This window comes from Arachis stenosperma, chromosome 1 (genome assembly GCF_014773155.1).
Source record: "Arachis stenosperma cultivar V10309 chromosome 1, arast.V10309.gnm1.PFL2, whole genome shotgun sequence".
Taxonomy (NCBI): domain Eukaryota; kingdom Viridiplantae; phylum Streptophyta; class Magnoliopsida; order Fabales; family Fabaceae; genus Arachis; species Arachis stenosperma.
In genome coordinates, this window is record NC_080377.1 from 104,145,556 (window position 1) to 104,217,644 (window position 72,089).

At 39.1% G+C, this 72,089-nt stretch overlaps 1 non-coding gene across 1 annotated transcript; it reads left to right on the forward strand.

Annotated features, from left to right (window-relative positions):
• The first annotated feature begins 24,436 nt into the window (after nucleotides 1-24,436).
• Nucleotides 24,437-24,544, forward strand: LOC130951475 (small nucleolar RNA R71). Its single transcript, XR_009073985.1, has one exon. It is a non-coding gene; the product is annotated as a small nucleolar RNA R71 (small nucleolar RNA).
• The last annotated feature ends 47,545 nt before the right edge of the window (nucleotides 24,545-72,089 follow it).

Below are 72,089 nucleotides of genomic sequence, written 5' to 3' on the forward strand. Positions count from 1 at the left end.
GTTACTGTTTTGGTCTCTTCTTTCAAAGAAGGTTCACTGCTCAAGTACAGATGCTGATTTCTGGCAACTGTATCAATGAGCTCTTGAGCTTCTTCTATTGTCTTTTTCATGTGTATAGATCCACCAGCTGAGTGGTCTAGAGAAATCTGAGCTCTCTCTGTAAGCCCATAATAGAAGATGTCTAACTGCACCCACTTTGAAAACATTTCAGAGGGGCATTTTCTTAGCATCTCTTTGTATCTCTCCCAGGCATCATAAAGGGATTCATTATCTCCTTGTTTAAAGCCTTGGATGCTCAGCCTTAGCTGTGTCATCCGTTTTGGAGGAAAATAGTGATTCAGGAATTTTTCTGACAGTTGTTTCCATGTCTTTATGCTGTCCTTAGGTTGGTTATTTAACCACCTCTTAGCTTGGTCTTTTACAGCAAATGGAAATAGTAACAGTCTATAGACATCCTGATCTACTTCCTTATCATGTACTGTGTCAGTAATTTGTAAAAACTGTGCCAGAAACTCTGTAGGTTCTTCCTGCGGAAGATCGGAATACTGGCAACTTTGCTGCACAATGATAATAAGCTGAGGGTTCAACTCAAAGCTACTGACTCCGATGGAGGGTATATAGATACTACTCCCGTATGAAGCAGTAATGGGGTTAGCATATGACTCCAGAGTCTTTCTGGACTGTTCATTTCCACTTAAGTCCATAATGGAGAAAGGGAGATGATGTGAATTTATTTTATTTATTTTATTATATATAAAAATTTTGAAATAATAATAATAAAATAAAAAAATAAAAACAACAATAAAATTAAAAATAAATAAAATAAAAATAAAATAAAATAAAAAGAATTTAAAAATATTTTATGATGATTTTCGAAAAAGTGAGGAGAGAGAAAGTGGTTAGGATATTTTCGAAAAAGATATAATAATTTTTTTTAAATTCTTAAAAGGATAAGATTTGAAAAATTTTGAAATTGAAATATGAATTTTTATATAAAAAAATTTGAAAATATGGCTTAAAATTAGTTAGAAAGATATTTTTTTGAATTTTGAATTTTATGATGAAAGAGAAAAACACACAAAAGACACAAGACTTAAAATTTTTTAGATCTAATGCTCCTTGTTTTCAAAAATTTTGGAGGGAAAACACCAAGGAACACCAAACTTAAAAATTTTAAGATCAAAACACAAGGAAGACTCAAGAACACCTTGAAGATTCACAAGAACACCAAGAACAAAAGAAAGAACACCAAACGTAAAATTTTTAGAAAATCACAATAAAATTTTTGAAAATTAAAGAAAAATTAACAAGAAAACACCAAACATAAAGTTTGGCACAAGATTTAATCAAAGAAAAATTATTTTTGAAAAAAGTTTTAAAAGGAAGATACCCAATTGCCAAGAACATAAGCCAACACTCTAGCCAACTAAGCTATAAATGTAACGTGTTTTAATATTGTATATAAAAAATATATATTTTTGAAAACTAATATTTTGAAAAAGCACAAGGAAAAAATGAAAAATACACAAAATAAGAAAAACCAAAGATCAAACAAGAAAAATAAACAAGAACAACTTGAAGATCAAGGAAGAATAAAGAACACGAATTCGAAAATTTAAAGGAAAATATAAATATGCAATTGACACCAAACTTAAAATATAAAACTAAACTCATATAAAAATTAAAAATTAATAAGGAAAAATAATATTTTTGAAAAATTTTTGAAAAGAAAATAAAGGACTCAAATTTAATGACTCAATAGCAACAAAAATAAATTATTCCTAATCTAAGCAACAAAATAAACCTTTACTTGTTCAAACTCGAACAATCCCCGGCAACGGCACCAAAAACATGGTGCACGAAATTGCAATCACACTTTTGCAATCCGCACAACTAACCAGCAAGTGCACTGGGTCGTCCAAGTAATACCTTACATGAGTAAGGGCCGAATCCCACGGAGATTGTTGGTTTGAAGCAAGCTATGGTTATCTTATTATTCTTAGTCAGGGTGCCAACAACAGTGTTTTTCAAGTTCAATTGTAAAAATTGAAAGGGCATTGATGAGCGGATAATTTATACGCTTTTTGGCATTGTTTTTAAGTAGTTTTTAGTAGGATCTAGCTATTTTTAGGGATGTTTTCATTAGTTTTTATGCTAAATTCACATTTCTTGACTTTACTATGAGTTTGTGTGTTTTTTTATGATGATTTCAAGTATTTTCTGGCTGAAATTGAGGGACCTGAGCAAAACTCTGATAAAAGGTTAACGAAGGACTGCTGATGTTGTTGGAATCTGACCTCCCTGCACTCAAAATGGATTTTCTGGAGCTACAGAACTCTAAATGGCATGCTCTGAATGGCGTTGGAAATTAGACATCCAGATCTTTCCAGCAATATATAATAGTTCATACTTTATTCGAGATTAGATGACGTAAACTGGCGCTCAACGGCAGTTCCATGCTGCATTCTGGAGTCAAACGCCAGAAACACGTCACGAACTAGAGTTGAACGCCAAAAACACGTTACAACTTGGCGTTCAACTCCAAAAGAAGCCTCTGCATGTGCAAAGCTCAAGCTCAGCCCAAGCACACACCAAGTGGGCCCCAGAAGTGGATTTCTGCATCAATTACTTACTTCTGTAAACCCTAGTAGCTAGTCTAGTATAAATAGGACATTTTATTATTGTATTAGACATCCTGGATTGTATTTTTGATCCTGTGATCACGTTCATGGGGGCTCGCCATTCGGCCATGCCTGGACCACCATCACTTATGTATTTTCAATGGTAGAGTTTCTACACTCTCTAGATTAAGGGTGTGGAGCTCTACTGTACCTCGAGTTTTAATGCAATTACTACTATTTTCTATTCAATTCAGTTTATTCCTGTTCTAAGATATTCGTTGCACTTCACCATGACGAATGTGATGATCCGTGACACTCATCATCATTCTCACCTATGAACGCGTGACTGACAACCTCTTCCGTTCTACCTTAGACCGGGCGCATATCTCTTAGATTCCTTAATCAGAATCTTCATGGTATAAGCTACGCGGCATTCATGAGAATCCAAAAAGTCTAAACCATGTCTATGGTATTCCGAGTAGGATTCAGGGATTGAATGACTGTGACGGGCTTCAAACTCACGATTGTTAGGCGTGATGACAAACGCAAAAGAATCAAGGGATTCTATTATGACATGATCGAGAACCGACAGATGATTAGCCGTGCCGTGACAGAGCATTTGGACATTTTTCACTGAGAGCATGGGATGTAGCCATTGACAACGGTGATGCCCTACATACAGCTTACCATGGAAAGAAGTAAGAAGGATTGGATGAAGGTAGTAGGAAAGCAGAGATTCAGAAGGAGCACATCATCTTCATATGCCTATCTGAAATTCCCATCAATGATTTACATCAGTATTCCTATCTTTATTTTCTGTTTATTTATTATTATTATTCGAAAACTCCATAACCATATATTATTCGCCTAACTGAGAATTTACAAGATGACCATAGCTTGCTTCATGCCAACAATCTCCGTGGGATCGACCCTTACTCACGTAAGGTTTATTACTTGGACGACCCAGTGCACTTGCTGGTTAATTGTGCGAGGTTGTGAAGAAAGTGTTGAGTTATAAACACGCATACCAAGTTGAATGCCATTATTAGAGATCACAATTTCGTGTACCAAGTTTTTGGCGCCATTGCCGGGGATTGTTCGAGTTTGGACAACTGACGGTTCATCTTGTTGCTCAGATTAGGTAATTTTCTTTTTGTTTTATTTTCAAAAAAACTTTTCAAAAATCTTGCGAAAAAAAATTGTTCTAAATTTTTAAGAATGAATTCTAGTGTTTCATGAAGCATGTTGTAGCTTGGTTGGCTGTAAAGCCATATCCAAATCCTTTTGGAATGAGACTTCAACTAATCACCTCAATGCCTGTAATGCCATCCTAAAGCTGGCTAGCTATTAAGCCATGTCCAACCCTTTGATTGTAGCTTTAGGCTAATATTGAAAGATTCCTGGAATTCTTATTAAAAAATTTTGAATTTCTTATTTTCTTTTTCCTATATGTTTTTTGAAAAAAATAAAAGAAAATACAAAAAAATAATAAAATCATAAAAACCAAAAATATTTTGTGATTCTTGTTTAAGTCTTGTGTCATGTTTTAAGTTTGGTGTCAATTGCATATTCATCTTGTTCTTGCATTTTTCGAAAATTCATGCATTCATAGTATTCTTCATGATCTTCAAGTTGTTCTTGGTAAGTCTTCTTGTTTGATCTTTGAATTTTCTTGTTTTGTGTCTTTTCTTGTTTTTCATATGCATTTTTTGTTTGTTAGAGTCCAAGCATTAAAGATTTCTAAGTTTGGTGTCTTGCATGTTTTCTTTTCTTGAAATTTTTTCAAAAATAAGTCTAGATGTTCATCTTGATCTTCAAAGTGTTATCGGTGTTCATCTTGACATTCATAGTGTTCTTGCATGCATTATGTGTTTGATCCAAAATTTTCATGTTTTGGGTCATATTTGTGTTTTTCTCTCTCATCATTAAAAATTCAAAAATAAAAAAAATAAAGTATCTTTTCCTTTTTTCTCTCAAAATTTAAAAAATTTGAGTTGACTTAGTCAAAAATTTTTAAAACTTAGCTATTTCTCATAAGTCAAGTCGAATTTTCAATTTTAAAAATCTTATCTTTTCAAAATCTTTATCAAAAATCAAATCTCTTTTATTTTTATCTTATGATTTCCGAAAATTCAAAACTATTTTTCAAAATCTTTTTCTTATTTTATTTCAAATTTTCGGAACTTAACTAACAAGTAATGTGATTGATTCAAAAATTTGAAGTTTGTTACTTTATTGTTAAGAAAGGTTCAATCTTTTAATTCTAGAGTCATATCTTTTAGTTTCTTGTTAGTCAAGTAATTAATTTTAATTTTAAAAATTAAATCTTTTTCAAAATATCTTTTCTATCATATCTTTTTCAAAAATTTGATTTAAAAATATCTTTTCTAACTTCTTATCTTTTTGAAATTGAATTTCAAATCTTTTTCAACTAACTAGTTGACTTTTTGTTTGTTTTAACTATATCTTATCTTTTTCAAAACCACCTAACTACATTTCCCTCTCTAATTTTCGAAAACTTCTCCCTCTTTTTCAAATTTCTTTTAATTAATTAATGGTTTTAAATTTTAATTTTAATTTTATTCTCCTTTATTTTTCGAAAATCACTAACTACTTTTTCAAAATTTATTTTCGAAAATTTCTCCCTCTCTCATCTTATTCTATTTATTTATTCATTCACTAACACTTCCCTTCATCTCAAATCTCTCTCCTATGCTCACCCTTGTGTTTGGATTATTCATTCTTCTTCACTCTTAGTCCCTTTCTTCTTCTACTAACATAAAGGATTCTCTATATTGTGACATAGAGGATTCCTCTTCCTTTTCTGTTCTCTTCTTTCTCATATGAGCAGGAACAAGGAAAAATGCATTCTTGTTAAAGCTGATCCTAAACCTGAAAGGACTCTGAAGAAGAAACTAAGAGAAGCTAAATTACAACAATCCAGAGACAACCTTACTGAAATTTTCGAACAAGAAAAGGATATGGCAGCCGAACCCAACAACAATAATGCAAGGAGAATGCTTGGTGATTACACTACACCTACTTCCAAGTTTGATGGAATAAGCATCTCAATTCCTGCCATTGGAGCAAACAATTTTGAGCTGAAACCTCAACTAGTTGCTCTAATGCAACAAAACTGCAAGTTTCATGGACTTCCATCAGAAGATCCCTACCAGTTTTTAACTATGTTCTTGCAGATCTATGAGATTGTTAAGACTAATGGAGTAGATCTTGAAGTCTACGGGCTCATGCTTTTCCCTTTTCCTGTAAGAGACAGAGCTAGAACATGGTTGGACTCACAACCTAAGGATAGCCTGGACTCTTGGGATAAGCTGGTCACGTTCTTCTTGGTTAAATTCTTTCCTCCTCAAAAGCTGAGCAAGCTTAGAGTGGATGTTCAGACCTTCAAGCAAAAAGATGGTGAATCCCTCTATGAAGCTTGGGAAAGATATAAGCAAATGACTAAAAAGTGTCCTTCTGACATGTTTTCAGAGTGGACCATGATAGATATACTCTATTATGGTCTATCTGAGTTCTCTAAGATGTCACTTGACCATTCTGCAGGTGGATCCACTCACCTAAAGAAAACGCCTGCAGAAGCTCAGGAACTTATTGAAATGGTTGCAAATAACCAATTCATGTACACTTCTGAGAGGAATTTCGTGAATAATGGGATGCTCAGAGGATGGGAGTTCTTGAAATTGATGCTCTGAATGCCATATTGGCTCATAACAAAATGTTGACTTAGCAAGTCAATATAATTTCTCAAAGTCTGAATGGATGGCAAAATGCATCCAACAGTACTAAAGAGGCATCTTCTGAAGAAGAAGCCTATGATCCTGAAAACCTTGCAATGGCCGAGGTAAATTACATAGGGGAAGCCTTTGGCATCACCTATAATCCCTCATGGAGAAATCATCCAAATTTCTCATGGAAAGATCAACAAAAGCCTCAACAAGGCTTTAATAATGGTGGAAGAAACAGGTTTAGCAATAGCAAACCTTTTCCATCATCTTCTCAGCAATAGACAGAGATTTCTGAGCAGAGCACCTCTAACTTAGCAAACATAGTCTTTGGCCTATCTAAGGCCACTTTAAGTTTCATGAGTGAAACAAGGTCCTCCATCAGAAATTTGGAGGCACAAGTGGGCCAGCTGAGTAAGAAAGTCACTGAAACTCCTCCTAGCACTATCCCAAGCAATACTGAAGAGAATCCAAAAAGAGAGTGCAAGGCCATTGACATAATCAACATGACCGAACCTAGAGTGGAAGGAGAGGACATGAATCCCAATGAGGAAGACCTCAGGGGACGTCTCTCAAGCAAGAAGGAGTTCCTTATTGAGGACTTAAAGGAATCTGAAGGTCATATAGAGACCATAGAGATCCCATTAAATCTCCTTCTGCCATTCATGAGCTCTGAAAACTATTCTTCCTCTGAAGAAGATGAAGATGTAGCTGGAGAGCAAGTTGCTCAATATCTAGGAGCTATCATGAAGCTGAATGCCAAGTTGTTTGGTAATGAAACTTGAGAAGGTGAACCTCCCTTGCTCATTAGTGAATTAGATACATGGGTTCAGCAAACTTTACCTCAAAAGACACAAGATCCTGGTAAATTCTTAATACCCTGTACCATAGGCACCATGACCTTTGAAAAGGCTCTGGGTGACCTGGGGTCAAGCATAAATCTTATGCCACTCTCTGTAATGGAGAAGCTAGGGATCATTGAGGTACAGCTTGCCATATTCTCATTACAAATGGCAAATAAGTCAGTAAGACAGGCATATGGATTGGTAGAGGACGTGTTGGTAAAGGTTGAAGGCCTTTGCATCCCTGCTGATTTCATAATCTTAGACACTAGGAAGGAGGAGGATGAATGCATCATCCTTGGAAGACCTTTCCTAGCCATAGCAAGAGCTGTGATAGACGTTAACAGAGAAGAATTAGTCCTTCAATTGAATGAAGACTACCTTGTGTTTAAGACCCAAGGGTGTTCTTCATTAACAATAGAGAGGAAGCATGAAAAGCTTCTCTTAGTATAGAGTCAAACAGAGCCCCCACAATCAAACTCTAAGTTTGGTGTTGAATCCCCACATTCAAACTCTAAGTTTGGTGTTGGGAGTCTACAACATTGACCTGATCACCTGTGAGGCTCCATGAGAGCCCACTATCAAGCTATTGACATTAAATAAGCGCTTATTGGGAGGCAACCCAATTTTTATTTATCTAATTCTATTTTTATTTTTATTTTTCTTTTATGTTTTATTAGGATCATGATCATGTGGAGTCACAAAATAATTACAAAAATTAAAAAGAGAATCAAAAACAGTAGAAGAAAAAGCATGCCCTGGAGGAAGGTCTTACTGGCGTTTAAATGCCAGTAAAGAGCATCTGGCTGGCATCAACGCATGAACAGAGCATGGATCTGGCGTTGAACGCCAGAAACAAGCAACATCCTGGTATTTAAACACCAGGGATACACCCTGAAGAAAGCTGGCACTGAACGCCAGAAACAAGCATGGAACTGGCGTTAAACGCCAGAAACATGCTGCAAATGGGCGTTGAATGCCCAAAACAAGCATGAAGCTGGCGTTCAACGCTAGAAACAAGCATCAATTTGGCGTTGAACGCTAGGATTGCATGAATAGGGCGTTTTACATGCCTAATTGGTGTAGGGATGTAAATCCTTGACACCTCAGGATCTGTGGACCTGACAAGATCATCTCAGGATCTGTGGACCCCATAGGATCCCCACCTACCTCAACTCACCTTCTATCCTCTTCACACAATCCAATACCACTCTTCCCCAAAACCCTTCACCAATCACCTCAATCTCTCTTCCCCATCACCTCTTCACCACTCACATCCTTCCACTCTTCCCCATAAACCCCACCTACCTTCAATATTCAAAATCTTTTTCCCACCCAAACCCACCCTAAATAGCCGAACCTACTCCCTCTCCCTCCACTATATAAACCCCTCCATTTTTCTTCATTTTCACACAATACAACCCTCTCTTCTCCTCCTTGGCTGAAACACAACCCTCTCTCCCTCTCCTCCATATTTTCTTCTTCTTCATCTATTCTTTCTTCTGTTCCTCGAGGGCGGGCAATATTCTAAGTTTGGTGTGGTAAAAGCATAGCTTTTTTTGTTTTTCCATAACCACCTATGGTACCTAAGGCCGGAGAAACCTCTAGAAAAGAGAAAAGGAAGACAAAAGCTTCCACCTCCAAGTCATGGGAGATGGAGAAATTCATCTCTAAAGCCCATCACTAAGAAGAAGATGGAGAAAATAAGAGAGCCCACTCATGGATCCCAAGAGACGCATGAGGAAGCTCATCACCAAGAAATCCCGGAGATGCCTCAAGGGATACACTTTCCTCCCAACAACTATTGGGAACAACTCAACACATCTCTAGAAGACTTGAGTTACAATATGGTTTAATTAAGGGTGGAACATCAATAACACTCCATCATTCTCCATGAAATTAGAGAAGATCAAAGAGCAATGAGGGAGGAGCAACAAAGGCAAGGAAGAGACATAAAAGCGCTCAAGGACATCATTGGTTCTTCAAGAAGAAAGTGCCACCATCACTAAGGTGGACTCATTCCTTGTTCTTATTTCTCTGTTTTTCGATTTTTAAGCTTTATGTTGTCTATGTTTGTGTCTTTATTACATGATCATTAGCATGTAGTAACTATGTCTTAAAGCTATGAATAATTCCATGAATCCTTCACCTTTCTTAAATGAAACATGTTTTTAATACAAAAGAACAAGAAGTACATGAGTTTCGAATTTATCCTTGAATTTAGTTTAATTATATTGATGTGGTGACAATACTTTTTGTTTTCTGAATGAATGCTTGAATAGTGCATATTTTTGATCTTGTTGTTTATAAATGTTAAAATTGTTGGCTCTTGAAAGAATGATGAACAAAGAGAAATGCTATTGATAATCTAAAAAATCATGAAATTAATTCTTGAAGCAAGAAAAAGCAGTGAATAGCAAAAGCTTGCGAAAAAAAAGGGCAAAAAAATATAGAAAGAAAAAGAAAAAGCAAGTAAAAAAAGCCAATAGCCCTTAAAACCAAAAGGCAAGGGTAAAAAGGATCCAAGGCTTTGAGCATCAATGGATAGGAGGGTCCAAGGAAATAAAATCCAGGCCTAAGCGGCTAAATCAAGGTGTCCCTAACCATGTGCTTGTGGCATGCAGGTCCAAGTGAAAAGCTTGAGACTGAGTGGTTAAAGTCATGATCCAAAGCAAGAGAGTGTGCTTAAGAGCTCTGGACACCTCTAACTGGGGACTTTAGCAAAGCTGAGTCACAATCTGAAAAGGTTCACCCAGTCATGTGTCTGTGGCATTTATGAATCCGGTGGTAATAGTGGAAAACAAAGTGCTTAGGGCCACGACCAAGACTCATGAAAGTAGTGTGTTCAAGAATCAACAAACTTAACTAGGAGAATCAATAACACTATCTGAAATTCTAAGTTCCGAGAGATGCCAATCATTCTAAACTTCAAAGGATAAAGTGAGATGCCAAAACTGTTCAGAAGCAAAAAGCTACAAGTCCCGCTCATCTAATTAAAATTAATATTCATTTATATTCTGAGCTTTATAGTATATTCTCTTCCTTTTATTCTAATTGATTTTTAGTTGCTTGGTGACAAGAAACAATTTAAGTTTGGTGTTGTGATGAGCGGATAATTTATACGCTTTTTGGCATTGTTTTTAAGTAGTTTTTAGTAGGATCTAGCTACTTTTAGGGATGTTTTCATTAGTTTTTATGCTAAATTCACATTTCTAGACTTTACTATGAGTTTGTGTGTTTTTCTGTGATTTCAAGTATTTTCTGGCTGAAATTGAGGGACCTGAGCAAAACTCTGATAAAAGGTTAACAAAGGACTGCTGATGCTGTTGGAATCTGACCTCCCTGCACTCACAATGAATTTGCTGGAGCTACAGAACTCTAAATGGCACGCTCTGAACGGCGTTGGAAATTAGACATCCAGAGATTTCTAGCAATATATAATAGTTCATACTTTATTCGAGATTAGATGACGTAAACTGGCGCTCAACGCTAGTTCCATGCTGCATTCTGGAGTCAAACGCCAGAGACACGTCACGAACCAGAGTTAAATGCCAAAAACACGTTACAACTTGGCGTTCAACTCCAAAAGAAGCCTCTGCACATGTAAAGCTCAAGCTCAGCCCAAGCATACTCCAAGTGGGCTCCGAAAGTGGATTTCTGCATCAATTACTTACTTCTGTAAACCCTAGTAGCTAGTCTAGTATAAATAGGACATTTTATTATTGTATTAGACATCCTGGATTGTATTTTTGATCCTGTGATCACGTTCATGGGGGCTCGCCAGTCGGCCATGCCTGGACCACCATCACTTATGTATTTTCAACGGTAGAGTTTCTACACACTATAGATTAAGGGTGTGGAGCTCTGCTGTACCTCGAGTTTTAATGCAATTACTACTATTTTCTATTCAATTCAGTTTATTCCTGTTCTAAGATATTCGTTGCACTTCACCATGACGAATGTGATGATCTGTGACACTCATCATCATTCTCACCTATGAACGCGTGACTTACAACCACTTCCGTTCTAGCTTAGACCGGGCGCATATCTCTTGGATTCCTTAATCAGAATCTTCGTGGTATAAGCTACGCGGCATTCATGAGAATCCGAAAAGTCTAAACCTTGTCTGTGGTATTCCGAGTAGGATTCTGGGATTGAATGACTGTGACGAGCTTCAAACTCGCGATTGTTAGGCATGATGACAAACGCAAAAGAATCAAGGGATTTTATTCCGACATGATTGAGAACCGACAGATGATTAGCCATGCCGTGACAGAGCATTTGGACATTTTTCACTGAGAGGATGGAATGTAGGCATTGACAATGGTGATGCCCTACATACAGCTTGCCATGGAAAGAAGTAAGAAGGATTGGATGAAGGTAGTAGGAAAGCAGAGATTCAGAAGGAGCACAGCATCTTCATATGCCTATCTGAAATTCCCATCAATGATTTACATAAGTATTCCTATCTTTATTTTCTGTTTATTTATTATTATTATTCGAAAACTCCATAACCATATATTATTCGCCTAACTGAGAATTTACAAGATGACCATAGCTTGCTTCATGCCAACAATCTCCGTGGGATCGACCCTTACTCACGTAAGGTTTATTACTTGGACGACCCAGTGCACTTGCTGGTTAGTTGTGCGAGGTTGTGAAGAAAGTGCTGAGTTATAAACGCGTATACCAAGTTGAATGCCATTATTAGATATCACAATTTCGTGCACCAGGCATAAAATAAATAATTGTTACTCAATAATGGAGAATATGTTGGAGTTTTGGAGATGCTTTATCTTCTGAATTTCTCTAACATAATGCTTCCTCACTTTCAAAAGTGCAAAGTTCCTTCCATGGCAAGCTGTTTGTAGGGTGTCACTGTTGTCAATGGCTACTTCCCATCTTCTCAGTGAAAATGGTCCAAACACTCTGTCACAGCACGGCTAATCATCTGTTGGTTCTCGATCATGTCGGAATAAGATCCATTGATCCTTTTGCGTTTGTCACTACGCCTAACAATTGCGAGTTCAAAGCTCGTCACAGCCATTCAATCATTGAATCCTACTCGGAATACCACAGACAAGGTTTAGACTTTCCGGATTCTCATGAATGCCACCATCAATTCTAGCTTATACCACGAAGATTCTGATTAAGAAATCTAAGAGATACTCATTCAATCTGATGTAGAACAGAGGTGGTTATCAGGCACACGTTCATGGATTGAGGAAGGTGATGAGTGTCACGGATCATCACCTTCTTCATAGTGAAGCACGAATGAACATCTTAGATAGGAACAAGCATGTTTGAATGGAAAAAAAAAATAATTGCATTAATTCATCGAGACACTGCAGAGCTCCTCACCCCCAACAATGGAGTTTAGAGACTCATGCTGTCAAAGAGTATAAAATTCAGATCTAAAAATGTCATGACATACAAAATAAGTCTCTAAAAGTTGTTTAAATACTAAACTGGTAACCTAGGTTTACAGAAAATGAGTAAACTAAGATAGATGGTGCAGAAATCCACTTCTGGGGCCCACTTGGTGTGTGCTGGGGCTGAGACTTGAGCTTCTCACGTGCCTGGGCTATTTCTGGAGTTAAACGCCAGGTTGTAACCTGTTTCTGGCGTTCAACTCCAACTTGCAACCTGTTTCTGGCGCTGAACGCCAGAATGTAACATGGAACTGACGTTGAACGCCAGTTTACGTCGTCTATCTTCACGCAAAGTATAAACTATTATCTATTGCTAGAAAGCCCTGGATGTCTACCTTCCAACCCAATTGAGAGCACGCCAATTGGACTCTTGTAGCTCCAAAAAATCCATTCCGAGTGTAGGGAGGTCAGAATCCAACAGCATCAGCAGTCCTTTTTCAGCCTAAATCAGATTTTTGCTCAGCTCCCTCAATTTCAGCCAGAAAATACCTGAAATCACAGAAAAACACACAAACTCATAGTGAAGTCCAGAAATATGAATTTTGCCTAAAAACTAATAAAAATATACTAAAAAGTAGCTAGAACCTACTAAAAACTACCTAAAAACAGTGCCAAAAAGCGTATAAATTATCCACTCATCAACAGTCAAATTTTCTGTCAGAACTAACAATAAACACATTATTAGTAGATAATTTTTATTATTTTACCGGTAAATCTGATGGTACTCAGTGTTCTTGTAGTGAAGGAGTGAGAGAACTAAATCTGAGTTTCTATAGCTTTCTGTCTACAGTCATCTTCTCCTTCATATTGTTCGTTAAATATGTTATTTTTCTAGTTTGTCTTTTTTATTTTCATGAAAAGGAAAAATATGTAAGGTATTAGTAAAAGTTATTGAGAGAAAAGACAAAGAGAGATTTACTTGGAGAAAAGTCATTAAATATGTCAAACTCTTTTGATGTATTTTTATTGTGTCATAAGCCTTAGAGATTTTTTTTGCTAAGTTGGGAGAGCACTTAGGCTGTGTTTGAAAGGGAGACATGAGAGTAAATTAAGTCTATATATTGTGTTTGGTATAAAATGTATTAGACCGGGTTATGTCTAAGTGTTATATTTGGTTTAAGATAAATACAAATATTGAGGGGGTAGAGTTGAAATTTAAAAAGTCAAATTATATTACTTTTAGAAAGAAATGTTATCAAAATTTTTGTCTCCATTCTTAGAAATTGCAGTCCCCTCTGTCCTTACTTTCTGGAGATACTAAAGGAACGAAAATTTTAGTTCCAGTTTTTTACTACCAAACACAATACTGAGTCCAAATTTTCCAGACTCTGAAAATAAGCACTACTTTAGTGTTGAAGTCTACCATTCTTATGGTGGAGATTGGATGTATGTCTGATTCATGGGCATCTTAGTACTTTTCTAGGGTATTCCTATGGCGAAATTTGATGACTTTTTGCTTGATTATTGATGATCGGAATTTTGTGTGGTCTAGAATTTCACAATTGAAATCGCGTTGCTAGTATAGTTTCTAAACCAACAAAGAATCCTTTCATACAAAAATTTGGTTGTCACAAGTAACAAACCCCTAAAATTAATAACCGAAGTAATCAAACCTCGGGTCGTCTCTCAAGGAATTGCAGGGAAGTGTTCTTGTTATTGGTTATGAGTTGTATATTTTTTGGGTTTTAGATTAAGAAACAAGAAAAAGTAAATGGTAATAAAAGTCAAATGATAAAGAGATCTTGGCAAGGTTTGGTGGTCAAGGATCTCTCTCCTTATCACTAACCACAACATGAGAATTAGCAAGGATCATTCCTATTAATTCATCCTCTAACTAGTAGTAAAGGAAAGTTAAATGAGTTATATCAATTCAAGTCAATAAGTCCTAGTTTTCTACCAATTCAATTAGTAAGAACTGGAGTCAATGTTTACCAATCATCAATTACTTGGACATTAGTAACTCAAGAGTTCCTAAGTTACCATCCCAAGCCAAGAACATAATATCCTACTCTAACATCATTCCAAGAATTTTGTCAAACACTTGGTGGGCACAAAATAAAAGCATAGAAAAGTAATAAGAGAATATAAAACCTAAAACCAACATTTGCAAAATCAATGACAACAAATAATAGAAGAAGTAATAAACATGAAATACTTCAAATTGCATTAAAAAGGAAATTGAATCTAACATGGAGTTCATAAACCAAATTGGGAAAATAAACAATTCAACAAGAAAAATAAATAAACCAAAGTACTAGAACAATTAAAGTAGAAGAAACCTTAATTGAAGCAAGGTAGAATTCTGAAATTGGGAAGAAATAAACCTAAAAACTTAAAACCTAGAGAGAGGAGAGAGCCTCTCTCTCTAGAAAACTACATCTAAAACCTAAATTGTGTGAATGAGAAGTGTCTACGATTCTGCTCCGCTCCCAGCCTCTAATCTGTGTTTTTCGGGCTTGAAACTGAGCCAAAAATAGACCATAAATTGCCCTTAGCAATTTCTGATATGTACAGCACATGGCTCCGTCACGCGTACGCGTCGCCCACGCGTACGCATCACTTGTCTGTCGCACCATCCATGTGTACGCGTACTTTGCGCATGCGCATTGCCTAACAACAAGGCAACTATGATAAATTATATATCATTTCGAAGCCCCGAATGTTAGCTTTGCAACGCAACTGAAACCACCTCATTTGGACCTTTGTAGCTTAAGTTATGTTTGATTTAGTACGAAGAGGTCAGGCTTGACAGCTTTGCAATTCCTTCAATTTCTTGTATTCCTTCCACTTTTGCATATTTTCTTTCCATCTTCTAAGCCATTCCTGCCCTATAAACCCTGAAATCACTTAACACACATATCACAACATCGAATGGTAATAAGAGAGAATTAAAATTAGCAAATTTAAGGCCAAAGAAGCATGTTTTCAAATCATAGCACAAAATTAGGAAGGAAAATGTAAAACATGTGAATTCAATGAATAAGTGTGAGAATAATGGGTAAAATCTACTGAATTAAGCATGAGATAAACCGTAAAATAGCGATTTATCAATCTCCCCACACTTAAACATTAGCATGTTCTCATGCTATGTTCAAGAGAAACTATAAAGAGTGAAGGCAAAATGGTAGGATGTATGAAATACAACCTATTTGTATGAATGCAGCTAAATGCAAAATGCTTTTACCTACCTGGTTAAAAGTAAACAAATCCTTCAAGAAGAAATATGAACTGGATCTCACTAATTCAAATCATAAAATAAGGTACAAGTAAACTTGCAAAAGAAGATAGCTCATGAAAGTCGGGAACAAGGAATTGAGCATCAAACTCTCACTGGAAGTGTATACACTCTAATTACTCAAGTGTTTAAGGTTCGATTCTCTCAATTCTCTACTAACCTTGCTTTCTAAGACTTGCTCTTCTTCTACCAATCAACAGAGAATTAATGCATAGATACACATATCAAGAGGTCTTTTACGGGTTGTAATGGGGTTAGGGTCAAGGTAGGATTGTATTTGGTCAAGTGGACTAAAATCTGAATCCTTGATTAACCCAAACTTTCCACTTAACTTAAGACAATCCATGTAATCATAATACAAAATCTAGCTACCTATTAACTATGTTTTCTACATATTCATGCATTCCAATTTTGAGTACAGTACATATGTATTGCTATCACCATATACTTTGAGGCATTTTGTCCCCTTTTTTATTATTTGCTCTTTTTCTTTTTTTTCCTTTTTTTTCTTTTCATTTTCTTTTTATTTTTCTCAATGCATATGATTAAGGTATTGAATGCAAGAATATATGATCAACTATTTTTTTTCACATTTTCACCAAAAAATATACAATATACCCAATTTCCAAACCAAATGCTCCCAAACCGATTTCCCCACACTTAAATCATGAGCACTCTCACTAGTCTAAGCTAACCAAGGATTCAAATTAAGGACATTATTATTTTTCGCTTAGAGTTAGTGATGAGCTAGAGTAAAGAATAAATGGAATAAGTAGGCTCAACACTGATTTACAAAGGATAATGAAAAGGTTAAGGCCATATGGGTATGTAAGCTCAGTGAAACAAGGCCTCAATCATATAAGTGCATGCATACATCAAATAATAGAAATATAGAATTAAGCAAGACAAAGATCACAATTATAGAGAACAACACACACCAAAAATAAAATATTGGTTGATAAAATGCAACCAATCGAATAGGCTCAAAATCTCACAGGTTTTGTGTGTTCGAGTTCGAAACCATGTTCAAAAATAAATTTTCTCAAACAAGTTTAACAAAAATTTTAATTCAAATTAGTGAAATACTCTAAAAAGTTTCTTGAAAAAGAAGATATCACTTCAACTAAGTAGTGGTAGAATATGCACAAAATCTAACAGACATGCAATCAATCATGCAAATGCAACAATGAACTAACACAGGAAATTAAACATTGGTGTTAAGAAGGAACTAACAAGCCCGGGAAAGTCGGTATCGACTTCTTCACACTTAAAGGTTGCACCGTCCTCAGTGCATGCAAAGATATACAAGTGGACGAGCTGCTACAGCTGATGCTTTTTTTTTCAAAGAATGTGCGTCTGGACTTGTTTGTCACCCCATTAGAAATTTTTTGTTTTTCTTTCTTGATGGCCATCCTGAAAGAAGAGAAAAAGGAAGAAGAGTAACCCGCAAACAACGATATAAAAACAAATAGAATATGGGTGGGCTAATGCCAAATAATAATGAGGTTCTCAACTACATGGTAGCTACAACATGCAAGTGAGAAAGTAATAGAAGTAAAAGGAATATTAATACTGCAAAAATTTCAACAATGAAGGAGAGTGAGTGAGGATGAGAGACAATATAAGTATATATCAATGCACAAGGAATAAAAATGTCATAATAGATTAGCATTGACATCTAAATAATATCACTCAATAAAGTAAGACAAGTCACTAAGCACCAAAATAATGCGAGAAAAGATGCACAGTTGAATAAGAACATATAACACCAATGATAAAATAGGAAATTAGAAAAGAAGATAAAAACATGAAAATACAATGAAGGAAAGTGTGCAATTGTAATATGTAAAAGAGAATGAAAGAGAATAAGGATGAGAAGAAAGTAAGAAAAGAAGAAGAAGAAAGTAAGAAAGGATGAAGAAAGAAGAAAAGGAGAGAAGAAAGAAGTAGGATTGAGAGAGATTTAGGATTTGGGAGGAGGGAATAATTGAAACTGGGTGGCGGCTGATTAAGTGATGCGGCGCAGGCAACGCGCACGCGTACGGCACGCATACGCGTGGGTGGTCTGAGAATGAAATGGACGCGTGCGCGGCAGGGATGCATACGTGTGAGTGGATTTGTGCCTCTCGCACGATGCTAGCGCCAGGCCATCACAACTTTCTATTCAAAACATATTTACGCCAATTTCCTAATGCACGCGTTCGCGTGCTAGGCTCGTACACGTGGGTCGCCAGAACTTTAAGTGACGTGCACGCGTGGGGTACGTGTACGCGTGAGCATAATTATATGCAAAGCATGGTTCCAGCACACGTCTCGCGCAACTCTCTGTTAAATCCTAATATCTTTCGCATTCACGTATGACGTGTACACGTCCTAGACACTTGCGTGTCAAATGCCCACCCTTTTTTTTTGCAGAATGCAGGTGATGATGCAGAATGTATGAATTAAAACTGATAAAAAAAACAAAATAAAATTAAGAATGAAAAGGAACGATCATACCATGGTGGGTTGTCTCCCACCCAGCACTTTTAGTTATTGTCCTTAAGATGGACATGTTGTGAGCTCCTTATCATGGTGGCTTGTTGGTGGCGCGAAGTTGTGATCACTACAACTTCACACAACTAACCAGCAAGTGCACTGGGTCGTCCAAGTAATACCTTACGTGAGTAAGGGTCGATCCCACGGAGATTGTTAGCATTGAAGCAAGCTATGGTCATCTTGTAAATCTTAGTCAGGCAAACTCAAATGTATATGATGATGAACGAAAATAACATAAAGATAAAGATAGAGATACTTATGTATATCATTGGTGTAAGAGCTTCAGACAAGTGTATGAAGATGCCTTCCCTTCCGTCTCTCTGCTTTCCTACTGCCTTCATCCAATCCTTCTTACTCCTTTCCATGGCAAGCTCGTATAGGGTTTCACTGTTGTCAGCAGCTACCTCCCATCCGCGCAGTGAAAGCTAATGCACGCACTCTGTCACAGTACTGCCAATCACCGGTTTGGTTCCCTCCCCTACCGGAATAGAATCACTCTTTTGCGTCTGTCACTAACGCCCAGTAGGTTACAGGTTTGAAGCACGTCACAGTCATTCAGTCATTGAATCCTACTCAGAATACCACAGACAAGGTTAGACCTTCCGGATTCTCTTGAATGCCGCCATCAGTTCTTGCCTATACCACGAAGACTCTGATCTCACGGAATGGTTGGCTCGTTTGTCAGGCGAGCACTCGGTTGTCAGGCGATCAACCATGCATCGTGCAATCAGGAATCCAAGAGATATTCACTAAGCCTCAGATGCTTGTAGAACAAGAATGGTTGTCAGTCACCTTGTTCATGAGTGAGAATGGTGATGGGCGTCAATCATCACCTTCATCATGTTGAAGAACAAGTGATATCTTGGATAAAGAACAAGCGGAATTGAATGGAAGAACAATAGTAATTGCATTAATACTCGAGGTACAGCAGAGCTCCACACCTTAATCTATGGTGTGTAGAAACTCCACCGTTGAAAATACATAAGAACAAGGTCTAGGCATGGCCGAATGGCCAGCCTCCCAAAGGTCTAAGATAGCATAAAACAAAGATAGCTACCAAAGTCTCCTAGATGTCCTATACAATAGTAAAAGGTCCTACTTATAGAAAACTAGTACATAGATGAGTAAATGACATAAAAATCCACTTCCGGGCCCACTTGGTGTGTGTTTGGGCTGAGCAATGAAGAAATTTCGTGTAGAGACTCTCCTTGGAGTTAAACGCCAGCTTTAGTGCCAGTTTGGGCGTTTAACTCCCAATTAGGTGCCAGTTCCGGCGTTTAACGCTGGAATTTCTTGAGGTGACTTTGAACGCCGGTTTGGGCCATCAAATCTTGGGCAAAGTATGGACTATTATATATTGCTGGAAAGCCCAGGATGTCTACTTTCCAACGCCGTTGAGAGCGCGCCAATTGGGCCTCTGTAGCTCCAGAAAATCCACTTCGAGTGCAGGGAGGTCAGAATCCAACAGCATCTGCAGTCCTTTTGAGTCTCTGGATCAGATTTTTGCTCAGGTCCCTCAATTTCAGCCAGAAAATACCTGAAATCACAGAAAAACACACAAACTCATAGTAAAGTCCAGAAAAGTGAATTTTAACTAAAAACTAATAAAAATATACTAAAAACTAACTAGATCATACTAAAAATATACTAAAAACAATGCCAAAAAGTGTACAAATTATCCGCTCATCACAACACCAAACTTAAATTGTTGCTTGTCCCCAAGCAACTGAAAATCAAATAAGATAAAAAGAAGAGAATATGCAATGAACTCCAAAAACATCTATGAAGATCAGTATTAATTAGATGAGCGGGGCTTTTAACTTTTTGTCTCTGAATAGTTTTGGCATCTCACTCTATCCCTTGTAATTCAGAATGATTGGCTTCTTTAGGAACTCAGAATCCAGATAGTGTTAATGATTCTCCTAGTAAAGTATGATGATTCTTGACCATAGCCATTTATTGAGTCTTGGCTGTGGCCCAAAGCACTTTGTCTTCCAGTATTACCACCGGATACATACATGCCACAGACACATAATTGGGTGAACCTTTTCAGATTGTGACTCAGCTTTGCTAAAGTCCCCAATTAGAGGTGTCCAGGGTTCTTAAGCACACTCTTATTTGCCTTGGATCACAACTTTATTTCTTTCTTTTTCTTTCTTTTTTTTTCGGTTTTTTTTTTCGTTTGCTTCCTTCTTTCTCTCTTTTTTTTTTTTTGTATTCACTGCTTTTTCTTGCTTCAAGAATCATTTTTAATGATTTTTCAGATCCTCAATAACATGTCTCCTTTTTCATCATTCTTTCAAGAGCCAACATTCATGAACCACAAGTTCAAAAGACATATGCACTGTTCAAGCATACATTCAGAGAACAAAAGTGTTGCCACCACATCAAAATAATTAAACTATTATAAAATTCAGAATTCATGCAATTCTTTCCTTTTCAATTAAGCACGTTTTTATTAAAGAAAGGTGATGGATTCATAGGACATTCATAACTTTAAGGCATAGACACTAAGACACTAATGATCACAAGACACAAACATGGATAACATAAAGCACAAAAATCGAAAAATAGAAGAATAAAGAACAAGGAAATCAAGGAACGGGTCCACCTTAGTGATGGCGGCTCTTTCTTGCTCTTGAAGATCCTATGGAGTGCTTGAGCTCCTCAATGTCTCTTCCTTGTCTTTGTTGCTCCTCCCTCATGATTCTTTGGTCTTCTCTAATTTCATGGAGGAGAATGGAGTGTTCTTGATGCTCCACCCTTAGTTGTCCCATGTTGGAACTCAACTCTCCTAGGGAGGTGTTTAGTTGCTCCCAATAATTTTGTGGAGGAAAGTGCATCCCTTGAGGAACCTCAGGGATCTCATGGTGAGAGGGGTCTCTTGTGTACTCCATCCTTTTCTTGGTGATGGGCTTGTGGTCATGCCTTCTCAATTGAACCGGCTTTCCTCTTGAATCTTGCTTCCATTGTGCGCCCTCTTCACATATGGTTGTGAGGACTTGGTCCAACCTTTGATCAAAGTTGACCCTTCTAGTGTAAGGATGCTCATCTCCTTGCATCATAGGCAAGTTGAACGCCACCCTCACACTCTCCGGACTAAAATCCAAGTATTTCCCCCGAACCATAGTGAGATAATTCTTTGGATTCGGGTTCACACTTTGGTCATGGTTCTTGGTGATCCATGCATTGGCATAGAACTCTTGAACCATCAAGATTCCGACTTGTTGAATGGGGTTGGTGAGTACTTCCCAACCTCTTCTTCGGATCTCATGGCGGATCTCCGGATATTCACCCTTTTTGAGTGAAAAGGGGACTTCGGGGATCACCTTCTTCAAGGCCACAACTTCATAGAAGTGGACTTGATGCACCCTTGAGAGGAATCTATCCATCTCCCATGACTCGGAGGTGGAAGCCTTTGCTTTCCCTTTCCTCTTTCTAGAGGTTTCTCCGGCCTTGGATGCCATAAATGGTTATGGAAAAACGAAAAAGCAACGCTTTTACCACACCAAACTTAAAATGTTTGCTCGTCCTCGAGCAAAAGAAGAAAGAAGAGAGTAGAAGAAGAAGAAATGAGGAAGAGGGGGAAGGTGGTGTGTTCGGCCAAGAAGGGAAAGAAGGGGTGTTTAGGTTGTGTGAAAATGAAGGGTTGAAGAAGGGTATATATAGGAGAGAGGGGGGTAATGGTTCGGCCATGGAGGGTGGGTTTGGGAGGGAAAGTGGTTTGAATTTGAAGGGTGAGGTTGGTGGGGATTTATGAAGGATGGATGTGAGTGGTGAAGAGAAAGATGGGATTTGCTAGGTGAAGGGTTTTGGGGAAGAGGTATTGAGGTGATTGGTGAATGGGGGAAGAAGAGAGAGAGTGATGGTGGGGTCCTGTGGGGTCCACAGATCCTGTGGTGTCAAGGAAAAGTCATCCCTGCACCAAATGTTGCTCAAAATCACGTTTTGAGCTATTTCTGGCGTTAAACGCCGGGCTGGTGCCCATTCCTGGCGTTTAACGCCAGGTTGTTGCCCTTTACTGGCGTTTAACGCCAGTCTGGTGCCCCTTTCTGGCGTTAAACGCCCAGAATGGTGCCAGACTGGGCGTTAAACGCCCAACAGCTAGCATTACTGGCGTTTGAACGCCAGCTTCTTCTCCTCCAGGGTGTGCTGTTTTTCTTCCTGTTTTTCATTCTGTTTTTGCTTTTTTCATTGTTTTTGTGACTTCTTATGATCATCAACCTACAAAAAAGATAAAATAACAAAAGAAAATAATTAGCTATAAAACATTGGGTTGCCTCCCAACAAGCGCTTCTTTAATGTCATTAGCTTGACAGAGGACTCTCATGGAGCCTCAAAAATGCTCAGAACCGTGTTGGAACCTCCCAACACTAAACTTAGAGTTTGAATGTGGGGGTTCAACACCAAACTTAGAGTTTGGTTGTGGCCTCCCAACACCAAACTTAGAGTTTGACTGTGGGGGCTCTGCTTGGCTCTGTTTTGAGAGAAGCTCTTCATGCTTCCTCTCCATGATGATAGAGGGATGTCCTTGGGCCTTAAACACCAAGGATTCTTCATTCACTTGAATGATCAACTCTCCTCTATCAACATCAATCACAGCCTTTGCTGTGGCTAGGAAGGGTCTGCCAAGGATGATGGATTCATCCATGCACTTCCCAGTCTCTAGGACTATGAAGTCAGTAGGGATGTAATGGTCTTCAATCTTCACCAAAACATTCTCTACAAGTCCATGAGCTTGTTTTCTTGAATTGTCTGCCATCTCTAATGAGATTCTTGCAGCTTGCACCTCAAAGATCCCTAATTTCTCCATTACAGAGAGGGGCATGAGGTTTACACTTGACCCTAAGTCACACAAGGCCTTCTTGAAGGTCATGGTGCCTATGGTACAAGGTATAGAAAACTTCCCAGGATCCTGCCTCTTTAGAGGCAGTTTCTGCCTAGACAAGTCATCCAGTTCTTTGGTGAGCAAGGGAGGTTCATCCTCCCAAGTCTCATTTCCAAATAACTTGTCATTTAGCTTCATGATTGCTCCAAGGTATTTAGCAACTTGCTCTTCAGTGACATACTCATCCTCTTCAGAGGAAGAATACTCATCAGAGCTCATGAATGGCAGAAGTAAGTCCAATGGAATCTCTATGGTCTCAATTTGAGCCTCAGATTCCCATGGTTCCTCATTGAGGAACTCAGAGGAGATTGGTACACGCCCACAGAGGTCTTCCTCAGTGGCGTCCTCCTCCTCTCTTTCCTCTCCATATTCGGCCATGTCTATGGCTTTGCACTCTCCTTTTGGATTTTCTTCTGTATTACTTGGGAGAGTGCTAGGAGGGAGTTCAGCAACTTTCTTACTCAGCTGACCCACTTGTCCTTCCAAATTTCTGATGGAGGACCTTGTTTCATTCATGAAACTTTGAGTGGTCTTTATTAGATCAGAGACCATTGTTGCTAAGTCAGAAGTATTCTGCTTAGAACTCTCTGTTTGTTGCTGAGAAGATGATGGAAAAGGCTTGCCATTGCTAAACCTGTTTCTTCCACCATTATTGTTATTGAAACCTTGTTGAGGTCTCTCTTGATTCTTCCATGAGAAATTTGGGTGATTTCTCCATGAAGAATTATAGGTGTTTCCATAGGGTTCTCCTATGTAATTCACCTCTTCCATGGAAGGGTTCTCAGGATCATAAGCTTCTTCCTCAGATGAAGCATCCTTAGTACTGTTTGGTGCATTTTGCATTCCAGACAGACTTTGAGAAATCAAATTGACTTGTTGAGTCAATATCTTGTTCTGAGCCAATATGGCATTCAGAGTGTCAATCTCAAGAACTCCTTTCTTCTGACTAGTCCCATTGTTCACAGGATTCCTTTCAGAAGTGTACATGAATTGGTTATTTGCAACCATTTCAATCAATTCTTGAGCTTCTGCAGGCGTCTTCTTCAGATGAAGAGATCCTCCAGCAGAGCTATCCAAAGACATCTTGGATAGTTCAGAGAGACCATCATAGAAAATACCTATGATGCTCCATTCAGAAAGCATGTCTGAAGGACATCTTCTGATTAATTGTTTGTATCTTTCCCAAGCTTCATAGAGGGATTCTCCATCCTTCTGTCTGAAGGTTTGGACTTCCACTCTAAGCTTACTCCATCTTTGTGGTGGAAAGAACTTTGCCAAGAAGGCATTGACTAGCTTTTCCCAAGAGTCCAGGCTTTCTTTAGGTTGAGAATCCAACCATATTCTAGCTCTGTCTCTTATAGCAAAAGGGAATAGCATCAGCCTGTAGACCTCAGGGTTAACCCCATTAGTCTTGACTGTGTCACAGATTTGCAAGAATTCAGCTAAGAACTGATGAGGATCTTCCATTGGAAGTCCATGGAACTTGCAATTCTGTTGCATTAGAGAAACTAATTGAGGCTTAAGCTCAAAATTGTTTGCTCCAATGGCAGGGATAGAGATGCTTCTCCCATAAAAATCAGGAGTAGGTGCAGTGAAGTCACCCAGCACCTTCCTTGCATTGTTGGCATTGTTGTTGTTTTCGGCTGCCATGTGTTCTTCTTCCTTGAAGAATTCGGTCAGGTCCTCTAAAGAGAGTTGTGCTTTGGCTTCTCTTAGCTTTCTCTTCAGGGTCCTCTCAGGTTCAGGGTCAGCTTCAACAAGAATGCCTTTGTCTCTGCTCCTGCTCATATGAAAGAGAAGAGAAAAAGAAAATGTGGAATCCTCTATGTCACAGTATAGAGATTCCTTGAAATGTCAGAGGAACAAAGAAATAGAAAGAAGAAGGAGAAGAAGAATTCGAACTTTAATTAGATAAGGTTCGAATTGTGCATTATAAGGAGTGGTACTCCATAAATAGAAGGATGTGGGAAGGAGGGAAGGAAATTTTCGAAAATTCATTTAAAAGATTTTGAAAACATTTTGAAAATTTGATTGATAATTTTCGAAAATTAAAAGTGAAAAAGAAATCAAGTGATTTTTGAAAAAGATTTTGAAATTAGAAATTAAAAAGATTTGATTGAAAACTATTTTGAAAAAGATGAGGTTAAAAAGATTTAATTGAAAAGTTATGGTTTTAAAAAGATGTGATTGAGAAGATATGATTTGAAATTTTAAAAGATATGATTTGAAAACAATTTGAAAAGATATGATTTTAAAAATTAATGACTTGCCTAACAAGAAAAGATATGATTCAAACATAAAACCTTCCTCAACAGAAAAGGCAAAAAATGTTCAATCAAATCATTAATTGTTAGTAAGTATCTTTGAAAAAGGAAAGAAATTGAATTTGAAAACATTTGATTGAAAAGATATGATTTGAAAAAGATTTGATTTTGAAAAACTTTGAAAACTTGAAAAAAAAATTGATTTTGAAAACAAAATCTTCCCCCTAGCACCATCCTGGCGTTAAACGCCCAGAATGGTATACATTCTGGCGTTTAACGCCCAAAATGCTACCTTTTTGGGCGTTAAACGCCCAACCAGGTGCCCTGGCTGGCGTTTAAACGCCAGTCTGCCTTCTTCACTGGGCATTTTTGAATGCTCAGCTTTTTCTGTATAATTCCTCTGCAGTATGTTCTGAATCTTCAATTCCTTGTATTATTGACTTGAAAAGACACAAATTAAAAATATTTTTGGATTTTTAATAATCAAAATGCAAAAGGAATCAATTAACAATGCATGCAAGACACCAAACTTAGCAGTTTGTATACTACTGACACTAACAATATGAGAATGCATATGAGACACACAAAATACTTCAAGTCAATAGAATTCAAAGATTAGAACATAAAAATCATCAAGAATTACTTGAGGATCCTTAAGACACATGAATGAATGCATGCAATTGACACCAAACTTAAGATGAGACACTAGACTTAAGCAAGAAACATCAAATATTTTTGGTTTTTATGATTTTGTAAATTTTTTTTGTGTTTTTTCGAAAATTAAGTGGAAAAAGGTATCAAAATTCTTAATGAGAATTCCAGGAATCAGTGCAATGCTAGTCTAAGACTCCGGTCCAGGAATTAGACATGGCTTCACAGCCAGCCAAGCTTTCAAGGAAAGCTTCGGTCCAAAACACTAGACATGACCAAAGGTCAGCCAAATCTTAGCAGATCACTGCTCCAAGAGCAAAATTGATGAAAATCAACAAGCTCTTGTGGTGATAAGTTGAAACCTCGGTCCAATCAGATTAGACATGGCTTTTCAGCCAGCCAGATTTCAACAAATCATCATGAAACTCTAGAATTCATCTTCAAGAATTTCGAAAAAAAATAAATACCTAATCTAAGCAACAAGATGAACCGTTAGTTGTCCAAACTAGAACAATCCCAGGCATTGTTACCAAAAGCTTGCTCAAAACTTGAACAATCCCCGGCAACGGCGCCAAAAACTTGGTGGCGCGAAGTTGTGATCACTACAACTTCACACAACTAACCAGCAAGTGCACTGGGTCGTCCAAGTAATACCTTACGTGAGTAAGGGTCGATCCCACGGAGATTGTTAGCATTGAAGCAAGCTATGGTCATCTTGTAAATCTTAGTCAGGCAAACTCAAATGTATATGATGATGAACGAAAATAACATAAAGATAAAGATAGAGATACTTATGTATATCATTGGTGTAAGAGCTTCAGACAAGTGTATGAAGATGCCTTCCCTTCCGTCTCTCTGCTTTCCTACTGCCTTCATCCAATCCTTCTTACTCCTTTCCATGGCAAGCTCGTATAGGGTTTCACTGTTGTCAGCAGCTACCTCTCATCTGCGCAGTGAAAGCTAATGCACGCACTCTGTCACAGTACTGCCAATCACCGGTTTGGTTCCCTCCCCTACCGGAATAGAATCACTCTTTTGCGTCTGTCACTAACGCCCAGTAGGTTACAGGTTTGAAGCACGTCACAGTCATTCAGTCATTGAATCCTACTCAGAATACCACAGACAAGGTTAGACCTTCCGGATTCTCTTGAATGCCGCCATCAGTTCTTGCCTATACCACGAAGACTCTGATCTCACGGAATGGTTGGCTCGTTTGTCAGGCGAGCACTCGGTTGTCAGGCGATCAACCATGCATCGTGCAATCAGGAATCCAAGAGATATTCACTAAGCCTCAGATGCTTGTAGAACAAGAATGGTTGTCAGTCACCTTGTTCATGAGTGAGAATGGTGATGGGCGTCAATCATCACCTTCATCATGTTGAAGAACAAGTGATATCTTGGATAAAGAACAAGCGGAATTGAATGGAAGAACAATAGTAATTGCATTAATACTCGAGGTACAGCAGAGCTCCACACCTTAATCTATGGTGTGTAGAAACTCCACCGTTGAAAATACATAAGAACAAGGTCTAGGCATGGCCGAATGGCCAGCCTCCCAAAGGTCTAAGATAGCATAAAACAAAGATAGCTACCAAAGTCTCCAAGATGTCCTATACAATAGTAAAAGGTCCTACTTATAGAAAACTAGTACATAGATGAGTAAATGACATAAAAATCCACTTCCGGGCCCACTTGGTGTGTGTTTGGGCTGAGCAATGAAGAAATTTCGTGTAGAGACTCTCCTTGGAGTTAAACGCCAGCTTTAGTGCCAGTTTGGGCGTTTAACTCCCAATTAGGTGCCAGTTCCGGCGTTTAACGCTGGAATTTCTTGAGGTGACTTTGAACGCCGGTTTGGGCCATCAAATCTTAGGCAAAGTATGGACTATTATATATTGCTGGAAAGCCCAGGATGTCTACTTTCCAACGCCGTTGAGAGCGCGCCAATTGGGCTTCTGTAGCTCCAGAAAATCCACTTCGAGTGCAGGGAGGTCAGAATCCAACAGCATCTGCAGTCCTTTTGAGTCTCTGGATCAGATTTTTGCTCAGGTCCCTCAATTTCAGCCAGAAAATACCTGAAATCACAGAAAAACACACAAACTCATAGTAAAGTCCAGAAAAGTGAATTTTAAGTAAAAACTAATAAAAATATACTAAAAACTAACTAGATCATACTAAAAATATACTAAAAACAATGCCAAAAAGTGTACAAATTATCCGCTCATCACTTGTGCTTGTACTGATCTGTGAATCCCCACCAATGTTTGTAATTCCAATAGCCTCCGAGATCCCAAACTAGGCACATCAAGCTTCCAAGAAGATTTGAACAAGGGACAAGGCCCCAAGATTGTTGAAGGTTGAGGTGTATTCCGGGGTCCCATACCTTGTTGGTCATCACCCTTTCTTCTTGTTGATCATCATTTTTCCAATTGGGTGGCAAGCAATTTGAATTCTTACTGAAGCCTCCAAACAACTTCCTAGACCCATTCAATCGAGCTCTACACCAATCCTTGCACTTCAACTTGGAGCATGCAATCATATTGAACCTTGCATGACAACTCCTACCACTAACCATCTCCCTCTTACTCTTAAAGCCACAAAGAGCTCTAAGTTGACCATCCATGTCAAGTAAACCATATTCAAGTGGGAAAGTAAAGATCAAGGATAAGAATTTTACCCACTTGAATGTTATATTGGATGGTAATGGCCTTGGGAGAGGAGTTTCGAATGATCTTGCAAGCTCCACTCCCTTGTGTTCTTTCTTGACAACTTTCACCTCTTTGCAAGCTTCTACAATTTCAACCTCTTCCTCTTGGTAGTGTTCTTCCAATTCAATCTCTTCTTCATTGCTTACCAAGGGCATAGGAGGTTGTGCTTCTTCTTATTTAATGTTCATCTCTTGATCAATCCCTTCAAAGGAAGTGCACTAGAGGTGAGAGTAGAGGTAAGTGTGGGTTGAAGAGCTTGAGGGTTGAATATTAGGGGTAAGTGATGAATCCATGCGGGATATAAGAGCTTGGAGAGTAGAGGTGAGACTAGTGAGAGTAGAGGTAAGTGTGGGTTGAAGCTCTCTTTACCCTTGGTAAATAACACTAAGGGTATCATTTACGGGAGCTTGGGGTGGATGGAAGGGTTCATTTGTTGGGAGAAAGGGCTCATAATATGAAGGTGGTTCCTCTTGATAAGAATATGGAGATGATGTATATTGAGCTGGTGGTTCTTTGGGGTAATTGTTTTGGAATTAGGGTGGGTCTAAGTATGGCTCGTAAAGTTCTTGGTATGGTGGGTAAGGATTAGGGTTATATGGGGGTGTTTGGTGGTAAGGGACTTGTGAGTATGGTGGTTCAAAATTATGTTGAGGAGGGGGTTCATAGGCATGTGGTAGTGATTGTTGACACGTACAAGAAGAACTACCACATCCATTAGATTGATATGCATTATGATTGGAGTTATACCTATATGAGACCGGAGGAGGTTGCTGCCAAGAAGGTTGAGCAAATCCTTATGGCTCCTCCTATCTTTGATTGTCCCATCCTTGATGCATATTCTCATTATAGCTTCTATTCCCTACAACATAATTTGAACCAAACTCATAGCTAAAGTGATGAGAATTCATAGTAGCAAATAAAAACAAAAAACTAAAAAAAAAAATAAGCAACTAAGTCCTAAAAACTAACAAAAACTAACAAACAAGCGAAAAACCAAATATTTACGATAACCAATAATAAAGCACATGTTTGCAATTCCCTGGCAACAACGCCATTTTGATGAACGGAATTTTGTGTGGTCCAGAATTTCACAATTGAAATCACGTTGCTAGTATAGTTTCTAAACCAACAAAGAATCCTTTCATACAAAAATTTGGTTGTCACAAGTAACAAACCCCTAAAATTAATAACCGAAGTATTCAAACCTCGGGTCGTCTCTCAAGAAATTGCAGGGAAGTGTTCTTGTTATTGGTTATAAGTTGTATATTTTTGGGCTTTTGGATTAAGAAACAAGAAAAAGTAAATGGTAATAAAAGTCAAATGATAAAGAGGTCTTCACAAGGTTTGGTGGTCAAGGATCTCTCTCCTTATCACTAACCACAACATGAGAATTGGCAAGGATCAATCCCATTAATTTATCCTCTAACTAGTAGTAAAGGAAAGTTAAATGAGTTATATCAATCCAAGTCCATAAGTCCTAGTTCTCCACCAATTCAATTAGTGAGAACTAGAGTCAATGTCTACTAATCATCAATTACTTGGACATTAGTATCTCAAGAGTTCCTAAGTTACCATCCCAAGCCAGGAACATAATATCCTGCACTAACATCCTTCCAAGCATTTTGTCAAACACTTGGTGGGCACAAAATAAAAGCATAAAAAAGTAATAAGAGAATATAAAACATAAAACCAACAATTTCAAAATCAATGATAACAAATAATAGAAGAAGCAATAAATATGAAATACTTCAAATTGCATTAAAAGGGAAATTGAATCTAATATGGAGTTCATAAACCAAATTGGGGAAATAAACAATTCAAAAAGAGAAATAAATAAACCAAAGTACTAGAACAATTAAAGTAGAAGAAACCTAAATTGAAGCAAGGTAGAATTCTGAAATTGGGAAGAAATAAACTTAAAAACCTAAAACCGAGAGAGAGGAGAGCCTCTCTCCTCTCTCTCTCTAGAAAACTACATCTAAAGCCTAAATTGTGTGAATGAGAAGTGTCTACGATTCTGCTCCACTTCCAGCCTCTAATCTGTGTTTTTCAGGCTTGAAACTGGGCCAAAAAAGCCCAAAGATTGCCCGCAGTGATTTCTAATACGTACAGCACGTGGCTCTGTCATGCGTATGCGTCGCCCACACGTACGTGTCGCTTGTCTGCTGCACCATCCACGCGTACGCGTCCTTTGTGCGTGTGCGTCACCTAACAGTAAGGCAATGATAAACCACTATTTTATGATTCATATTGTGTTTAATTGTGTGGTTTTATCAAGTCTTTGCCCACTTATTCATATGATTTGCATGTAATTACAATTCCTTCCTAAAAATACTCTAGGATTGAAAACATGCTTCTTTAGCTTTTATTTTCTTTTATTTAATCCTCTCTTATTACCATTAGAAGCCTTGATATGTGTGTTAAGTGATTTCAGGAATTATAGGGCAGGAATGGCTTAAAGGATGGAAAGGAAGCATGCAAAAATGGAAGAAACACAAAGAATGGAGGAGATAACCAGCGAGAAGTCACGCAGTTGCATGGCTGACGTGACCGCGCAAAATGGAAGAAATAACAGTGACGCGCTCGCGTACCTGATGCAACCGCGCGGATTGGAAGCTGCATGAACGACGCGAATCAGTGGAAGACGCGCATGCGTGGTACGAGAAACGCTGAGTGACGCGTACGCGTGTACGATGCGGCCGCGTGACGTGAGCGATCTGCAGAATTTCAGAAGTCGCTGGCAGAGTTTCTAGGCCGGATTTCAACCCAGTTTTCGGCCCAGAAACACAGATTAAAGCCAGGGAACATGCAGAGACAGAGAACAACATTCATTCCACATAATTTTTAGTTTTTAGATCTGAATTTTGATGCAGGTGGAAATTGTCTCTCAACAAATTTTCTTTCGGCAAGTGTACCAAATTTGTCGTCAAGTAAAAACTCACAATAGAGTGAGGTCGAATCCCACAGGGATTTATTGATCAAGCAACTTTAATTAGAAGAATGTTCTAGTTGAGCTAATTCAAAATTTGGGTTGAGAGTTGCAGAAAATAAAATGGCGGTAATGTAAATGACATGAAAAATAAATGCTAGAATTAAAGAGCTGGAAGTAAATGACTGAAATTAAATTGCAGAATTGTAAATGGGAATGGGGTGTTTGCTCATGAAAATAAACGCAGAAATTAAAGAGAATGGGTGAGATCAGAATTGGGGAGTTCATTGGGCACAGGAGATGTTGCAATTCTCCGGATCAAGTTCATTTTCATCTCTTCCTCAATCAATGCACTCATTGATCTCTTTGGCAATCTTAATTGATTGAATTATATTTTCTTGCAATTCAATCTCTCAAATCTTGATCAATAGCCAATTCCTTGGTCAATTGCTCATGAGAACAGATGAAGTGTGGTCACTGATTATACCACATGCATTTCCCAAATCAAGTATTGAGAGGATTATAGTCACATATCCATCCAAACCCAATTTGGTCCAGCATGAGAAAGCATTTCTAGCTTGATCTCTTCATTCCTCTTTCAAGGTTCAGAAGAGATCCAAGTTTGAATAGTTTCTTTTCCAAGATAACTACCAAATGGGATGAAGATCGAAAGCTTTCAAGTAAAATCAAGAGAAAAGATAGAAGAATAATGAAGAAAACTAGTATTTATCCATCAAATTACAACAGAGCTCCCTAACCCAATGAAATGGGTTTAGTTGTTCATAGCTCTAGAAAAATGAAAACAAAGATAGAGAATACATCATGGAACTAGAAGGGCAGAAAAATATAGAGAGTAGTGCTTCACACTTTCCAGCTTCCAGAACTTTTTAAATAATTCAAAGCTACTCCTATATATACTACTCTTCTCAGCTTCTAGTTGGTTCTTCAAGTCTTGGGCCTTTGGATCTTGAGTTTGAAGCAGTTCTCTTCTTCATTTGGGCTTGGTTTCACTTGCAGAGAGAAAGTGTGAAGTGGGCAGAGACTTTAGCTCAGGACGTTAGGGGTGTTAACATTTAGTGAAAGTTTGAGTTCGAGAACGTTAGTGACACTCAACATTGTCACTAACGTTCCAATGTACCCCTTTTGCTTCACGTTATAGCCCACGTTAACTAGGTTAACGTGGCTTCTAACGTGGCCTTGCCAACCTTCGAGAACGTTAGTGACATTCAACATTGTCACTAACGTTCCAATGTGCCCCTATGTCTCACGTTAGAGTCCACGTTAACTAGGTTAACGTGGCTTCTAACGTAGCTTTGCCAACCTTCGAGGATGTTAGTGACATTCAACATTGTCACTAACGTTCCAATGTGCCCCTATGTCTCACGTTAGAGTCCACGTTAACTAGGTTAACGTGGCTTCTAACGTGGCCATTCTTAGCCATCTCCAACGTTAGTGACAATGTTGAGTGTCACTAACGTTGGCTAATCATTCACTCATCAACGTTAGCTTCCACGTTAACTAAGTTAACGTGGAAGTTAACGTGGCTCCTTGGGGTTTTGTGGTTGCTTCCAACGTTAGTGACAATGTTGGGTGTCACTAACGTTGTCGACCACCCTTGCCTCTTACGTTAGCTCCCACGTTAACCAAGTTAACGTGGAAGTTAACGTAGCACATTGCATCTTAGGCCAACGTTAGTGACAATGTTGAATGTCACTAACGTTGGCTTCCTTCCCCCTTTTAACGTTAGAGGCCACGTTAACTAAGTTAACGTGGACTCTAACGTGGCCACTTATGAGCATTGGCCGACGTTAGTGATAATGTTAAGTGTCACTAACGTTGGCTCAAAGTCCCTTCTTCACGTTAGAGTTCACGTTAACTTAGTTAACGTGACTCTTAACGTGGGCAATGATGGCTTCGAGAGCGTTATTGGCAATCACTTTTCTCATTAACTTTGCAAGTTACCTCCCATTCCACGTTAGTGGCCACGTTAATTAGATTAACGTGACGGCTAAGTGGTTCTTCCTTGCTTCCTTTGGTCCTGAAATCAAGCAATAGAGTGCATCAAAGTTCTAGTCCAAGTCATGGGTAATGCAACATACAATTTGTCACTAAATTCATGCAAAATCCTCATGAAATCATGTCAAATGCACAATGTATGCTTGAATCAAGGTGTAAGTGAATATCTACCCAAAACTAGCTTAATTCCTAAGGAAATGCATGAAACTACCCTAAAAACAGTAAAGAAAAGGTTACTGAAACTGGCCAAGATGCCCTGGCATCAGAGCACCCAGGTATAACTCATACTCTGATTCTACACAAAAGCCTGCTTAAAGCCCATGCTAACTTAAGCATTGGATTCTCTTGCTGGTACCACCATCCTTCGGTGATGAAGGATCAGCAGCACCGCTAAGTCCAACAAGTCAGACACTACAGCTCCGGCCACCAGATCCAACAAGTCAGACACGACAGCTCTGGCGACCAGATCCAATAAGTCAGACACAACAGCTCCGGCCGCCACCTCAGATCTCGTCCTAGATTGACCTACAATTTTAGGTAACTCCCGGAACATTGGCTCCATTGCCGAGGAACCTGAAAGTCATCCCATTATCATGACGGACAACCTTGACAACGACCACGATTCTGATCTAGAGAATAGGACACCGCATAAGAATGCAGACACCACACCAAAAGATGCATCTCAACCAAATAAAGACAAAAATTCGCCAAGTACAGAAATCATGGAGGCACTACAAACTCAACAAAACCGTATCCAACAACTCGAAAAAGAAGCCAAGCATCAATGGGAAGCCGAGAGGGACCTTCGAAGAGAAACCAGGCGACGCCGAGAACTAGAGGATAAGCTCCTAAAGCTCGAGGTAGACCTAAAAACCAAAACCACTCAAATCGGTCACGGTGGTAACCCCCACAAAGATCAAGATCCCTTCACCAAAGAAATTATGAAGGCTAAAGTTCCAAAGGATTTCAAAGCTCTGGACATGACCCCATACGACGGTACCTGATGACTAGTCATCATATACCCATTTTTTTAAGCTAATTTCACTTGTTTTATTAGCATTTATGCACTTTCTTGCATCCTAAGTAATTGATTTGGAGTGAAAATGCATAACTTCTTTAAATCAAATAACCACCATGAAATTAATGTTAACTCATGAGGTTTAAGCTAAATTTAATTGATTTTTAATTGATTTATAAGCCTTGTGAATTTAGTGATACTTGGAGTGGTTGTTTTGGTTTATTGTAGGTGAAGAAAAGAAGAAAAGAGAAAAGCGTGGCCTAAGAAAGAGTGGCCCAAGGAGAAGAAAACGTGGTCAAAGGAAGGAGAAGTGTGGCGCATAATGGAGGAAGCAAGCATTGCCCTCCACAAGGGCACACTGCCCTCTAGGAGGGCAACATAAGGGAGCAAGCCAAGAAGAGGTAACTCTGCCCTGCCCACGACAAGGGCAGAGCACAAAATGGTGCCTTGGATCAAAGGAAGGAAAAACCTTGCCCTGCCCTCCACAAGGGCAGTATTGGGCTCTCAAAAAGGAAAAATTCAAAGAAAAATCCCACCATTGCTTACCACAAGAGTCGAACACGGAACCATGAGGAAACAAGAAACTAAGTCTCACTTTGGTGCCAAGAATATCAAAGAAAAGAAGTAGCGTGTGCGTCACTCAAGGATCGAACACGGGGCTTCAATTTGGAAACACTGCCCTGCCCTCCGCGAGGGCAGGGCAGCATTTTGTTGTGGCGTACCAAGGCACCATTCTGGCGCACCAAGGAGGCTTCGGCAGCATCAATCTGGTGCACAGGCATCAAGAATGGCGCACCAGAAATTTCTGCCCTGCCCTCCGCGAGGGCAGGGCAGCATCCTGCGCACCAAGCTCGCACCACGCGCACGCACCATGGGCCAGCCGCATCAATTTTCTGCCCTGCCCTCCGCAAGGGCAGGGCAGCCTCCTGGAAGCAATTGATATTGGGCCAAAAATTGAATTAAAAATCCAATTTAATTCATTTCTTCACCAAATCAAAAGCCCATCAAAATCCTAAGATCCAAGAATAGAAAGTGTATAAATAGGAGTTAGTTTGATGTAATTAGGACTTTTACATTTTACCTTTTACTTGACTTTTGAATTTAGCACTTTCTTTGGAGCTTTGAATTTGGCAACTTCTCTTGGTGACTTCACTGAGATTTCAGAGAATTGGGGAGGAGAATTGATCTCTCTTCTTCCTCGTTCTTGCTTGGGCACTTTTACTTTTCTTGTTTTGAGTTTTGGGTGTGAAGAATTGAGGAAATTCTGTCTCAATCTCCACTCAAGAGCTCTTTAATTTCTCTTCTGCATAATTGAATCCATTTACATTCCCTTTACTGCTTCTTCTATTTCTTGTCAATTGCTTTGTGAACTTGGATCTGGGAAGGCAATTGAGATCTAGACTTTGCTTTCTAGTCTCTTGAGACCTGAGATCCCAATTTCCTTTTGGTTCTTCTGTGAACCTTTGCTGCACTTGATTTCCTTACTGTTTGAGCTCTAATTGCTTTTAATTCAATCTCTGCTCTATTAATTGTTGCAATTCAGTTCCTCTTTGCTTAGATTCTGAAATCCCATTCCTTAATTCCCTTTTACATTCAAGCAATTTATATTCCTTGCATTTTAAGTTACTGCAATTTACATTTCTTGCACTTTAAGTTTCAGTCATTTACTTTCTTGTTCTTTAAGATTCTGCAAGTTTACTTTCATGCTCTTTAATTTACTGCAATTTTCCCTTCTCCCTTTACATTCCAAGCAATTTAGCTTCTGTTAAATACAAACCACTCAACCAAAGACTTAATTCGCTTGACTAAACCAACCACTAAACTAAAATTGCTCAATCCTTCAATCCCTGTGGGATTGACCTCACTCATGTGAGTTATTATTACTTGATGCGACCCGGTACACTTGCCGGTGAGTTTTGTGTTAGATCGTTTTCCGCACATCAAGTTTTTGGCGCCGTTGCCGGAGATTGAAATAGATTGACAATGATTAAGTGAAGTGGAGGTCTAGATCAAGCACTTTTTCTTTTCTGTTGTTTTAATTTTGGCTAACACACTAACTGTTTGAATTTTTGCTTAAACTAACTGAAATTTCATTCTAGCAATAGATTGAAGTTTTATTGATTTTCTGGATCTGTGTGTTCATTGTTGTGTGTTTGTATGTCAGGTACAGGAAGATCTTCCCCTATTCTCTCTGAAATTGACCAAATAACTCTTCGAAGAATAAGAAGAGCTGAAAGAGGGAAAAACGTTATTGGAGAGGAAGAATCTGAGGAGGAATTCCAAGAAATGGAAGGAGATCCATCAAATCCCAATCAACCAGAAGGAGGAGCCAATAATAACCAACAACAAAGAAGAGTACTGGCTTCCTACACATTTGCAAATGCTAGACACTGTGGGAGTAGCATTCTTCCCCCCAATGTCAATGCAAACAATTTTGAACTAAAGCCACAACTCATCACTTTGGTCCAAAACAACTGTTCTTTTGGAGGAGGACCATTGGAGGACCCAAATCAACACTTATCCACCTTCTTGAGGATTTGTGACACTGTTAAAACCAATGGTGTGCCTCCTGACAGTTACAAGTTGTTGCTCTTTCCATTCTCTCTCAGAGACAAAGCCACTCAATGATTAGAAACGTTCCCAAAGGAAAGCATCAACACTTGGGATGACTTGGTGAGCAAGTTCCTTGCCAAATTTTATCCCCCTCAAAGAATCATAAGATTGAAGACTGAGGTGCAGACATTCACTCAAATGGAGGCTGAGAATTTATATGAAGCATGGGAAAGATATAAAGCTCTATTGAGAAAATGTCCACCAGAGATGTTTACTGAATGGGATAAGTTGCAAAACTTCTATGAAGGACTTACTCTGAAAGCCCAAGAAGCACTTGATCACTCAGCTGGAGGCTCATTACAACTCATGAAAACTACAGAGGAAGCTCAAAACCTCATTGATATGGTGGCCAACAACCAATATTTCTTTGCTCATCAAAGACAACGCCAACCATCACAGAGAAGAGGAGTAATGGAGTTAGAAGGAGTGGATTCAATTCTAGCTCAGAACAAGATGATGCAGCAGCAGATTCAACAACAGTTTGAGCAAATGGCCAAAAGAATTGACGGCTTGCAAGTAGCAGCAGTGAGCACCACAAGCCAACCATCAACCACATGGGTGCAAGGTGAAGAAACTCTAGAGGAGCAACAGCAAGAGCAAGTCCAATACATGCACAACCAAAATCCTGGAACAAATGAAGTCTATGGTGATACTTATAATCCATCTTGGAAGAACCATCCCAACCTCAGATGGGGAGACAACCACAATCAAAGCCAACAACCATGGCAAAGAAACTCAAGTCAGAACAATTGGAAAAGCCCAAACCACAACCCCCAGCCAAACACTAACCAAAATACATACAGAAAACCACAAAATAATTACCCCAACTCTAATCATCACATAACCAATAACCACCCAACTAACCAAAGCACTTACCATCATCCAACAACACCCCAAAACCAACCCATCTCACAAGAATCTCAGAGGATCACTAATCTAGAGCTGCTCATGGAGAAAATGATGAAGAACCAAGAATTGACAACAAAGAACCAAGAAGCTTCCATGAAGAACCTAGAGAGGCAGATTGGGCAAATCTCCAAACAAATGGGAAGTGGCGGATGTGCACCGACTATACTGATCTCAACAAAGCCTGCCCAAAAGATCCCTATCCACTCCCAAATATCGACACTCTAGTTGATGCCTCCTCCGGATACAAGTACCTCTCGTTCATGGACGCTTATTCAGGATACAATCAAATCCCAATGTATCCACCTGATCAGGAAAAGACCTCATTCCTAACTCCAAAAACAAATTACTATTATGCCATCATGCCATTCGAACTCAAAAACCCAGGAGCTACCTACCAAAGATTAATGAACAAGGTCTTCGCAGACCATATCGGGAAACTCATGGAGGTATATGTGGATGACATGCTAGTGAAAACACAAAATGAGGAGTCATTACTGTCCGACCTCGCCCAAGTGTTCGACACCATAAGAAGGCATGATATGCGACTTAACCCTGCAAAGTGTACCTTTGTAGTAGAAGCTGGCAAATTTCTGGGTTTCTTGCTAACACAATGAGGAATTGAGGCAAACCCGGGAAAATGCCGGGCCATACTGGACATGAAGAGTTCGACCTGCGTCAAAGAGGTACAACAACTCAATGGAAGACTGGCAGCCTTATCCAGATTTCTAGCAAGATCGACCATAAGATCTCTCCTCTTCTACGCTACTTTAAGGAAGGGAAAGAGGTTTGAATGGACAACGGAGTGCGAGCAGGCTTTCCAGGATTTCAAAAGGTTCCTGGGACAACCACCTATTGTAACTCGACCACGGGAAGGAGAACCACTTGTATTGTACCTCGCAGTAGAAAATCGAGCAATAGCCTCAGTGCTAGTCAGAGAGGAAGAAAGTGGACAACAACCCATCTACTTCATCAGCAAAGCCCTACAAGGGTCCGAACTGAACTACCAAAAAATAGAAAAATTCACCTATGCTCTCACACAAACCTCTCGACGACTCCGCCTATATTTTCAAGCTCATACCATTAAAGTTCGGACCAACCAACCCATAAAAGGCATTCTACAGAAGACAGATCTAGCTGGAAGAATTCTACAATGGGCAGTCGAGCTATTTGAGTTTGATATTCAGTATGAAGCCCGGACCACCATCAAGTCACAGTATTTGGCCGACTTCATTGCTGAGTACGCTGATACCCAGGGAACTCCTATAAAATGGAATCTTTATGTAGACGGATCTTCAAACAAAACCGGGAGTGGTGTAGGTGTGATAATAGAAAGTGGTCAGGGAACCAAAATCGAACTCTCCCTAAAATTTGAGTTCCCTACGTCAAACAACCAGGCCAAATACGAAGCATTGCTAGCTAGTTTGAGGCTGGCTAAGGAGGCTGGAGTTCAAAAGCTTATCATCTTTAGCGATTCACAAGTAGTCACTTCACAAATAGCAGAGAACTACTAAGCTAAGGATCCTACCATGAAAAAGTACCAGGACAAAACCAAGGAACAGCTCGGACAACTCGGGGAATACGAGGTTTGCCATATACCTCGAGAACAGAATGCCCAAGCTTACGCACTCTCAAAATTAGCCAGCACTAAACCAGGGGGCAATAATAGAAGCCTCGTCCAGGAAATATTACAAAGCCCATCCATTTTGGAGGAAGAAAAGGTCCTAGCCATATCAGGTCAGGATTAAGGATGGATAAACTCCATAATCAATGATGACAAGTCATCATATACCTATTTTTCTATGCTTTTTCATACAAGAAATTGATGATTAGTGCTTAAATATTGCATTCTTTTGTGCTTAATTGGAAGATTTCCTTGATCTTTTAATTTTATAAATCTTGTAGGAAATAAGAAGAAAAAGAAGCAAAGAAGCACAAAAAAAGGAGAAAAAAAGAGCTTTGGGACACACTTTGAAGTTGGAGCACACTTTGGAGCCTTAGGCCACGCTTTTAAAAGCGTGGCCCATGACCAAATTAATGGAGAATAAGCAATCAGCGCACACTGCCCTGCTCTTGCCAAGGGCAGGGCAGAATCATGATGAAACAGAGTGAGGTTGGAGCAAATTTTCGCTAAGTTAAAATCTGGCCGCTCACAGCATGACCATGGCTACTTCAAAGGGCTATAACTTGAGCTACAGACGTCCGATTGATGTGCTTCCAGTTGCGTTGGAAAGCTGACATTCAGAGCTTTCCAACGATATATAGAAATCCATATTTGGCGTACAATTGAGGCAGGAACGAAAGGCATCTTTAAGAGCCAAAAATAAGCAAAAACAAACCAAAGTGCTTCCACCAAGGCTCGAAGCTGGAGCCTCACCCCAAAACAAAGTAGCGCTCAATTTCTGCCCTGCCCTCTTGGAGAGCAGGGCAATGTCGTGCTCTTCATGGAAAATCAAGGAAAAAAATTGCTCCTCAAGTGCTTTCACCAAGGTTCGAACACAAGACCTTCAAGGAAGTAAAGGCTTAGGCTTGGCGCACACAAGCGCATCATGGCACGGTCAAGGAGCGTGGTGCGCGCACAAGACACACCAAGGCAACATTGCCCTGCCCTCCACAAGGGCAGGGCAGCATCCTCACACACCAAGCTCGCACGCAATGAGCCGCACGCACAATTTCCCTGCTCTGCCCTCCACAAGGGCAGGGCAGCCTCCTGGGAGCAAATAATCATGGGCCAAAAGTTCAATTTCATATAAATTCAATTCCTCACCAAATTGAATCAAGGCCATCCAAGACCCATTCTCCCTCAAATCCAAATCAAGCAAAGCCCACTCAACATGACTCAAAGGCACACAGAGAAGCTAGATTAGGAATTTCATTTTATGAATTTGTTTTTAATTTCAATTTCATTTTATTTTCATTTTGTAAAAAGCCTATATAAAGGCATCACTCTCATTTCAAAAAGGGGAGCTCGATTAGAAAGGGAAAAGGCTTGCTCCATTAGGGAGTAATAGTAGAAGAGAGCTCACTTTTACATCTTAACTTGAATTGGAAAATTGAAGGAATTCTGTTTCAATTCTCACCTTGAATTCTCTCTTGTTCTTTTACTGCATAACTCAAAAATTCATTTGCTGTTTTAAATCTTCTTCTTCTGCAACTTTAGCTTTTCTGTTTTGGATCTTGAATTGAGGTTGAAGAGCTCCATTGATTCAAATTCTGAGAATCATCTTCCACTCTTCCTCTCAATTGATCTAAGGATTGGGTTTTAATCTTCTCTGCTATTTTTAAACCTCATTTTCTTCTGCAATATATTTTCTGACTGAGCAAAGGAGAATTGAGATCCAGATTTGCTTCCTGAGTTCATTGCTCTTCTTGGATCCTCAAATTCTCTTTTAGATTTTACAATTGAGCTAAGTTTCTTTCTGTCTTGTTCTTCAAGCAATTTTTCATTTCTGTTTGAATCTGCTGCACTTACTTCATCTTTTACTTCTTTGCTTGATTGCACTTTACATTTTCTTGTTGATGTTTTAATTCCCAGCACCCAATCCCTTTTACTTTTCATGCAATTTAATTATTCTGCAATTATTCTAAGTGCTGCTTATTGCTTTCCTTTAAATTTCCTGCACCCAATCCCCTTTACATTTGATGCAATTTACATTTCTTGTCATTAAGATTTTGTTAATCTACTTTAAGTTTCCTGCCACTTTACTTTCTGCCATTTGAATTCCCTGCAAATTTACATTCTGTTGCTCAACTTCACACAACTCATTCAATGTTAGCTTGACTAAACTATTCACCCACTAAAGTTGCTTGATCCATCAATCCCTGTGGGATCGACCTCACTCTAAGTGAGTTATTACTACTTGATGCGACCCGGTACACTTGCCGGTTGGATTTGTGTGTTGGAAATTCGTTTTTCCGCAAAAACACCATCAAGTTTTTGGCGCCGTTGCCGGGGATTGAAATAGATTGACAATGATTAAGTGGGTGAGAAGTCTAGATCAAGCATTTTTTGTTTTTGTTCTCTGTTTTAAAGTGAAACCAAGGTGTTTGAGTTTTTGCCTCACTAAGAAATTCTTATCTCTGATATGAGGAATTTCAATTTTCCTTGGTGTTGTGTTTTCCAAAATTTAAATGGAGTTCAACTCATCTTATGATCAAACAAATTTTATGGAATATTACCCACCATCACCAATCTCCAATGGTGGTTGGGAATATCACCAAGAAATCACAGATTCTGAGCACTCCAATGCATGGAGATTTGCTTCACAGACACAAGATGAGCAAGAAAACCATATGGGATATTTTCTTCCACCACAAATGATACTAGTCATGATTCTAATGGTGGCTGGGAAGGAAATTCTAATGCTCCATATGATATTCATCCAAAGATATCATCACTTGACCATGCTTCAACAGAAAGCCTTTATCAAAATTCACCACCCACACAAACTTCCATGAACCAAAGCCTCTCAAAGCTTGAGACCATGTGTGAAAAATATGAGAAGGAGGCACAGATATCCTGGAACGAGCAAGAGAATTCATTCAAAAACATGGAAATAATGTTAGCTCAATTGGTGAGTGCAACAAGGAAAGAGGAAAAACAAGAGGAAGAGGCTACTAAGTCAAGTGAATTTTTAGTGAAGAAGGAAGAGGTGGTGGAAATATTTGAACCTGAAACTGCACTTGAGATGACAAGAGCACATGACAACTCATAAATCTCACAAACTTCCCTGGACCAAAACGCCTCAACACTTGAATCCATGATTGAAAGGTATGAAGAGGAGATGAAGAAAGCTTGGGAAGATCAATAAACCTCCTCCATGAAAGAGCTATTAAAGCAAATGTTGAGTGTAAAAGAGGAAGTGGAAGAACAAGCTAGTGAGGAGGACAATCAAGAACGTCCAAACTCAAGGGAAACAGAGAGGCACATGAAGGACAAGCTCATTGAACCACCAATTCAAAAGGCTCTGGATGAAGATCAAACTCCAAACATCACACAGCAACCATGTCTTGACATCCAAGAAGTGAAGGCAACTAACAAGAGCACCAATCATGTCCCTGGTCCAACAAGCAAGGTCAATCAAGCCATGTGCAAAAGGAAGCTTGCTGAGAAGAGACCAAGACAAGGGACACTAGCTGAATCTTCTCCCCCTTTGAGGTCATTCCTCTTAACAAACTGGAAGAAGAGGAAGAAAGTGAAGAATAGGTAAACAGTAGGTAACATTCCTTCTCCTTGCCTTGTTTAAATTTCAATAAATTGGCATATGATCACATTCTAAGTTTGGTGTTGCCTTGCAACAAATTGTTTTCAATTCCTTTGGATGATTGCATCAATTCTACATGAAAGTATCACACTAAGATTCTAAGTTTGGTGTGCCACTTATTTTTCTATGTAACTCATCCAACAACATCACTTGTCTGCATAATCATATTGCCTTTGCATTGTTATTTTTATTTTGTTTTGACATTTCATTTGCATTCTCTTTGTTTTAGTCACCTTTTTTTTTATTTTTTGTTTTCTTTTATCAATTGTTTCTGTTAATACATCACCAAGAGATCCTTATTCATGACAAATCTTGGCTTGGTGATTGTATTCAACAAATAACAGTTTCTTTTGTTTAGTTTTAGTTCAAATAAATTGACATATGGTTGCATTCTAAGTTTGGTGTTGCTATGCAACAAAATTTGGTTCTAATTCTTACAAGATACTTGCATTAATTCCAAGTGAAAGTGTCACACTAAGTTTGGTATGCCACTTATCTTTTATGCAATGTATTGTGCACACCTTCTTATCTATGCAATCAAAATGTCTCTGTCTCTTGTGCCTTGATTGTTATCTTTAGTTTTGCTTGCTTAAAACACATGTGCTACTAACATATCATTGTGTAAGACATTCATGATCCATCTTAGCCCCATAGCCATTGTTCTAATTGTTGCTTGAGGATGAGCAAGCATTCTGAGTTGGTATGGGAAGGAGAAGAATGGGAGGAAAACGATAACAATAGTGAAGATGAACTACAAGGTTGTAGAGTTCCTTTTCTTCTCATTTGTTTCCAGCACTTAAATTTCATGATTGTCTTTATCTTTTCTGTTTACATGTGTGTATGAATAAAGCATAGCTTGAATCTTGATTTGTAACATGTTGCTGTGGCATTATAACTACCAACTTGAATTCTGTAAGTTCAAAAGCAGTAAAGCATCATGATCATAAACAAACAAGGAATTAAAGAAGAATTTAGCATGTGCATACAAGTATTGGAAAGCTAGTATGATTGATTGTTGCTCAATTGCATTGGATTTTATTTAATTGAAGTTTTTCATCTAGTACATTTTGTGAAATCTTTTGAAATCATGAAAACCTTGAAGAAGCAAATACAATTAAAGCAAGAAAAGAAAAAGGGAAAGAATGAGAAAGCTGAAGGCTCTGAGTACCAATGGCAATTTATTTGTTAAGTGCTTGTGGTGTTTATGTATCAAGCCAAATGCTTGAAAACAAAACACTTAGAAGTCAAGGCTAGGCTCAAGTGCAAAAGCACTCCCTCAAAGCTCAAGGCTCTGAGCATCAATGATTAGAGAGTTAAGAAAAGAAACAAATGAGCTTAGTGAAGTCCTCTAATAAATGCTTGTGGTGCTTATGTATCAAGTGGTAATACTTGAAAACAAAGCATTTAGAAGTCGTAGCTTTGTTATTAACTCATGGGGCAAAGCACCCAAAAGGAGAAGCTAAAAAAAAAAATCAAAAGCTTGTTTCAAGGAAGAATTATAAGAAAAAGATTTCATAAATTGAGCTAGATGGAAGCATCAATCATTTACATTTCTTTTGTGATTGTAGCATGCATAGAAAATTAGCTTACCATGAACATTGAGTTGCTATTCTTCTTACATTGGATTGTCAATCTTTATTGCATGATTCTTTTCTTGCTTGGGGACAAGCAAGGTTTAAGTTTGGTGTTGTGATGACAAGTCATCATATACCTATTTTTCTATGCTTTTTCATACAAGAAATTGATGATTAGTGCTTAAATATTGCATTCTTTTGTGCTTAATTGGAAGATTTCCTTGATCTTTTAATTTTATAAATCTTGTAGGAAATAAGAAGAAAAAGAAGCAAAGAAGCACAAAAAAAGGAGAAAAAAAGAGCTTTGGGACACACTTTGAAGTTGGAGCACACTTTGGAGCCTTAGGCCACGCTTTTAAAAGCGTGGCCCATGACCAAATTAATGGAGAATAAGCAATCAGCGCACACTGCCCTGCTCTTGCCAAGGGCAGGGCAGAATCATGATGAAACAGAGTGAGGTTGGAGCAAATTTTCGCTAAGTTAAAATCTGGCCGCTCACAGCATGACCATGGCTACTTCAAAGGGCTATAACTTGAGCTACAGACGTCCGATTGATGTGCTTCCAGTTGCGTTGGAAAGCTGACATTCAGAGCTTTCCAACGATATATAGAAATCCATATTTGGCGTACAATTGAGGCAGGAACGAAAGGCATCTTTAAGAGCCAAAAATAAGCAAAAACAAACCAAAGTGCTTCCACCAAGGCTCGAAGCTGGAGCCTCACCCCAAAACAAAGTAGCGCTCAATTTTCTGCCCTGCCCTCTTGGAGAGCAGGGCAATGTCGTGCTCTTCATGGAAAATCAAGGAAAAAAATTGCTCCTCAAGTGCTTTCACCAAGGTTCGAACACAAGACCTTCAAGGAAGTAAAGGCTTAGGCTTGGCGCACACAAGCGCATCATGGCACGGTCAAGGAGCGTGGTGCGCGCACAAGACACACCAAGGCAACATTGCCCTGCCCTCCACAAGGGCAGGGCAGCATCCTCACACACCAAGCTCGCACGCAATGAGCCGCACGCACAATTTCCCTGCTCTGCCCTCCACAAGGGCAGGGCAGCCTCCTGGGAGCAAATAATCATGGGCCAAAAGTTCAATTTCATATAAATTCAATTCCTCACCAAATTGAATCAAGGCCATCCAAGACCCATTCTCCCTCAAATCCAAATCAAGCAAAGCCCACTCAACATGACTCAAAGGCACACAGAGAAGCTAGATTAGGAATTTCATTTTATGAATTTGTTTTTAATTTCAATTTCATTTTATTTTCATTTTGTAAAAAGCCTATATAAAGGCATCACTCTCATTTCAAAAAGGGGAGCTCGATTAGAAAGGGAAAAGGCTTGCTCCATTAGGGAGTAATAGTAGAAGAGAGCTCACTTTTACATCTTAACTTGAATTGGAAAATTGAAGGAATTCTGTTTCAATTCTCACCTTGAATTCTCTCTTGTTCTTTTACTGCATAACTCAAAAATTCATTTGCTGTTTTAAATCTTCTTCTTCTGCAACTTTAGCTTTTCTGTTATGGATCTTGAATTGAGGTTGAAGAGCTCCATTGATTCAAATTCTGAGAATCATCTTCCACTCTTCCTCTCAATTGATCTAAGGATTGGGTTTTAATCTTCTCTGCTATTTTTAAACCTCATTTTCTTCTGCAATATATTTTCTGACTGAGCAAAGGAGAATTGAGATCCAGATTTGCTTCCTGAGTTCATTGCTCTTCTTGGATCCTCAAATTCTCTTTTAGATTTTACAATTGAGCTAAGTTTCTTTCTGTCTTGTTCTTCAAGCAATTTTTCATTTCTGTTTGAATCTGCTACACTTACTTCATCTTTTACTTCTTTGCTTGATTGCACTTTACATTTTCTTGTTGATGTTTTAATTCCCAGCACCCAATCCCTTTTACTTTTCATGCAATTTAATTATTCTGCAATTATTCTAAGTGCTGCTTATTGCTTTCCTTTAAATTTCCTGCACCCAATCCCCTTTACATTTGATGCAATTTACATTTCTTGTCATTAAGATTTTGTTAATCTACTTTAAGTTTCCTGCCACTTTACTTTCTGCCATTTGAATTCCCTGCAAATTTACATTCTGTTGCTCAACTTCACACAACTCATTCAATGTTAGCTTGACTAAACTATTCACCCACTAAAGTTGCTTGATCCATCAATCCCTGTGGGATCGACCTCACTCTAAGTGAGTTATTACTACTTGATGCGACCCGGTACACTTGCCGGTTGGATTTGTGTGTTGGAAATTCGTTTTTCCGCAAAAACACCATCAAGTTTTTGGCGCCGTTGCCGGGGATTGAAATAGATTGACAATGATTAAGTGGGTGAGAAGTCTAGATCAAGCATTTTTTTGTTTTTGTTCTCTGTTTTAAAGTGAAACCAAGGTGTTTGAGTTTTTGCCTCACTAAGAAATTCTTATCTCTGATATGAGGAATTTCAATTTTCCTTGGTGTTGTGTTTTCCAAAATTTAAATGGAGTTCAACTCATCTTATGATCAAACAAATTTTATGGAATATTACCCACCATCACCAATCTCCAATGGTGGTTGGGAATATCACCAAGAAATCACAGATTCTGAGCACTCCAATGCATGGAGATTTGCTTCACAGACACAAGATGAGCAAGAAAACCATATGGGATATTTTCTTCCACCACAAAATGATACTAGTCATGATTCTAATGGTGGCTGGGAAGGAAATTCTAATGCTCCATATGATATTCATCCAAAGATATCATCACTTGACCATGCTTCAACAGAAAGCCTTTATCAAAATTCACCACCCACACAAACTTCCATGAACCAAAGCCTCTCAAAGCTTGAGACCATGTGTGAAAAATATGAGAAGGAGGCACAGATATCCTGGAACGAGCAAGAGAATTCATTCAAAAACATGGAAATAATGTTAGCTCAATTGGTGAGTGCAACAAGGAAAGAGGAAAAACAAGAGGAAGAGGCTACTAAGTCAAGTGAATTTTTAGTGAAGAAGGAAGAGGTGGTGGAAATATTTGAACCTGAAACTGCACTTGAGATGACAAGAGCACATGACAACTCATAAATCTCACAAACTTCCCTGGACCAAAACGCCTCAACACTTGAATCCATGATTGAAAGGTATGAAGAGGAGATGAAGAAAGCTTGGGAAGATCAACAAACCTCCTCCATGAAAGAGCTATTAAAGCAAATGTTGAGTGTAAAAGAGGAAGTGGAAGAACAAGCTAGTGAGGAGGACAATCAAGAACGTCCAAACTCAAGGGAAACAGAGAGGCACATGAAGGACAAGCTCATTGAACCACCAATTCAAAAGGCTCTGGATGAAGATCAAACTCCAAACATCACACAGCAACCATGTCTTGACATCCAAGAAGTGAAGGCAACTAACAAGAGCACCAATCATGTCCCTGGTCCAACAAGCAAGGTCAATCAAGCCATGTGCAAAAGGAAGCTTGCTGAGAAGAGACCAAGACAAGGGACACTAGCTGAATCTTCTCCCCCTTTGAGGTCATTCCTCTTAACAAACTGGAAGAAGAGGAAGAAAGTGAAGAATAGGTAAACAGTAGGTAACATTCCTTCTCCTTGCCTTGTTTAAATTTCAATAAATTGGCATATGATCACATTCTAAGTTTGGTGTTGCCTTGCAACAAATTGTTTTCAATTCCTTTGGATGATTGCATCAATTCTACATGAAAGTATCACACTAAGATTCTAAGTTTGGTGTGCCACTTATTTTTCTATGTAACTCATCCAACAACATCACTTGTCTGCATAATCATATTGCCTTTGCATTGTTATTTTTATTTTGTTTTGACATTTCATTTGCATTCTCTTTGTTTTAGTCACCTTTTTTTTTTATTTTTTTGTTTTCTTTTATCAATTGTTTCTGTTAATACATCACCAAGAGATCCTTATTCATGACAAATCTTGGCTTGGTGATTGTATTCAACAAATAACAGTTTCTTTTGTTTAGTTTTAGTTCAAATAAATTGACATATGGTTGCATTCTAAGTTTGGTGTTGCTATGCAACAAAATTTGGTTCTAATTCTTACAAGATACTTGCATTAATTCCAAGTGAAAGTGTCACACTAAGTTTGGTATGCCACTTATCTTTTATGCAATGTATTGTGCACACCTTCTTATCTATGCAATCAAAATGTCTCTGTCTCTTGTGCCTTGATTGTTATCTTTAGTTTTGCTTGCTTAAAACACATGTGCTACTAACATATCATTGTGTAAGACATTCATGATCCATCTTAGCCCCATAGCCATTGTTCTAATTGTTGCTTGAGGATGAGCAAGCATTCTGAGTTGGTATGGGAAGGAGAAGAATGGGAGGAAAACGATAACAATAGTGAAGATGAACTACAAGGTTGTAGAGTTCCTTTTCTTCTCATTTGTTTCCAGCACTTAAATTTCATGATTGTCTTTATCTTTTCTGTTTACATGTGTGTATGAATAAAGCATAGCTTGAATCTTGATTTGTAACATGTTGCTGTGGCATTATAACTACCAACTTGAATTCTGTAAGTTCAAAAGCAGTAAAGCATCATGATCATAAACAAACAAGGAATTAAAGAAGAATTTAGCATGTGCATACAAGTATTGGAAAGCTAGTATGATTGATTGTTGCTCAATTGCATTGGATTTTATTTAATTGAAGTTTTTCATCTAGTACATTTTGTGAAATCTTTTGAAATCATGAAAACCTTGAAGAAGCAAATACAATTAAAGCAAGAAAAGAAAAAGGGAAAGAATGAGAAAGCTGAAGGCTCTGAGTACCAATGGCAATTTATTTGTTAAGTGCTTGTGGTGTTTATGTATCAAGCCAAATGCTTGAAAACAAAACACTTAGAAGTCAAGGCTAGGCTCAAGTGCAAAAGCACTCCCTCAAAGCTCAAGGCTCTGAGCATCAATGATTAGAGAGTTAAGAAAAGAAACAAATGAGCTTAGTGAAGTCCTCTAATAAATGCTTGTGGTGCTTATGTATCAAGTGGTAATACTTGAAAACAAAGCATTTAGAAGTCGTAGCTTTGTTATTAACTCATGGGGCAAAGCACCCAAAAGGAAAAGCTAAAAAAAAAAATCAAAAGCTTGTTTCAAGGAAGAATTATAAGAAAAAGATTTCATAAATTGAGCTAGATGGAAGCATCAATCATTTACATTTCTTTTGTGATTGTAGCATGCATAGAAAATTAGCTTACCATGAACATTGAGTTGCTATTCTTCTTACATTGGATTGTCAATCTTTATTGCATGATTCTTTTCTTGCTTGGGGACAAGCAAGGTTTAAGTTTGGTGTTGTGATGACAAGTCATCATATACCTATTTTTCTATGCTTTTTCATACAAGAAATTGATGATTAGTGCTTAAATATTGCATTCTTTTGTGCTTAATTGGAAGATTTCCTTGATCTTTTAATTTTATAAATCTTGTAGGAAATAAGAAGAAAAAGAAGCAAAGAAGCACAAAAAAGGAGAAAAAAAGAGCTTTGGGACACACTTTGAAGTTGGAGCACACTTTGGAGCCTTAGGCCACGCTTTTAAAAGCGTGGCCCATGACCAAATTAATGGAGAATAAGCAATCAGCGCACACTGCCCTGCTCTTGCCAAGGGCAGGGCAGAATCATGATGAAACAGAGTGAGGTTGGAGCAAATTTTCGCTAAGTTAAAATCTGGCCGCTCACAGCATGACCATGGCTACTTCAAAGGGCTATAACTTGAGCTACAGACGTCCGATTGATGTGCTTCCAGTTGCGTTGAAAAGCTGACATTCAGAGCTTTCCAACGATATATAGAAATCCATATTTGGCGTACAATTGAGGCAGGAACGAAAGGCATCTTTAAGAGCCAAAATAAGCAAAAACAAACCAAAGTGCTTCCACCAAGGCTCGAAGCTGGAGCCTCACCCCAAAACAAAGTAGCGCTCAATTTTCTGCCCTGCCCTCTTGGAGAGCAGGGCAATGTCGTGCTCTTCATGGAAAATCAAGGAAAAAAATTGCTCCTCAAGTGCTTTCACCAAGGTTCGAACACAAGACCTTCAAGGAAGTAAAGGCTTAGGCTTGGCGCACACAAGCGCATCATGGCACGGTCAAGGAGCGTGGTGCGCGCACAAGACACACCAAGGCAACATTGCCCTGCCCTCCACAAGGGCAGGGCAGCATCCTCACACACCAAGCTCGCACGCAATGAGCCGCACGCACAATTTCCCTGCTCTGCCCTCCACAAGGGCAGGGCAGCCTCCTGGGAGCAAATAATCATGGGCCAAAAGTTCAATTTCATATAAATTCAATTCCTCACCAAATTGAATCAAGGCCATCCAAGACCCATTCTCCCTCAAATCCAAATCAAGCAAAGCCCACTCAACATGACTCAAAGGCACACAGAGAAGCTAGATTAGGAATTTCATTTTATGAATTTGTTTTTAATTTCAATTTCATTTTATTTTCATTTTGTAAAAAGCCTATATAAAGGCATCACTCTCATTTCAAAAAGGGGAGCTCGATTAGAAAGGGAAAAGGCTTGCTCCATTAGGGAGTAATAGTAGAAGAGAGCTCACTTTTACATCTTAACTTGAATTGGAAAATTGAAGGAATTCTGTTTCAATTCTCACCTTGAATTCTCTCTTGTTCTTTTACTGCATAACTCAAAAATTCATTTGCTGTTTTAAATCTTCTTCTTCTGCAACTTTAGCTTTTCTGTTTTGGATCTTGAATTGAGGTTGAAGAGCTCCATTGATTCAAATTTTGAGAATCATCTTCCACTCTTCCTCTCAATTGATCTAAGGATTGGGTTTTAATCTTCTCTGCTATTTTTAAACCTCATTTTCTTCTGCAATATATTTTCTGACTGAGCAAAGGAGAATTGAGATCCAGATTTGCTTCCTGAGTTCATTGCTCTTCTTGGATCCTCAAATTCTCTTTTAGATTTTACAATTGAGCTAAGTTTCTTTCTGTCTTGTTCTTCAAGCAATTTTTCATTTCTGTTTGAATCTGCTGCACTTACTTCATCTTTTACTTCTTTGCTTGATTGCACTTTACATTTTCTTGTTGATGTTTTAATTCCCAGCACCCAATCCCTTTTACTTTTCATGCAATTTAATTATTCTGCAATTATTCTAAGTGCTGCTTATTGCTTTCCTTTAAATTTCCTGCACCCAATCCCCTTTACATTTGATGCAATTTACATTTCTTGTCATTAAGATTTTGTTAATCTACTTTAAGTTTCCTGCCACTTTACTTTCTGCCATTTGAATTCCCTGCAAATTTACATTCTGTTGCTCAACTTCACACAACTCATTCAATGTTAGCTTGACTAAACTATTCACCCACTAAAGTTGCTTGATCCATCAATCCCTGTGGGATCGACCTCACTCTAAGTGAGTTATTACTACTTGATGCGACCCGGTACACTTGCCGGTTGGATTTGTGTGTTGGAAATTCGTTTTTCCGCAAAAACACCATCAAGTTTTTGGCGCCGTTGCCGGGGATTGAAATAGATTGACAATGATTAAGTGGGTGAGAAGTCTAGATCAAGCATTTTTTTTGTTTTTGTTCTCTGTTTTAAAGTGAAACCAAGGTGTCTGAGTTTTTGCCTCACTAAGAAATTCTTATCTCTGATATGAGGAATTTCAATTTTCCTTGGTGTTGTGTTTTCCAAAATTTAAATGGAGTTCAACTCATCTTATGATCAAACAAATTTTATGGAATATTACCCACCATCACCAATCTCTAATGGTGGTTGGGAATATCACCAAGAAATCACAGATTCTGAGCACTCCAATGCATGGAGATTTGCTCCACAAACACAAGATGAGCAAGAAAACCATATGGGATATTTTCTTCCACCACAAAATGATACTAGTCATGATTCTAATGGTGGCTGGGAAGGAAATTCTAATGCTCCATATGATATTCATCCAAAGATATCATCACTTGACCATGCTTCAACAGAAAGCCTTTATCAAAATTCACCACCCTTACAAACTTCCATGAACCAAAGCCTCTCAAAGCTTGAGACCATGTGTGAAAAATATGAGAAGGAGGCACAGATATCCTGGAACGAGCAAGAGAATTCATTCAAAAACATGGAAATAATGTTAGCTCAATTGGTGAGTGCAACAAGGAAAGAGGAAAAACAAGAGGAAGAGGCTACTAAGTCAAGTGAATTTTTAGTGAAGAAGGAAGAGGTGGTGGAAATATTTGAACCTGAAACTGCACTTGAGATGACAAGAGCACATGACAACTCACAAATCTCACAAACTTCCCTGGACCAAAATGCCTCAACACTTGAATCCATGATTGAAAGGTATGAAGAGGAGATGAAGAAAGCTTGGAAAGATCAACAAACCTCCTCCATGAAAGAGCTATTAAAGCAAATGTTGAGTGTAAAAGAGGAAGTGGAAGAACAAGCTAGTGAGGAGGACAATCAAGAACGTCCAAACTCAAGGGAAACAGAGAGGCACATGAAGGACAAGCTCATTGAACCACCAATTCAAAAGGCTCTGGATGAAGATCAAACTCCAAATTTCGTAAAGACATGTCCACCATGTCAGAAACATGCAAACTTCTACGTCGCCCCACCAGAGGAGCTCATTAGCGTACAACATCACCGTGGCCGTTCGCAAAATGGGGACTCGACCTCCTGGGACCTTTTCCCCAAGGGTCAGGACAAGTCAAATTCCTCATTGTAGGGGTCAATTACTTCACAAAATGGATTGAGGCAGAGCCCTTAGCTAATGCCACTGCTCAAAGAAGTCAGAAATTCTTTTATAGGAACATTGTCACAAGGTTCGGGATTTCTCACTCCATCACCACAGACAATGGCACTCAATTCACAGACACAAGTTTCAGGAAGTTGGTAGCCGACTTGAAAATAAAGCAACAATTCACATCCGTAGAACACCCCTAGACTAATGGACAAGCAGAAGCTGCCAACAAAGCTATACTAGCCGGGTTAAAACGGATACTACAGGACGCAAAGGGAGCATGGGCTAAAGAACTCCCACAAGTCCTATGGGCATATCGGACAACTCCACACTCCACAACAATGGAATCACCCTTTTAATTGGCTTATGGAATGGAGGCAATGATCCTAGTAGAGATCGAAGAAGGATCCCCCAGAATGATCCACTACAACGAAGAGGTCAATTCCCAAAATCAAAGGGAAGGGCTCGACCTACTTTCAGAAATCTGAGAGAGAACTTGGATCAGGGAGGAAGCATTAAAACGTCAAATGGCCTCAAGATACAATCAGAAAGTGGTTCGGCGAAGTTTCGCCAACAATGATCTCATCCTAATCCGAAATGACATTGGAACAGGTCGACTAGGAGAAGGAAAGCTAGCAGCTAACTGGAAAGGACCCTACCGAGTTATAAGGGTACTAGGAAAAGGCTACTACAGGGTGTCTGAACTCGAGGGGTGAGAGCTACCAAGGTCATGGCATGCCTACAACATAAGAAGGTATTATAGTTAGGAGGTAATTAAAGATCTTAGGACAAGGTTCACTCTTTTTCCTGAAATGGTTTTTTAACGAGGTACCAAGCCAAGATCTGCAAAATTACCTGACTTAGAAGGGTAAGCACACACATGTATATATTTTTTGCCTACATGTATATTTTTCTATTTGAATAAAACTTTCCAGATTCTCTACAAAGCCTCTCTACCAAGACGCATTAATCTGAACACAAAAATTCATCACTCGATTACAAAGCCACAGGTCGGCAAGGTGAAAACAAATTCACCGCCCGACCACAATGAAAATTGAATTCATCGTCTGAATTTTGACAAACATCGGCAAAGTGACACCCAACCTCACCGCCCGATCTCTACAAAATCGGCAAGATGAAAAAGCGACAAAAAGTTATAAAAAGTAACCCCTAAAAATGGATTACTAAAAATAACTTTGAAAGGACCGACATGAAGAAGTCGGACCAATCGACCAACGCGACAAAAAGTTATAAAAAGTAATCCATAGAAAGAGGCCTGACGAGGTCTGAGAAAAAATAGATTACTAAAAATAACTTGGAACGGACCAACATGAAGAAGTCGAACCAATCGACATGGAAGCTACAAAAGTTTATAAAAAGTAATCCATAGAAAGAGGCCTGACGAGGTCTGAGAAAAAATGGATTGCGAAAAATAACTTAGGACGGACTGACATAAAGAAGTCGGACCAGATCAAAATCAAAGCGACAAGAGTTATAAAAAGTAATCCATAGAAAGAGGCTTGGCCAGCCCTGATTAAAAATGGATCACTATGAGAATAAACAAACAAATATAGCCTCAAAGGTCACTTTGACTAAAGCAGGAAGTAAGTAAACACAAAAGACAATAAAAAAGAGATCGGACAACAAAACTCCAACACTCTTAAGATTCCTAGAAGTGCCAAAAGTTGCAAACAAACATATCAAGAGAAGCAAAGCTACTATAAAGACTCAGAAGGCCACCCGAAAGTCGACCTCAAAGAGCTCGAAAGCATTTGTTTTTCCTAAATAAAGTTGCTAAGAAAAGCAACTAAAAGTGTCAAAAGCCACACCGGGCTCAATTACAAAAAACCAAAGTTTAAAAGCCCACAGACCGGGCTATACAAAATACATCAAAAGATAAGTTATCAAGGGTCCAAGCTCTCCCTAACAGTAGCAACCTGAGTTGTAGAAGGAGGAATGGTCTTCAAAGGAGTCGCATCTACAGTTCCATCATTCCGATTTAAGATTTGAACATCGGGGTCGGATTCAGGGTGGTTGACCTCTGTAACAGGAGTTGAAGAAGTCGGCACAGCAGAAGCTTTAACTGGCGGCTCAGGGGGAGGACCTTTCTCTTCGTCATCATCCGGGGCGGGAACTATCTTACCATGCTCTACCATATTATCCAGGCTGAAGAGTGTCAAGTCGAGTTTAGGAGCTAGAAATCGGACCTGTGCCTTTAAATTTTCATAAGCCGCCGTCACAGAATCTACTAGATGACCCTGGAGATCGGCATAATTAGCAAGGGTAGATTCAAGCCTCTCTCTCAGTTCCAACACCTCGGCATAAGTATAAATATAACTTTTCTTTTATTTCTGCACCATCTCTTCAGCCAAGTTTGCAGCTGCCTCAGCAGTGGTAGCTCGCGACTTCTCCTTCTCTAGGTCCAGTTCTAGCTTAATTACCCTAGCATCCAACTCATCCTTCAAACCCTTAACCCTATCAAAATCCGACTTGGCATCCTCAAGAAAAGCTTTTATGGCATGGATAGGGGAGCCCTGAACAGTTCGGAACAAAGCTGCCCCCATGTGGGCCATCCAAATACTGTTGCTAGTAATAAAATTTAAGTGATGAAGGATAGATACATCTTTCATTTGAAGTCGATCGAAAGGAGTAATTTGGTTATCCACAAACCCCATTGCATCAAAGTCAGGGGCATCTAAATCAAAAAGTTCCACAGTTCTCTGTTTCTTAGGAAGTGGACCAGCAATAAGAGAAGCACCAGCACCAGAGGTTGAATGGGGAGGGTCAGAAGGAACCACTCAAACTTGGGGAGTCAGGATAACTTTTTCTGGGCGGCAGTTGCTTTCTTGGCCTTACGAAAATGGCTCATTGAATCTGAAGACTTCACCATCTCTAAAATAAAGAAAACAGCAGGACCAAGTCAGAAGAAAAAGAAAGATACAGGTCGAAAAAACAAAACAAATAAACAAAAGAGAAAACATTTTTTTCAGAAATTAGCAGCTACCCAATTCAACTCGAAGGAGGAAAGGATCACCCAAGAACTTCTTCGTATCAAGATGGGGAGAATTCCCCCAATTCTTCCCTAATACATTCACGAAGGACTGCTAGTGCACGAAATTGTGATCATCAATGGCGCCATCAACATGGTACGCTCAATTGCAATCTCAACTCTTTATCACAACATCGCACAACTAACCAGCAAGTGCACTGGGTCGTCCAAATAATAAACCTTACGCGAGTAAGGGTCGATCCCACGGAAATTGTTGGTATGAAGCAAGCTATGGTCATCTTGTAAATCTCAGTCAGGCAGATTCAAATGGTTATGGATGATTTATGAATAAAGCATAAAATAAAGATAGAGATACTTATGTAATTCATTGGTGAGAATTTCAGATAAGCGTATGGAGATGCTTTGTCCCTTCCGTCTCTCTGCTTTCCTACTGTCTTCATCCAATCCTTCTTACTCCTTTCTATGGAAAGCTGTATGTTGGGCATCACCGTTGTCAATGGCTACAGTCCTGTCCTCTCAGTGAAAATGTTCAATGCGCTCTGTCCCAACACGGCTATTCAGCTGTCGGTTCTCGATCATGTCGGAATAGAATCTAGTGATTCTTTTGCTTCTGTCACTAACGCCCCACAATCGCGAGTTTGAAGCTTGTCACAATCATTCAATCCTTGAATCCTACTCAGAATACCACAGACAAGGTTTAGACCTACCGAATTCTCTTGAATGCCGCCATCAATTCTAGCTTATACCACGAAGATTCCGATTAAGGGATCCAACAGATATCCACTCAATCTAAGGTAGAACAGAGGTGGTTGTCAGGCACACGTTCATAGGTGAGAATGATGATGAGTGTCACGGATCATCACATTCATCAAGTTGGGGAACAAGTGATATCTTAGAACAAGAATAAGCCAAATTGAATAGAAGAACAATAGTAATTGCATTGATACTCGAGGTACAGCAGAGCTCCACACCTTAATCTATGGTGTGTAGAAACTCCACCGTTGAAAATACATAAGAACAAGGTCTAGGCATGGCCGAAAGGCCAGCCCCCAAAACGTGATCTAAGATAGTATAAAACTCTCCAAGATGAGAATACAATAGTAAAAGGTCCTATATGTAGAGAACAAGTAGCTTAGGGTTTACAAAGATGAGTAAATGACATAAAAATCCACTTCCGGGCCCACTTGGTGTGTGCTTAGGCTGAGCATTGAAGCTTTCATGTGTAGAGACTTTTCTTGGAGTTAAACGCCAGCTTTTGTGCCAGTTTGGGCGTTTAACTCCCATTCTTATGCCAGTTCCGGCGTTTTACACCAAAATTCTTGAGCTGACTTGGAACGCCTGTTTGGGCCATCAAATCTCGAGCAAAGTATGAACTATTATACATTTCTAGAAAGCCCAGGATGTCTAATTTCCAACGCAATTAAGAACGCGCCAATTGGGCTTCTGTAGCTCCAGAAAATCCACTTCGAGTGCAGGGAGGTCAGAATCCAACAGCATCTGCAGTCCTTTTCAGCCTCTGAATCAGATTTTTGCTCAGGTCCCTCAATTTCAGCCAGAAAATACCTGAAATCACAGAAAAACACACAAACTCATAGTAAAGTCTAGAAAAGTGAATTTTAACTAAAAACTAATAAAAATATAATAAAAACTAACTAAAATATACTAAAAACATACTAAAAACAATGCCAAAAAGCATATAAATTATCCGCTCATCACAACACCAAACTTAAATTGTTGCTTGTCCCCAAGCAACTAAAAATCAAATAAGATAAAAAGAAGAGAATATGCAATGAATTCCAAAAACATCTATGAAGATCAGTATTAATTAGATGAGCGGGGCTTTTAGCTTTTTGCCTCTGAACAGTTTTGGCATCTCACTCTATCCTTTGAAATTCAGAATGATTGGCTTCTATAGGAACCCAGAATCCAGATAGTGTTATTGATTCTCCTAGTTAAGTATGATGATTCTTGAACACAACTACTTTATGAGTCTTGGCCGTAGCCCAAAGCACTCTGTCTTCCAGTATTACCACTGGATACATACATGCCACAGACACATAACTGGGTGAACCTTTTCAGATTGTGACTCAGCTTTGCTAGAGTCCCCAATTAGAGGTGTCCAGGGTTCTTAAGCACACTCTTTTTGCCTTGGATCACGACTTTATTATTTTCCCCCTTTTTTTCGTTTTTTTTGTATTCACTGCTTTTTCTTGCTTCTAGAATCATTTTTATGATTTTTCAGATCCTCATTAACATGTCTCCTATTTCATCATTCTTTCAAGAGCCAATATTCATGAACAACAAATTCAAAAGACATATGATAACTTTAAGAAAGGTGATGGATTCATAGGACATTCATAACTTTAAGGCATAGACACTAAGACACTAATGATCATAAGTCACAAATATAGATAAACATAAGCATAAAAATTCGAAAAACAGAAAAATAAAGAACAAGGAGATTAAAGAACAGGTCCACCTTAGTGATGGCGGCTTGTTCTTCCTCTTGAAGATCTTATGGAGTGCTTGAGCTCCTCAATGTCTCTTCCTTGCCTTTGTTGCTCCTCTCTCATGATTCTTTGATCTTCTCTAATTTCATGGAGGAGAATGGAATGTTCTTGGTGCTCCACCCTTAGTTGTCCCATGTTGGAACTCAATTCTCCTAGGGAGGTGTTGATTTGATCCCAGTAGTTTTGTGGAGGAAAGTGCATCCCTTGAGGCATCTCAGGGATTTCATGATAAGTGGGATCTCTTATTTGCTCCATCCTTTTCTTAGTGATGGGCTTGTCCTCATCAATGAGGATGTCTCCCTCTATGTTAACTCCAACTGAATTACAGAGGTGACAAATAAGACGAGGGAAGGCTAACCTTTTTAAGGTAGAGGACTTGTCCGCCACCTTATAAAGTTCTTGGGCTATAACCTCATGAACTTCTACTTCCTCTCCAATCATGATGCTATGAACCATGATAGCCCGGTCTATAGTAATTTCGGACCGGTTGCTAGTGGGAATGATTGAGCGTTGGATAAACTCCAACCATCCCCTAGCCACGGGCTTGAGATCATGCCTTCTCAGTTGAACTGGCTTCCCTCTTGAATCTCTCTTCCATTGAGCACCCTCTTCACAAATGTCTATGAGGACATGGTCCAACCTTTGATCAAAGTTGACCCTTCTAATGTAAGGGTGTTCATCTCCTTGCATCATGGGCAAGTTGAATGCCAACCTTACATTTTCCGGACTAAAATCTAAGCATTTCCCCCGAACCATTGTAAGCCAATTCTTTGGGTCCGGGTTCACACTTTGATCATGGTTCTTGGTGATCCATGCATCGGCATAGAACTCTTGAACCATTAAGATTCTGACTTGTTGAATGGGGTTGGTAAGAACTTCCCAACCTCTTCTTCGGATCTCATGTCGGATCTCCGGATATTCACTCTTTTTGAGTTTGAAAGGGACCTCGGGGATCACCTTCTTCATGGCCACAACTTCATAGAAGTTGTCTTGATGCACCCTTGAGATGAATCTCTCCATCTCTCATGACTCGGAGGTGGAAGCTTTTGCCTTCCCTTTCCTCTTTCTAGAGGTTTCTCCGGCCTTAGGTGCCATAAATGGTTATGGAAAAACAAAAAGCAATGCTTTTACCACACCAAACTTAGAAGGTTTATTCGTCCTCGAGCAAAAAAAGAAAGAAGAGAGTAGAAGAAGAAGAAATAGAGGAGATGGAGGTGGCTTTGTATTTCGGCCAAGGGGGAGAAGTAGTGTGTAGGTTGTGTGAAAATGAAGGAGTGAAGATGGGTTTATATAGGAGTGGAGAGGGGGTGTATGGGTCGGCCATTATGGGTGGGTTTGGGAGGGAAAGTGGTTTGAATTTGAATGATGAGGTAGGTGGGGTTTTATGAAGGATGGATGTGAGTGGTGAAGAGAATAGTGGGATTTGATAGGTGAGGGGTTTTTGGGGAAGAGGTGTTGAGGTGATTGGTGAATGGGTGAAGAGAAGAGAGAGAGTGGTGGGGTAGGTGGGGATCCTGTGGGGTCCACAGATCTTGAGGTGTCAAGGATAATTCATCCCTGCACCAAGTGGCGAGCAAAAATTGCTCCTTCTGCCAATCCTGGAGTTAAACGCCGGGCTGGTGCCCATTTCTGGCGTTTAACGCCAGCTTCTTGCCCATTCCTAGCATTAAACGCTAGTCTGGTGCCCCTTTTTGGCGTTAAACGCCCAGAATGGTGCCAGACTGGGCGTTAAACGCCCATTTGCTGCCCTTACTGGCGTTTAAACGCCAGCAAGGTTTTCCTCCAGGGTATGCTGCTTTTCTTTCTATTTTTCATTCTGTTTTTGCTTTTTCAATTGATTTTGTGACTTCACATGATCATCAACCTACAGAAAACATAAAATAACAAAGGAAAATAGATAAATATAACATTGGGTTGCCTTCCAACAAGTGATTTTTTAATGTCAGTAGCTTGACAGTGGGCTCTCATGGAGCCTCACGGATGTTCAGAGTAATGTTGGAACCTCCCAACACCAAACTTAGAGTTTGAATGTGGGGGTTCAACACCAAACTTAGAATTTGGTTGTGGCCTCCTAACACCAAACTTAGAGTTTGACTGTGGGGGCTCTGTTTGACTCTATTTTGAGAGAAGCTCTTCATGCTTCCTCTCCATGGTAACAGAGGGATATCCTTGAGCCTTAAACACAAAGGATTCTTCATTCACTTGAATGATCAATTCTCCTCTGTCAATATCAATCATAGCCTTTGCTGTGGCTAGGAAGGGTCTGCTAAGGATAATGGATTCATCCATGCACTTCCCAGTCTCTAGGACTATGAAATCAGCAGGGATGTAATGGTCTTCAACCTTTACCAGAACATCCTCTACAAGTCCATAAGCTTGTTTTCTTGAATTGTCTGCCATCTCTAGTGAGATTCTTGCAGCTTGCACCTCAAAGATCCCTAGCTTCTCCATTACAGAGAGAGGCATGAGGTTTATGCTTGACCCTAGTGATACATTAAAATTTGATTTCACGTATAACCGACAAGTATACCGGGTCGTATCAAGAAATAAAACTCACTGAGAGTGAGGTCGATCCCACGGAGATTGGTAGATTAAGCAACTTTAGTTAAATGGTAGATTTAGTCAACCAAACATGGTTTTGATTTTATGAGCATTGTGATTTTTGAACATAATTGTAGGAATTTAAATGGCAAGGAATTTAAAGAAATGGAATATAGAAATAAAATGAAAGTAAATAACTGAAACTTAAAATGCAAGAAACTTAAATGACATAAAAGATAAATTGCAAGGAATTAAAGGTTGCAGAAATTTAAAGAGCATAAGAGCAAAGAGCAAGAAATAAAGAGACAGAATGTAGATGACAAGAATAATAAATTGCAAGAATGTAGAAGGGAAATGGGGTAATGGGTGGTCAAACAACTAAGAGCAAAAGAAATGAGAATTAATGATAGAGAGAATCATTAGGGATCGGAGATGCAAATTCTCATGAATTGATGTTGATCAATTCCTTCTCAATCATGGGTAAAGATCCCTGGCAAGTGGGTAATTGAATCCCAATCTCTTGGTGATCCAATTTCTCTCAACATAACCAATTTTCCACTCTCGTGATCTAATTGTTCATGAGAAGAGATGAAGCTCAATTTCTAATCCAAGCCACACAATTTCCAGAATCTCAACTTAGGGAGGTTACATCTCACATACCAACCAAAGTGTATTGATTAAGGAGATTATGAAAGGATGAACTCTAAACTGAACTATGTGGTTCATTTCTCAAATTCACCACACAATTCATATAGATTAACCCCTCTCTCGATGGTGATTGAATCTTTGAAGAACAAGAGTTTCCTCTTGGATTAACCACTTGAATTAAGAAGGAGAAGATGATTTATCAATGCATTCAAACAAGCAGAGCTCTTCCCCGTAATGAAAGTGGGGTTTAGTGAATCATAGCTCCAATTTCAACAACAATTTCCATAAATGAAAATTAAACTAAGTGTCAAAAAGGATGAAGAAGAAGAAGAAAATGCTTAAAAACTCAAAAATGAAAAGTTCCAAGAAGAACCAAAACAGCTTTCCGGTATCCTCCCGGAAAATGCAAGAGAGTTCTCCAAGTAAAAGTGCTAGTAAGTAAAAGTCCCTAAAAGTCTAGAAAAAGTGTCTCCAAGTCCCCCTAAAGTACAAACTCCTTCTCTATTTATATTAGTCCTAAAACTCCTTCAAAGATCTTCAATTGGGTTAGCAATGTGGGCTTTCTCTTTATTGAATTCTTAGCTTAATGGGAGAAGTGTTGCTAAACATGGAAGGAGGAGTTCATTCATAATGCTTCTGGCCCAATGGCTTGGCGTTTTTGCCAATAACGCTAACCTTAATGCACGTTGGCAACATGCATTGTGTTTTCCTGGGAGTGAGCTTTGAGACTTGGGCGTTGCTAGCCCAAGTTGTTGTTAACAACTAGTTTTTCTTCTTCTTGACTCTACATTCATGCTTAATGTTGCCCAGAATTTGAGTATCAATCCTCTGCTTCAATATAGACTATCATACATCATTGGAAAGCTCAGAGTGTCTTCTTTCTAATGCATTTGGAATCATCTCAATTGGATTTTTCTAGGTCAAGTTATGCTTCCTCAATGAAGGTAAGGTCAGGCTGCCAAGTTGTTGCTGAACACGCCCCTTTCTTCTCAAGTTGGCAACGTGCCAAGCCTCCCAAGGCTGAAACAAGGGGCTGGCGTTGTCCTCAAACACGCCCCCTTGTTGGCACGTTGGCAACGTGCTCGTGCTCCCCTCCAGGGCTGCTTTCTAGCCTTCAACTTTGCTTGTCACGTTGCCTTGGAACACGCCTCTAGAGCTTGGCGTTGGCAACGTGCTCGAGTGAGGGAAAGTTGCTCTCCAAACTTATTTGCTGCATTGTTGTGGATAACGCCCATGCATTTCAGCGTTGGCAACGTTGGCTTCCTTTCCTGGACAGCCTCCTTGCTTGGCGTTGTCACAAAACACTCCAACTCTTCCTGGAGTTAGCAACGTGCTCGAGCCATCCTCAAGGGCTCATTCATGCTTCCTTGAATTTCAACCTCATTTCCTTATTTTTTTGGGGCCTAAAGATGACTCTGATTTGAGCTTTCATTTCATTCTCTACTATAGACTATTATATATGGTTGGAAAGCTCTGAATGTCAGCTTTCCAACGCAACTGGAATCACTCAATTTGAATCTCTATAACTCACGTTATGCTGGTTTGAAGAAGACAGGGTCAGGCTGCCAAAATCGCACACGTTTTTGGTGAAAATGCCCTTGTTTCCAGCGTTGTCAACGTGCTCAGATTCTGAAGCTCTAAATGAAGCCAGATTTTGAAGCTTCAAATGAATGCCAATCTCATACTATGATATATGGTTGGAAAGCTCTGGATGTCTACTTTCAAATGCCGTTGGAATCACCTCATTTGGAGATTCATAGCTCAAGATATACTCCATTGAATAAGGTAAGGTCAGGCTGTCCAGCTCACCAGCGTTTTTGGCAAACACTCCTTTGTATTTCCAAGTTGCCAACGTGGGTTGCTTCATTCCAAGGTTGCCTAGCTGCTGGCGTTGTTGATGAACATGCCCTTATAACTCCAAGTTAGCAACGTGCTAACTTTATCCTCCTTGTCAAGCTTCCTAGCGTTGTCATTGAACATGCCTTCGGAACTCAATGTTGGCAACGTGCTCGAGCTATCATCCAGGGCTATCTCCTTCCTGAACCAAGCTTTCTTGCTGCGTTTCTTGCCTACGTTGTCCTCAAACATGCCTATAGAACTTGGCGTTGGCAATGTGCATGCCTCTTCCTATGAGTGCTCCTGGCGTTGTTATGGAACACGCCCTTGTTCTTGGAGTTGGCAACGTGCCACCCTTCCTCACCAAGCTTGAAATGTTCTCAAGCCTTCTTGCTTCATCACCTAACATAAACCAAAGAAACTTCCTCAATGTATTGCTATTCTATGCACCCAATTTCAAGAGATTCATTCATACTAATGCATTTATAAGCTTCTTGAATTATTTGCATGAATTTGGCCAAATTTCACTTAGTTCTTGGTTCATGAATGCATGGAGGAAAAGTTCACAAAATTGCTTATTTATTCCAAAGAAAATGAATGAAGCTAAGCTAAAATTAACTAAACTAACTAGTAAAAATGGCAAATATGCGAATGCATCACAACACCAAACTTAAACCTTGCTTGTCCTCAAGCAACAAAAGAACTATGCACAAAGATTTCTTTTAATTGGAATGAGTTGAGGAATAGCTTGTAATACCTTGGTGAGTGAAGTGATTAAGTGATAGTGGGGTGAACTCTGAATTATGTGTTCATGCAAGGGGCCCAGTGCTTATCAGTCCTTACATTTTGGAAGTCTTAGATCTTAGGACTTTCATTCAAATGATATCATGGAAATCTCTCTATAGGTAATCACCTTGAAACAGCTCATAGTTTATGTGTCTTGGCCTTGACTCTAAGTGTCATGTCTCAAAGCGGCTCTTTAGATAAGCTTTCAATCAATACTCCCAAACCAGTTGGTTTTAAGGTATTAGGTGTTGAAACACCCCTTAGGATTTACTTGCTCAAGCCTCTCTCTTTGACACAATTCTACCACAAGCATTTAACTAGGATAGTAACTCTTTGAGTTCTCATTTCCTTCTTTTTCTTCCTAGTAATTGATGCTCAGAGCCTTTTGCCATGTTCTTTGTTTTTTTTTGTTTCTTTTGCTTTCTTTTGTTGCTGCTTCTTGGATCAATAAGTGTTTGAGAATCTCCATAATACTTCTTTGAACTCTATTTCCTGCCTATGAGCTCCCATGCAAGTTTTCACAAACATGCAACCTCAATACACAATCATACAACTAGAACCACCACTTCTCTTAATCTTTTGCTTGCCTCAAAATAGATTTTTGACTCCTCAATCATTCTTTTCAAAGAAATGTTCTCTATTTGCATTTTCATAGGTATTGAGTGCAAGCAATTTCAAGAGTATGGTGTTATGATATATCAAACATCTTAGTTATTGAATTATAAAGAAGTTATACTAAGCAGACAAACAGGGGTACAATATCACTTCAATCATAGTAGTTTGAATACAAGACAATCACTCAATAATACAACCTTTTGGAGTTTACTTGCTTTACTCCTTATCATCATCATTGTTGGTCTTTATATCCCTCTTTGTCTCTTTGGTTGATGATGCTTGATCCTTTTAAAGATTGAAGTGATCGCATACAATGAACTTTGAAAGTTACTTGTCCCCAAGCACTTGAGAGATGGTTAGCATGCATGTATGCTTGTGATCTTCTAGACATAAGTTGGTGTGGGGACACCAAACTTAGTTCCTTGCTTACTTTTATATGCAGTGGAATGAATACATGTAAGAAACATCAAGTGCTTCTATTAAGGAAATAAAATCTAAATTAAAAGTAGCAATTGTTAAGTAGTTTTTCTGATTGTTTGGAGCTAGTGACTAATCATGCAAAGGGTTAAAATGTGTCTTTAATGAAACTTTTTGGTGGAACACCAAACTTAACACCTCACATTCACCTTTGAATTCTGTTGGTGTGTAACACCAAACTTAGCTCCTTGCAATGCAGATAAATATACTTAACTCTTTTATTGAATTAACTAAGAAAAGAAGACTACCTTTGGTTGGGTTGCCTCCCAACAAGTGCTTTTTTATCGTCATTAGCTTGACGGTTGTCCTTCTTTAGGGCGGATGATGATCATAGTGACTTAATCCTTCCCCTCTCACCGTGAGCTTCCTTCCAGTATTATTCTTGATGATTTCCACATGTTCAAGCGAGAGGATTTTGTTCACTGTGTAGTATCCAGAAAAGTGTGGAGATGTCTCTATTGGCTGGTAAGTTAGCATCACTTTATCCCCTAGTGAGAAGTCTTCAGTGGAGATTTTCTTGTTTCTCCATCCTCTTGGCATTTTCTTCTTGGGACTCTCTTCTTTTCCAGGAGATAGTTCATGTTTTGGGGTCTCAATTTTTGGACGGTCCTTGCTATGAATCTTAAATGCTGACTTTGATTGTAGCTTCTCCTCTATTCTTTGAGCTTGTTGCAGCACCTCCACCTCTTCATTTTCTTTCCAGCATGAGCTTAGAAGTGCCTCATCAGGTGCCTCTTTCAAGTTTGAATCTATGGAATCAATCTTCATACACTCTTCCTCTTGGGTGGAGTCTTGCAAATTCTTGAAGACATGGAACACTATATGGTCATCATGCACCCTTAGCATTAATTCTCCTTTTTCGACATCTATCAATGCCCTGGCAGTAGCTAAAAAAGGCCTCCCTAGAATAATGGGAGTGTTGTCATCTTCCTCTATGTCTAGGATGACAAAGTCAATTGGGAGGAAAAATTTGTCCACCTTTACTAATACATTCTCTACAAGCCCGAGTGCTTGCTGAATAGATTTATCCGCCATTTGAAGGGCTATCTTTGTAGGTTTCAATTCATGAATCTGAAGCTTCCTCATCAAAGATAGAGGCATCAGATTTATGCTTGCACCAAGATCACAAAATGCTCTCTCAATCATCATGTTGCCTATTGTGCAGGGGATGTGAAAGCTCCCTGGGTCTTTCATCTTCTTTGGCAACTTTTTCTGGATGATGGCACTACACTCCCTGGTCATCACAACCGTTTGTCCCTCTTTCAAGGATTTTTTCTTTGTCAACAATTCCTTCATGAACTTAGCATATAGGGGCATCTGTTCAAGTGCTTCAATGAAGGGGATGTTGATGTGTAGTGTCTTGAATATTTCCAAGAATTTGGAATATTGCGTCTCTTTGTTCTCTTCTTTAAACCTTTGAAGGTATGGGAGCATTAGTTGGTATGTTTTCACTGCCTCCTTCTTAGCTAATTTATCACTTTGTGTATAGGTTTCTTGCTCCTGCTTTTGTTCCTTCACCTCTTCTTTTAAGCCTTCTTTGATGTGCTCTTCCTGAGTAATGGCTTCTGTCTCCACTTTCTTCCCATTTTTCAGGGTGATTGCTTTACACTCCTCCCATTTTATGGCTTTTTCTGTGTCTCTTGGGTTGGGTATTGTATCACTTGGAAGAAAATTGGTTGGCCGTTCAGCTTGTTTGGCTAATTGTCCCACTTGTCGCTCAATACTCTTCATGGTGGCCTCATGTTCCTTTTGTCCCTTGATTAAGGCTTGAGTGGTTTGAGCAAGTGCTTGCAAGGTTGCTTCAAGATTTGAGATTCTGGTCTCATGATGGTCAATTGGGGATATGATGGGGGTTGATTGTTGTTGGAAGTTGTTGGGTGGATTAGTGTGGTAATTTTGTGAGTTAGATATTGGTGCAGGAAAGTTGTTTTGGTGAGTTTGTGAATTATTATGAGGTGGTTGATATGTGTTTTGTGTTTTTCTATATTGGTTAGTGTTGGTGGCATGGTGATTTTGGTTATTTATGTTACGGTTGTGGTTGTGGTTGTTGTTCTTTTGCCAATGGTTTTCACCCCACTTTAGATTGGGATGATTTTTCCAGGATGGGTTGTATGTATCACCATGAAATTCATCCTGAGAATTTGAAGTGTTCTGCATGTGCTGAACTTGTTCTTGTGGCTGTTCAACTGTGGTCCCTTCACCTTGGCCCTATTCAAGTGATGATTGATTTGTTGTGTTCACTGATGCTAGTTGGAGACCATCCATTCTCTTTGTTATCATTTCCATTTGTTGTTGGATTTGTTGGTGCATTAACTTATTTTGTGCCAAGATAACATCAACACCTTCAAGCTCCATTACGCCTTTCTTTGAGGCCGGGTTATGTTGCCTCTCTGATGAGTAATAGTACTGATTGTTTGCTACAATCTCAATGAGGTCTTGAGCCTCTTCAGCAGTTTTCATCATGTTGAGTGATCCTCCTAATGAGTAGTCTAGTCCCTTCCTTGCTTCTAAGTTTAAGCCTTCATAGAAGTTTTGGAGTTTGACCCAATCACTAAACATGTCAGGTGGACATCTTCTCATTAGTGCCTTATATCTTTCCTAGGCTTCATACAATGACTCCCCTTCCATTTGCCTGAAAGTTTGAACCTCTGTCTTCAACTTGATGATTCTTTGAGGTGGGTAGAACTTTACTAGAAATCTGCCCATCAGGTCATTCCAATTGTCGAGGCTTTCCTTGGGGAATGACTCTAGCCATTGAGTGGCCTTGTCCCTCAAAGAGAATGGGAATAGCAGCAGTTTGTAGACATTTGGATGCACTCCATTTGTCTTCACTGTATTGCATATCCTCAGAAAAACAGACAAATGTTGATTTGGGTCTTCAAGAGGTCCCCCTCCATAGGAGCAGTTATTTTGTACCAAAGTGATGAGTTGGGGTTTTAACTCAAAGTTATTAGCCTGAACACTTGGAGTGGCAATACTGCTCCCACAATGTCTTGGATTAGGGATGGTATAAGAAGATAACACCCTTCTAGGTGGTCCATCATTGTTGTTGACCCCTCCAGGAGGATTGTGCATGTCGTCCTCCATGACTTGGTCTTCTCCTTCTGATTCCTCTTCACCAACTATCCCCTTTCCTCTTTCTGCTCTCCTTACCCTTCGGAGGGTTCTCTCGTTCTTAATATTAAGTCTATTAGCTCCTGACATACACAAACAAAACCAAAATCACAAGTGGAACACTTTAGAACTAGAGTGGAATTGGAGTTAGTGAAACAAAGTATCAAACAGTTAGTGGGCTTAACAAAAACAATAATAAAAAAAATGCTTAATCTAAACTACCATTCACTTAATCATTGTCAATCTTTTCCAATTCCCGGCAACGGCGCCAAAAACTTGATACGTAAAAATTTGATTTCACGTATAACCAGCAAGTATACCGGGTCGTATCAAGTAATAAAACACACTGAGAGTGAGGTCGATCCCACGCAGATTGGTAGATTAAGCAACTTTAGTTAAATGGTAGATTTAGTCAAGCAAACATGGTTTTGATTTTATGAGCATTGTGATTTTTGAACATAATTGCAGGAATTTAAATGGCAAGGAATTTAAAGAACTGGAATATAGAAATACAATGAAAGTAAATAACTGAAACTTAAAATGCAAGAAACTTAAATGACATCAAAGATAAATTGCAAGGAATTAAAGGTTGCAGAAATTTAAAGAGCATAAGAGCAAAGAGCAAGAAATAAAGAGACAGAATGTAGATGACAAGAATAATAAATTGCAAGAATGTAGAAGGGAAATGGGGTAATGGGTGGTCAAACAACTAAGAGCAAAAGAAATGAGAATTAATGATAGAGAGAATCATTAGGGATCGGAGATGCAAATTCTCATGAATTGATGTTGATCAATTCCTTCTCAATCATGGGTATAGATCCATGGCAAGTGGGTAATTGAATCCCAATCTCTTGGTGATCTAATTTCTCTCAACATAACCATTTTGCCACTCTCGTGATCTAATTGTTCATGAGAAGAGATGAAGCTCAATTTCTAATCCAAGCCACACAATTTCCAGAATCTCAACTTAGGAAGGTTACATCTCACATACCAACCAAAGTGTATTGATTAAGGAGATTATGAAAGGATGAACTCTAAACTGAACTATGTGGTTCATTTCTCAAATTCACCACACAATTCATATAGATTAACCCCTCTCTCGATGGTGATTGAATCTTTGAAGAACAAAAGTTTCATCTTGGATTAACCACTTGAATTGAGAAGGAGAAGATGATTTATCAATGCATTCAAACAAGCAGAGCTCTTCCCCATAATGAAAGTGGGGTTTAGTGAATCATAGCTCCAATTTCAACAACAATTTCCATAAATGAAAATTAAACTAAGTGTCAAAAAGGATGAAGAAGAAGAAGAAAATGTTTAAAAACTCAAAAATGAAAAGTTCCAAGAAGAACCAAAATAGCTTTCCGGTATCCTCCCGGAAAATTCAAGAGAGTTCTCCAAGTAAAAGTGCTAGTAAGTAAAAGTCCCTAAAAGTCTAGAAAAAGTGTCTCCAAGTCCCCCTAAAGTACAAACTCCTTCTCTATTTATATTAGTCCTAAAACTTCTTCAAAGATCTTCAATTGGGCTAGCAATGTGGGCTTCCTCTTTGTTGAATTCTTAGCTTAATGGGAGAAGTGTTGCTAAACATGGAAGGAGAAGTTCATTCATAATGCTTCTGGCCCAATGGCTTGGCGTTTTTGCCAATAACGCTAGCCTTAATGCACGTTGGCAACATGCATTGTGTTTTCCTGGGAGTGAGCTTTGAGACTTGGGCGTTGCTAGCCCAAGTTGTTGTTAACAACTTGTTTTTCTTCTTCTTGACTCTACATTCATGCTTAATGTTGCCAAGAATTTGAGTATCAATCCTCTGCTTCAATATAGACTATCATACATCATTGGAAAGCTCAGAGTGTCTTCTTTCTAATGCATTTGGAATAATCTCAATTGGATTTTTCTAGCTCAAGTTATGCTTCCTCAAAGAAGGTAAGGTCAGGCTGCCAAGTTGTTGCTGAACATGCCCCTTTCTTCTCAAGTTGGCAACGTGCAAAGCCTCCCAAGGCTGAAAAATGGGGCTGGCGTTGTCCTCAAACATGCCCCCTTGTTGGCACGTTGGCAACGTACTCGTGCTCCCCTCCAGGGCTGCTTTCTAGCCTTCAAGTTTGCTTGTCACGTTGCCTTGGAACACGCCTCTAGAGCTTGGCGTGCTCGAGTGAGGGAAAGTTGCTCTCCAAACTTGTTTGCTGCGTTGTTGTGGATAACGCCCATGCATTTCAGCGTTGGCAACGTTGGCTTCCTTTCCTGGACAGTCTCCTTGCTTGGCGTTGTCACAAAACACTCCAACTCTTCCTGGAGTTAGCAACGTGCTCGAGCCATCCTCAAGGGCTCATTCATGCTTCCTTGAATTTCAACCTCATTTCCTTGTTTTTTTGGGGCCTAAAGATGACTCTGATTCGACCTTTCATTTCATGCTCTACTATTAACTATTATATATGGTTGGAAAACTCTGAATGTCAGCTTTCCAACGCAACTAGAAGCACTCAATTTGGATATCTATAACTCAAGTTATGCTCGTTTGAAGGAGATAGGGTCAGGCTGCCAAAATCGCACACGTTTTTGGTGAAAACGCCCTTGTTTCCAGCGTTGTCATCGTGCTCAGATTCTGAAGCT